This window comes from Zootoca vivipara, chromosome 3 (genome assembly GCF_963506605.1).
Source record: "Zootoca vivipara chromosome 3, rZooViv1.1, whole genome shotgun sequence".
In the NCBI taxonomy this organism is placed as follows: domain Eukaryota; kingdom Metazoa; phylum Chordata; class Lepidosauria; order Squamata; family Lacertidae; genus Zootoca; species Zootoca vivipara.
Window position 1 is genome coordinate 22969001 of NC_083278.1, and position 72089 is coordinate 23041089.

The 72089-nt window shown below is 44.6% G+C and overlaps 1 protein-coding gene across 2 annotated transcripts; it reads right to left on the reverse strand.

Moving 5' to 3' along the window:
- Positions 1-931: 931 nt before the first annotated feature.
- Positions 932-57250, reverse strand: FAM110C (family with sequence similarity 110 member C). 2 transcript variants are annotated; one of them, XR_009557299.1, is made up of 3 exons: positions 55838-57250; positions 4178-4235; positions 932-3171 (listed from the first exon to the last, which is right to left on the reverse strand). XR_009557299.1 is itself a non-coding variant. In XM_035109931.2 (2 exons), exon 1 carries the CDS (start codon positions 56945-56947, stop codon positions 55862-55864), a length of 1086 nt encoding a protein of 361 aa, XP_034965822.2. In that variant the 5' UTR covers positions 56948-57250; the 3' UTR covers positions 36879-41596; positions 55838-55861. The 2 variants fall into 2 exon arrangements, 1 of the variants encoding a protein (XP_034965822.2); XM_035109931.2 differs by lacking the exons at positions 932-3171; positions 4178-4235 and adding an exon at positions 36879-41596.
- Between the last annotated feature and the right edge of the window lie 14839 nt (positions 57251-72089).

Consider the following 72089-nt stretch of genomic DNA (forward strand, 5'->3'; position numbering starts at 1 on the left):
AACGCTAGCACTTCTGCCTCAGTCTCCAATGTTCCTTTCACACTACAATACCCGATGCCTTTGGGAACAGTGGTTTTTTTGACTAATATATTGGCATGCCATGCTCAATTCTATTCACTCCAATGGGAATGGCGCGACACAACAATGAATCATAGGACAACATTGCTACTCCGCCACCCTTTCCGCACACCTGCGCTTTCCTTTCCCTGTGAAAATGGCGGGAAAGAATTGTATGCAAGTATGCCAGCCCAAACTTCATCACTTTACTCCCTCAATTTTCCAGAGCAGTTTGCTCCATTTCCCTAACTATTAATTTCCACATTATATTTGAGCTTTTCACATGACATAAGAGCCACTTCCAGAAAACTTTAGGCATAAAGAGCACATTTCTGTGTTATTTCATTCCAGAAAAATAATAATCTGTTGACAGCCCCCTTAAGCTGGAAAACTGAGGAAGCTGGTTTCTGGAAATATATATGTATGTGGCATCAGAGGAGGAGGAGGCTGTGCAGCCTTCCGCTAGGCCACACTGGTCCCCATGGCAACTCCTGACGCTCCCCCAAGGCTGTGGAGGAGGATGATAGCTGACAAAGGGGGGGGGGAGTGGACAGGCGAGTGACATGGGTCAGTGGGACGGTGTGGGAGGGGGTGCCCTGAACTGCCCTCCTAAAATGTTGAGAGGTATGACATTTTCATCATAGGCTTCAGTCTGTGGCCTCAGCAAGGTTTCATTCTGGACTACCACTGCTAAGGCTGGCCATGGGTCTATCTTCTACATAGCTATGCATTTGAATTTAAATTGCTATTGATGAAAGCAGGAATTATCTCCTTGTCCGAATCTCCTTTCCATCATGTGCGGTAAACATCTATGCCTGCTGCTACCAACGTCTACTATATTTCTCTGGTGCAACATTTGCTGAACAGAGGTAGGAACCGGAATATACTCCTTGCATGTTAAGACTGAGACTGCCATCTCCAAAGACAGCCTTCTGATTTGCAACAATAAATTGCTTTGCAGCAAATGCTGCAAATAATTGTTTTCAAATCAAAATCAAAACAAAGCACTTGCACCTTCTAGAATGGCTGGATTAATGCCAAACCCTTTGATATTTACTAAAGTAATTTTCTTCCTCCTTTGGTAGCTCACAGTGAGGAGTTGCTCAGCTAATCAAGTGCTTTCAAAGAATCTAAGTCTTAGCTAAAGGCTGCTCACGAATTGCTTAAATAATGCAGAGCCCTTGATGAGAGAATATAAAGCAGAGCAGAAAAAGCCTTTGGTTTGGTTTCGCTTGATGTAAATAAGGAAACTGACCCTTACAGCTGATACTTCAAGTGAAATTAATGGGGCAGAAGGTTTCGGTTTACATCCTTCCTGCCAAATCACAGAGCTGGAAGGGGTCTTGTTAGTCCAAGTCCTTGTTCTATAGCAGGCAACCCAGAACTAGAGAATCCCTAACCGATTCACCACGAATCTAGACACGTGGGTTCTATTATTGAACTGCTGCTCCCATCAGGAAGGCAGTCCTAATGTTCAGCCCAGATCTACGCCCTTATAGCAATCTCTGCCTGCCCACCACCAAGTGCTGCTGTACACAGCTGACCAAATAAAAGAAGGTAGCCCAGCTTTAATAAAGAATTTGGTTGTAAACTCTGGGATTTTTAAACTTTGGGATTTTTAGCTTTCCAATGGAAACTGTGTATCTGAAGAAGTGTGCATGCACACGAAAGCTCATACCTATGACAAATTCAGTTGGTCTCTAAGGTGCTACTGGAAGGATTTTTTTATTTTGTTTTGACTGCATCAGACCAACACGGCTACCTACCTGTAACCAATGGAAACTAGATGAGGCTTGCACGCCACTTTGCATTATTATTTCATTTATTTATTTTTAATTTGAATCATTTTTTCATATTTATTTTTTTAAGAAATCTCTAGGCGGTTCTTCTGCAGCCTATCTTAAAACATCAAATTGAACAACGCAAAATATCCAAATAAAACACACAGAGAGACAGAGAGACAGAGAGACAGAGAGACAGAGAGAGAGAGAGAGAGAGAGAGAGAGACCGAAGGAAGAGAATCAGTGATTGTATGTGACTGCATCTGAGTAGTTTGTCTCCTTCTGTGGAAACAGATATATATACATCTACAGTGGTATATATAGGACTGTATATACATATACAGTGGTATATATAGGACTCCAGTTACACCACCCTGGCTCTGATTTATTGCCGTATATTAACTATCCAGTTTCCTGTGACAAATACAAAGCTCTCTAAAGTGGAACAATGGAAAAGGCATGGACATCTAGGATTTATTTTTTTTAACAACAACAACACACACACATTTGTCTCAACTTATTTCTGAGTTGTGAATCATCCAAAGAGGGATGACAACTGATGGCGGATACAAATGCTATGTAAAACAATCCCACCACATATTCCACAGCCACATTGCGAGCCCAGAGGAACTGTCAGAGCATCTTTCAAGACTCGGGAATCTGAAAGAAAGGGTGGGGGTAGTTAACTTTTCCCTGCCAGAGGAAGAATAGGAGTCATTTTTAGCAAGCAAGAGTGTGTGCAGGGAGCAGCCAAAGCAACAGCCCAGCAGTTCTGTTTCGAAGACAATATTGCACTCTGGCTTGCTATCGCATTTATCTCCCACCTTTTCTCCAAAGAGCTAGAGGTGGTGTACATGGTTTACCCCACACCCCTTTTATCCTTACAACACCGCCCCCCCCCCCGGGAGGCTATTTGTTCGTGGCTCAAGGTTACCCCATGAGCTTCATGGCTGAGTAGGGATTTGAACCCAGGCCTACGAGGTCCTAGTCCAACATGCTAACTACGCTGGCTCATACTGAATTGCACACTATGAACATGCCCTCCAACATTTCTCTGATGGAAATAGGGACGTCCTGTTTAATAATAATAATAATAATAATAATAATAATAATAATAATATTTATACCCCACTCATCTGACTGCTTTGCCCAGCCACTCTGGGCAGCTTCCAACATATATAAAAACATAAGGAAACATTAAACATTTAAAAACTTCACCAAACAGGGCTGCCTTCAGATGTCTTCTAAAGGTTGTATAGTTACTTATCTCCTTGGCTCGAGGGTTGCATCACTCCATAGCCTCCAACATTTATTTGATGAAAATAGGGACATCCTAAGGAAAAGCATGTATAGAAGTGAGAGCTGGACCATAAAGAAGGCTGATCACCGAAGAACGGATGCTTTTGAATTATGGTGCTGGAGGAGACTCTTGAGAGTCCCATGGACTGCAAGAAGATCAAACCTATCCATTCTGAAGGAAATCAGCCCTGAGTGCTCACTGGAAGGACAGATCCTGAAGCTGAGGCTCAAATACTTTGGCCACCTCATGAGAAGAGAAAACTCACTGGAAAATACCCTGATGTTGGGAAAGAGTGAGGGCACTAGGAGAAGGGGACGGCAGAGGATGAGATGGTTGGACAGTGTTCTCGAAGCTACGAACATGAGTTTGACCAAACTGCGGGAGGCAGTGCAAGACAGGAGTGCCTGGCGTGCTCTGGTCCATGGGGTCACAAAGAGTCGGACACGACTAAACGACTAAACAACAAGGAAAAGCAAGACATTCTGGGATCAAATCAGAAACCAGTATGGCTTCTGTAAATCTGGGACTGTCCCGGGAAACTTTGAGGGACACTTGGATGTCTGTAATGCACTCTTTTTGTGTTATGACAGCTATTTCTAACTAAGAGTAAATCTTCAGTACAATCCGTTTACCAACTTCGGTATTCTTATTCAAATCCTCCTTTTAATTTTGAAAAAGACTCATTTTCCTTTACCTCACAGGGCTATCTCTCTACTCTTACCTCCTTCGTTTTCCTTCTTGCTTTGTCTGCTCTGCAGGCATCCGTCACTTATTGGATACCCAATAGCAGGAGCAGCAGGGACTATGGTGGATAGTGTTGACTTTGGGTGGGGAGCCTTTGCTGGCATTGAATGGGAGCATTTCTTCCACTGCAAATAGTAGGTGCCCAGTCTGGGTCAGGAGTGCTGCAGGAACTGAAACTGCTCTGCTCTACCCTTATCAAGATCAGCCCCTTTGTGCTCACAGCTCACTTTAAAAACAAAACAAAAAACAAACAAGCCCATTTACGCAACTGCTAATTGTGTGAAGAGTGCCTTACCTAGTTTGGCCTTCGGTTTTAAAACAGCTGGTTTTGTTCTCTTCTCACACCCGAGGCACTGAAAGAGATTGCCACTGGCACATCAGAGAACTCCGTGTACACATTCCCCCTTTAAAATATTAGAAGAATCTCATTTATAAAAAGATAGAGTGAGGAAAAAAAGAAAGAAAGAAAGAAAGAAAGAAAGTGATAAAGAAAAGAAAAATACTGTTACATTACCATACATTAATATAAAGGTAAAGATAAAGGTACCCCTGACCGTTAGGTTCAATCGCTGACGACTCTGGGGTTGCGCTGCTCATCTCGCTCTATGGGCCGAGGGAGCCGCCGTTTGTCCGCAGACAGTTTCCAGGTCATGTGGCCAGCATGACTAAGCAGCTTCTGGCGAACCAGAGTAGCGCACAGAAATGCCATTTACCTTCCCACCAGAGCAGCACCTATTTATCTACTTGCACTTTGACTTGTTTTCGAACTGCTAGGTGGGCAGGAACTGGGACCGAACAATGGTAGCTCACCCCATTGCGGGGATTTGAACTGCCGACCTTCCGATCGGCAAGCCCTAGGCTCTGTGGTTTACACCACAGCACCACCCGTGTCCCATACATTAATATACAGATGTGTATATTGTTTTTTATCCTAATAAACATATAACTGTCAATAACCTAATATATTCTGTGTAAACTAATTCCAAATAACATTGTATTTATCCAAAGAAACTCTGCAGCTATAAGCTGTCCGTTCACATGTTGCCAATGTTGTCATTTGGTTAAGGGGAATCCTATCTCTATTCTTCCAATACTGTACATCAGTATCAGTCTCTGGGCCACACTTTGTACATCTTTACAACCACAGAAGAAAAGATGCAGTCGCTTCCTTACAGCTGATCTAGCTTCTTTTTGTACATGGGACTCAGATAAGAACTGTCACACTCTTGGTTACAGGTAGGTAGCCGTGTTGGTCTGGGTCGAAGTAAAATAAAAAAATTCCTTCAGTAGCACCTTAAAGACCAACTAAGTTTTTATTTTGGTATGAGCTCATACCAAAATAAAAACTTAGTTGGTCTTTAAGGTGCTACTGAAGGAATTTTTTTATGTCACACTCTTGACATTTATAAGTATGGGGCAGCGGCAAACCCTATCTGAGATCTTCATGTCCCAACAATCCATGCAAGGATGCAAAGGTAAAAAGCTCCAGAAACAAACCAGAAGCTATTAGAAGAGTCATGTTTTTCCTCTGCCTCCTCATACCTCTTAGGAGACCTTCCTCTGATTAGTTGACATGAAAAAATAAAAATAAAAACCTTCAAGAACAGCTCCATTCAACACCGTCCATGCGAGTTCTGTTTCTGCTTAGGCAACTCTGAGCCACAAGGCCAGACTGATGGGTGGTGACAGTAAACATTAGCCTAGCCCTTAATTTCTTAACTGATATGATTGAAACTCCATTTTGGTATTGCTTCAGCAATGTTGCCAAGATTGCTTTTAAAATATTTAACTGCTAATTCATCCATCCCTAGTGTTCCTTTTTAAAAAAAATAAATAAATTACATCTAAAGCTTCCTTTAAAACCCAGAAACCATACCATCAAATTTGCTTCTATTTCTGACCCTTATTGCGCACTTGAAATTTATTTGCTCAGACATCCTTGTGGAAGAATCACTTACCTTGCTTCCAGTGCCGAAAGGAGATATTTAATTAAACATCAGCTCAGTCAAAATAAAGCCTGGAGCAGTATTATTCTCTGTAAGACATCTCTGTCTACGTTCTAGCAGCTAAATATGGTAGTGCCTCCTCCTATTCAGAGGCAGCTTTTAAGAAATTCAAGTGCTGCTTATTTTAGAAAATTCAAGTGCTGTTTTCTGGGAAACTGTTTGAAACCCTTTTCGGAGATTTTGAAATGCCTTAGCTCTAATACAGCATGCGGTTTCAGGAAAAGCATCATCAACACCCCTAGATATCACTGGAACGACTGGGATGCATCAGAGCTATAAATCCCGTGAAACTACTGCAGGAGATATCTAGGACTTTTGTTTTTGATCAAGGCAGAAAGAGCAAGAAAGGAGAAAATAAGGTACTCAGATACGATCAGGGATCTTTAGAACTGAGCGCACGAATCAATTTTGCTAAAGCTCTGAGTTAAGATTCCGGATTCTGATCTTGTATTTTAAGTTTAGGACACCCACTCTGTGCCCAGGGACTCACGACACAAATGAGCATCTTGCACTCTAATGGTGGATTAGAAGTCTGTCCGTAAAGGTGAAGCAAACTGGGAAGAGTCTTCAATGTAGGAGAAAAATGTCCATGTTTGCAGAAAATTGGACAAGGAAAAAAGAGAAAATGCCTCACCCCAAAAGAGGATGCAGGATTGCACAAAATCTGCATGTGCTAATTGATAACCATAGAAGCAAATTTAGAAATTGTTACCGTAGTTCAAATAGAAATGTGGTACATCTCACTGCGGCGAGGAAGACGGTCGCCACATGACCTGCTCAGCCTGCGATTGAGGCACTAACTGGTGCTGGGGAATGCCAAGGCTCTACTGCCCCTTCTTGCAGTGGTCTTAAACTGAACATGGACTGGGCAGGCTTCAAACAGAGGACTGTCCCCTGTAAAATGGGATACATGCAACACCAAGCAGGAGCTAATGGGACTGCCATAATTGGTGTTGCTGGTTGAATAAGACCAAGGTACCAGGAGTGTGATCACACCATGGGTGCCCGGGCCCGTGGGTGCCATGCAGTGTGCATGGCCCTGGCACCAAAATTTGTGGGAGCCCGGCCCCTTCGTGGGGAATTTTGTCGGTGCTTGGGTACCCAGGGCCCCAGGGAGTTGGCACCTATGCAAGGTGACCTCAGGGATATGGGGGGGCTGAGGCCATGATGAATGGCTTTAAATTTTGAAAAGGGCCTGAAAGCACATGGCCAGCCAGCCAGTATAATATAGGTTTATCTGTTAGGATCATGCCTGGCCAAACCAAACTCCATGTCTGAGTTGGTATTTGAACATAGGTCTCTCCAATGCAAGTTTGTATTGCGCCCCCAATGGCAAAGTGGTGTGTCACGCATGTTCCCTTGGATGTGGTAGCCCTCCAATAGCCTGTTTGAGATCAGCCAGTCTGCAGGCTGAGGCAGAAGTATCCAAAGAGAGGGCACACATGCCCAATGCTTGATCCTCAAATGGAGGAGGTATCAACCCTCTCCCTTCCTAGTCTGAGGAGAAATATTCTTTGCTTCCTCCCAGATCAGGCTGGAAGATGTTAACATAGTTAAGCGTCCTACTCTGTGGTCATCTCTGGCTACAATTGATGGCAAAGTGCTGACAAAAATATTAGATTAATTGTTGGTTTGGTCCAGCAAAGTCGTTGTGTTCCCCTGTCTTCTGAAATAAACCAGAGGTCAAGTTGCACCAGTGCTATTTTTCTAGAAAAAGAGGTGCCGGAACTCACCGTGAACTCACCCTTGTTCTCTTATAATGGCAATGGCGCCCACCTGAGAGGTGCCGGAACTGAGTCCCTGTGAGTTCTAGCTGAGAAAAGCCCTGAGTTGTACCTTGGTGTATGTTAAACCCAGGTGTAGTAAACTGACACCAGCTTTACTGCAGCTCATATGGTAAAAAGGTAAAGGAAACCCTGGACGGTTAAGTCCAGTCAAAGGCGACTGTGGGGTTGTGGCTCTCATCTCGCTTTCAAGCTGAGGGAGCCGGCATTTGTCCACAGACAGCTTTCCGGGTCACTTGGCCAGCATGACGAAACCGCTCACAACGGAACACCGTGACGGAAACCAGAGCGCACGGAAACACCATTTACTCCTATGAACAAGGGTGGGCTTGGTGCAAGGTTGGGGCCATGTCGTTGCTGTACCAGCACTCTGGCAACGGCAACCTCACTGGTGCAACCATGCAGCTCCAACCTTGCTACTGTGCTGCAGCCTGTTGAGGATGCGGCAGGGACCCCAGAGTCAGGCGTTCAGCTCCACCCCAACGCCACATATGATTCTCCTGCCTTAGATATCAGGTTACCAGCTCAGCATCCTTAGATGGAGTGATCTTTGCACCAACCACTCTTCCATTTTCTGTATTTACCAGGCACTTAAACAAAAGGAGCTCCCGAGGCAATGCAATGACTCACAAGGAAGTCAGTTTAGCCACAGTGAATTGAAGCCTCATAATAAGTCCATTGAACTGTGATGACAGCTGCAGCTGGAAAGTGTTATAACATGTGCCCAGAGAGCTGCTGCAAAACAGGGCAGGAGGAGAAAGGAATGAAAACACAAGTCTTAGGGAGTCAAGGCAGGTTAAAGTTTCAGTGGCAAGAAAGAGAAGCAATGCGGAATAAAGTGAATGATACAATACGTGAGGCAGAGTGAGTGGTTTGTTTAGACCAGTGTTTCCCAAATTTGGGTCTCCAGCTGGGGCTACAGTTCCCATCCCCCCTCACCACTGGGCTTGCTAGCTAGGGATAGTGGGAGTTGTAGTCCTAAAACAGCTGGAGACCCAAAGTTTAGGAAAAACTGGTTTACACCAATAATAGGGGATCTGTCCTCTCCCCGTTTTTGCTAGTGATTCAGATCCTGAGGTGGATAAATGCGCTGCATGATGAGCTAAAAGCATAAGAATCACATTGCTGCATCAGGCCAAAGGCCCATCAAATCCAGCACTCTGTTCTCACAGCAGCCAATCAGATGCCTACAGGAAGCCAACAGGCAGGACATGGTTGCAATAGCCCTCTCCCAACTGGTGAGTCCTAGCAACTTATTTAGAGGCATACTGTATCCAACAGTGCAGGGTTTCCCAAACATGGGTCTCCAGCTCTTGCTGGACTACAACTCCCATCATCCCTAGCTAGCAGGACCAGTGGTCAGGGATGAAGGGCATTGTAGTCCAAAAACAGCTGGAGACTCAAGTTCGGGAAACCTTGCAACAGCGGAAGTGGAAGAATAGCCATCATGGCTAGTAGCCACTCTTCCTCTATGTATTTGTCTCTAATCTTCTTTTAATTCCATCGGAGTTGGCGGCTGTGACTACCTCTTGTCGGAGCAAGTTGCGTAGTTTAACTACATGCTGGGTGAAGGGAGTCCTTTCTTTTGCCTAACCTGAATCTTCAAACATTCAGCTTCCTTGGATGCCTGTCCCTGGGTTCTAGAATCACAAGAGAGGAACGGAGAGAGAAAAATTCTCTTTCTGTTTTCTCCACTTTTAAATCGGTGGCTTACTGAAGTCAGAGAAAGGGTTTCCCACTTGAAAGATTTAGCTGCAACTCTACTCAGCCTGGATAGCTCAGTCGGGTTGAGTGTGGTGCTGATAATGTCAAGGTTGTGGGTTCAATTCCTGTATGGGACAGCATTGCAGGGGTTGGGACTAGATGGCTCTCAAGGTCCCTTCCAACTCTATGATTCTACTAGCTATGATGGCTTATGTACGCTGCCTCCAATATCAGAGGCGGCATGCTCTTATATTCTTCCGCATGCGTCCATTCAGGCATAAGCCTGAGTTCCTTTGGGTTCAAAGGGACTTGTTCCTAGGTAAGCAAGTATAGGATCACAGCCTTAGGCAGTATATTAACCTGCCAATTTCTCTCCTCTTAGAGAGGCCCCTGCATTTTGTAACACCTTCATGGGAGGTGTGGAGTTGCAGTGATAGGAGATGCTCCCTTAAATATACTCAGAGTCAAGAGTGAATTTCATGCTCTTTATTCGGCTTGTACCCAGTAGTAGCAATAGAAGAAGAAGAGAAGAAGAATGGCTCTTTCCCCAAAACTTCTGCTTATATACATTATTTACACAATGGGCCTTGCGTGATTGGCTACTTCAGGGCTGCACCTGCGGGCCAATCAAGTCACAGATTGACTTCCACCTGGAGCTGGATTGGGTTGCTCCTGTGGACCAATCAACAGTACATAACACTTCCTCTGCTGAAATGCTTCTTTCCTCCCCAAAAATTATCCTGAGAAGCCGTGAGCCCTTTTCCATGCTGAAACCGGCAGTGACATTTAGCAGAAAGAAACGCCGAGCTTTCAAAGCAGCTGGGAAACCTTCTGACAAATTGTTAGCACACTCCTCTACTAGAAAAAAAAAGTTCATCTTGTGCCCCTTAACCCTCTATCCTTTTTTAAAAAATAAATCCTTACATCAGTAAGGCAGTGACTCAGCGACAATGAAGAGTACATGCTGGTTAATTTGAGGCCAGCTGACCTTTGCAAGTGAATACCTCATCCGCTAGGAAAGTGGGAAAATGTAGCTTTATAAAGGCCAGCAGCGCCATTATGTTGGAGGCATATCAGCAGCGCAACAGGAAGACAAGCCTATTGAACTGATACCCTTATCTCATTTAGAAAAGCCCTCCGTCTTAAAAGAGGAATTCTAGCAAGAGGGAGAGAGTTCCCTGCCTGCCTCCCCCGGAGAGGAAAATCTGCTGAATTAATTGCCCTGTTTGTTGGACTTCAGCAAAACGCAGCTCCCCACTCACGCTGCAGCAAGGGCTAAGTGGTTCTGATAACAAGCTGTTTCTCCCTCACTTCCTATCACCCCGGTGCTTGCATGAAGCAAGCCAGAAATAGCATTACATCTGGAAATTCCTGAACGAATCATTGGATTAATTCCCTAGAGGAGCCTGGTACGACACCTCCAGTCTGCCTGCTAGCACTCGGTGAATCAATATATCCTGTTATTGCCATCAGCAAAATTTCTGTTATTCGCATAATTAGCTTTTACACTGCAAACAAGTTTTTTTTAAAAAAAGGTTCCTTTGAAAGTGAGATGCTTAAAATAGCTGGATTTGCATTCCCATCATCTGGCCGAAGCAAGTATCTCTGTGCAATTGAAAAGTAGACAGTTAACAGATAAAATGGATTGGTTGTAATAAATGGCATTATTTAGATGTAAAAATTCTGCCACGTGCAACTTATCAGTCACTGAAGCCCCTTCATGCTTATAAATCAGGTAAATGTTCCCTTTTAGGAAACTCCTATAGCACAGGAGCCTTCGTAGTGTCTGGATGCAGTCTTTTATTTTTGGCATATACAGTGGTGCCTCACAAGACTAATTTAATTCATTCTGTGAGTCAATTCGTTTTGCCAAAAATTCGCCTTGTGAATCCCATCTAAAAAAATTTTTTTTGCCCATAGGAACGCATTAATTGAATTTCAATGCATTCCTATAGGAAATTGCGATTCGGTAGATGAATTTTTCACAAAACGAATTCGTCTTGCGAGGCAACCTCCGATCGCAAAACCCATTCGTCTAGCGAAAAATTCATCTAGCAGGGCATTCGTCTAGCGAGGTACCACTGTAATATTGAGGTGAAAACCATGAATGGAGAACGGAGGCTACTACGCACCATTTGGGTGATGTAAAGAATTAATAGAACTTGAAAACAAAGCATGTGTTTCAGTAGGGCTCATAGGGAGCAACAGGCTGGCTTTAGTGCAGAAGAAGAAAGCCACTTTGTGCTGAAATATTCATTCATGGTATTTAGCTCAGAACAACAGGTTCACTTATCTATTTTAATAATGCAATGACATGTTTTACAAAGTTTTCATATTTGCTGCAAGCCACACAGAGTGGCTGGCGAAACGCAGCCAGATGGGCGGGGTATAAATAAGAAAATTATTATTACTATTAAAATGATGATTATTGAGATTTCTTACCCGTCCTTCACCACAAGGCTCCAGGGTGGGTTACAACATTAAAATACACAATTATTAAACAAATACCATAAAATAGGTGCAACGCAATTGAAAGTATTTACATTTATAAAAAACCATTAGAAACATGTCCATATATATATATATATATATATATATATATATATATATATATAATAGAAGTGTTAATAATAATAATAATAATAATAATAATAATTTATTATTTATACCCCGCCCATCTGGCTGGGTCTCCCCAGCCACTCTGGGCGGCTTTAAAAATAACCCATGTATAAAAACAGTTAAACAAAATAACATCTCTGTGAGACAGGGACAGTGGTTGACTTTGGGCTCTCAAATTTCACTGGTGCCCCATGAAACGCTAAAATTCAGGACCCCCCACTTCTCACGCTCCTTCCTGCAGCATTGTTATGGCACCCCGTGCAGCATGGCACCCAGTGCCACCAGGCCCGGCTCTAGGGGTAGTCTCGGTGGCGCGGGGTGCGCTGCGCGGCAAAGCCGCGCGGAAGCCGTACTGTGCGCTGCGCCCACCCACCGGGGGGGGCGCCGGAGTGATCTCCGCGCCACGGCGCCAGGATGCCTGACCGGCTTGAGACGGCCCTGAGTGCCACCCTAAAACCATCTCTAACAGGGATGGGAAGATTCAGACCTGGGATGTTCCCCCTGACTCTTGGGACTCTCTCTAGGCCAGGCATCCCCAAACCCTCCAGATGTTTTGGCCTACAACTCCCATGATCCCTAGCTAACAGGACCAGTGGTCAGGGATGATGGGAATTGTAGTCCAAAACATCTGGAGGACCGAAGTCTGGGGGTGCCTGCTCTAGGCCATAGCACCCCAAACCACAACTCTTACCAGCCCTGCATTCAGTGGCATGGGAAGAGGGGTGCGGTGGGTGCAGACCGCCCTGGGTGTCATCACTGAGGGGGGGGGTGACAAAATTTATTTTTTAAAAAAGTTGGGCTCACAACAAATGTTTTTGTTGAAAAAATATTATTTAAAACTTTGTCTGACAATTAATTAACCTCAACAAGTCAATATAATACATATTGAAACTTTAGTTCAGTCAGCAAATGCAACAAAACGTGGCTGAACTCGACGCTGTGTAGTGGAGAGTGTATGTATGGATGGGGGTGTGTGTGTTTCTTTCTGCCAATTCGTTGAAGTCTGTCTCTGAAGTTTGTATTTGGGCGAGACGTAAACAACTGGTGACTCATCATCACTCAACCCACAACCAACCCCATCCGCTGCTGTGCTGCTCAGTCACCCCACGTCGTTCTGTTGAGTTAGTTGTGCATTATTACTGAAGCTTATAAGTGCCGTGCTGAATTTATTTTTGTTATATTTTTTCGTTCATTGATTCATTGTGACCATCCTCTTCTCTATGATATTAAGTTTGGTAAGTAACGTAAACATTATGATGCATGTTGTTTGTTTGTACTTGTACGTTAAGCCAAAGCTACAAAATAGCGAAATTAAGTAAAAGATGTCATTCATAAGAAATTCCCATCGCGAAAAAAAGGTTTTAAGTGCTTTTGCTCACAATGTTAAGTAAATAAACCAGAAAATAACACTTGCAACTGTATCTTATTTTTCCTTTTTTTAATAATCTCAATGTGTTGGGGGGGGGGGTTGACAAGAAGTTTTCTACACTGGGTACCCACTGGTGGAGGAAGAGGAGTGCGGGGGGAGTGCCCCACCCCTAGCAGCGCAATCCAAGTGGGGTGCCATTGCACCTGCCCCCCTGCCCACGCTGGGCGCCATGCCCCCACAGGCAACGTGCCACATCCCCAGGACACACGCCACACCCCTGGGGTGCGTGCCAGCCCCGCCCCTGCCTGCTCTCCGCCCCCCAGTGCCGGAGCATGAAGCTCTGCCACTGTGGGTACCACCTGACCTTGCTACACCACTGCCTGCACTGCATTCTCCTGGTGAGTTTTTGCCTGGCTGGAATGTGTCCCCCAGGGCTGACCATGCTTCTGGTGTGAATGTGAAAAAATTAGCCTACTGTACAAAGGCAAGATTCATATTTGTTGCTCAAGCTGCTTTTGCCTTTGGTCCAACCCACCATTGGTGTGTAGTCCCCAGAAGGTTGCCGAGAAAAGAACATGGCATTTTATTTTTCAGCCGGAACTCGCCGGAACTCCGTACCAGCACCTCACAGGTGGGCACCATTGCCATTCTAAGAGAACAAGGGAGGCCTTCATGGTGAGTTCCAGCACCTCTTTTTTCTAGAAGAATCGCACCGGCTCTCAGACTGAAAAAGGTTTCCCACCTCTGCTCTAAGACTTGGGTCTTGTAGGGAGCGTTAAACTGTGCACATTTTTAATTTAAACCATTTAATATCGTAACAGAGGGACACGTGGTTACTACTGAAAGCTTTAAAAAGGAGAATATTTTCTTCAACAGTTAGCTTCTTCTTCTTTTCTGCTAACCCAAGCCACAGTCAGTTGTGACACCAACAAAACCCTTTCCCAGTTTCCAGTAAGTTAAGGTTGCTTTACTAGTTCAGAGGGTGTTGATTTCAGTCCGATAAGCCACTGTTTCCTGTGATGACTTCTACACACACACACACACACACACACACACACACACACTCAAATGTCCTTGCTGCCAAGCCTTGACTACCCTTCAGAAGGCTGAAAATCAGAAAGATGTTAAGCTGCAGTGCTATATCCACTTGGAGAAATGCCCTTGAACCATTCTATTGTATTGTGTTGTTCACAAATCAGAGGAATATGAGAATTAACTGGTGTGTTAAGCTGCTGAGTCCTCTTTCTCCTTCCTTGTTGGCTACTATGGTGCAGCTGTCTTGTTTTTCTCGGTGTCAAGAGCACTAGTTTTGAGCTAGATGGAGCAATTTAAATGGTCTAACAGGGGTGCCTGTTGAAAGTACCCAAACCCATAATTAAGACCCCCTCTTTAGAGAGGAGCAGGGAAGCATTGTCCCCTTCCATTCCTTATAAAAACATCCACTCTCTCATTGCCAAGTAGGAACAATGCTTAATTGTTTGATTTTGCCTTTCACAGTATATATTTGCCTCGACCCAAAGCACACCTGTGCTGACGGAGATGAATCGACTTCGGTGGGTCATGCCAGCACAAGCTGCTAGGACTGCCATTTGTGTGTGTGCTTATAAAGCAGTTACAGCATCTGGTTATTCTCTTTCCAATAGCAAAGCCTAAACGTATGGCAAAGGGGCGGCAGTTGACTCAACCGATTGAAATTAGTCAACTGTAGCTTTGTGATTATGTTAAAATTAAAGGGAAGCCAAAACCCAATATGTCTTTTATTACAGCCCGGAGCTAGTTTGCTTCAGATTATGAAGGCGTGCAAAGGAGGCAGCCTGTCATTTTGGAACTTGCTAGAACTCTTTGCCACATAGGCCTCCCCTGAGGTGGTAAACCAGCACCTGGGCAATACAACTTCAGACTGCAGGTAAATTCTCCTCCATACAAAAACAAAAGAAAAACAAAAACTCAGGCTGGTGCACCCATGAGACAAAATGAGGCAATTGCCTCAGGCAGCAGGACCCTCAGGAGCTGCAGATAACGGTGGCGATCTTTATTCCCCATTTGTTCCTGGTGTCGCTCTTCGCTCCCCACTTCTTCCCTGGAGGGGAAGGGAGCACTATTTTGCAGTTCACCTCAGGTGCCAAAATGTCTTTGGCCCAGCCCTGAACCTTACATATAAAACAAACAGATTGCAAGCAGAAGGCGGTGAGCAGGGAGAGCTCAGTAGCCTTTCCCCTCAAATGCTAGTTTCCTCTTACAATGTGATATATCATCCAAATTAGGTGGCAGGAGGGTTATCCCCCATTTGTACGATGGCATCAGTGCAAATGTAAATGACGACACTTAATTTGTCAGCGAAGGAATTATCTTACAACGCAACTGGTCTGACTGTTTTTCGACAGCCTCTTCTAATGGATTGTAAACTCCTTGGTACAGAATCACAGGCCGGGACCTACAGATATATTCCACACTGACCCCCTCCTCAAACCTATAACATGACCATTCTCTGCAGGGCTGGTGCAAGACTCCACTTCTCTCCCCCAACTTACTTTCAAACAACTTTGTGACTCTGATGATCCTTCTGCCTCCTTTCTACGTTGCTTCTGGTGAAGAGTTTCATTACTCAGAGCTAGGCATAGGGGCGGGCATTCTGAAGATCTCTGCAAGTACTGGGCTGCTAGCGGGTCAGCTAGCAAGTCAAGCAAGTTGACCTCTGAGGTTCCTGTCTCCTTACAAGCACCTAGAAAAATTCCAGCCATTGCATCTCCTACCCTACTGTACCACCTTTGACCGATCTGGCTTCCTGCCATCTATAGTAAGCCGGAGTGTATTTTTGCACCAACAGCAAGGAGGAGAGGAGTAGGGCAAAAGAACCAAAAGATCTGTGAAGCAGTAAAAGCAGGCTACTGCGTATTTTTTTGTTGACACAGAGGCTTTTGAAAAACCCAATCGTGTTTTAAGAACCGGTGAGCTTTCATGCATAGACATAAACAACTGGCTGCTTGCAACCAGACTAAAGGAAAGTCTTATCCCAAAGTCAATGATGTCCACAACTCTGGTCCTTATGGACACATCCTGGCATTGATTTTCAGTCAAGGCTTATGCCTGGCAGTTACAAATGGATCAAGTGAGAAAGGGAAGGTCGGAGGTTTCTGTAACCATTTCCACTTGTGATTCGTTGCAGTTTCTTGGTCTGAGTTGCAGACGACAGTGCCTGACAGAATCAGAAAACCATTGCCAAGTTATAAAAATGGGATGCATTGCTCCTTGGAGAACTAATGGATGTCCATAGAGCAGTGGGCAATTGCCCTTGATATGGGCCGGGCAGTGTGTGTTCTGTGATTAGAGACACTGTACAGAACTGGCAATGCGGGTGAAAGAAACTGACTACCTAGTCTGTCTCCACTACTGCCAGTGCTACACAGCAGAAAAATCAATGTTTGAAGGTCCTGCTTGTGTGCTTTCCACAGGCATCTGACTGACTGTTGGGAAAATAGGATGCTAGTTTTGTGCAGTTTTGTGTCAGAAACACTGATTTTGTGATGCCATCCCCATTTCTGCATGGCGAGTTGTGAAGCCAGGATCCTCTGCAACTACTGCTAACATATTGTCTGCCTTCACTGAGCTGAACAATTGTGGCAACCGCAGTTCTGTTTTACACTTAGCAAGGAATAAGTATAGTATTGCATGGAGCCAGAATCCATTTTGTGTCGCTGCCTTTGCATGCCCATTTTCAGGCAGGAGAGAGAGTATAACCTGTAACTGTGGGAGATCCCAGAGTGCCTATCAGATTCTTTAATTAGTCACTGTTTACCCTGGATCACCTTTCATTTTAATTTTGGTAACAGGAGAATGCATGCAAGGTGTGAGTTCCCATGTGAATGAAATAAATAAGGCACTTATCACATTGCCAGCCTGGGGCTGCAACCACTTATACACTTTTATCTGTGGAGTGTGGGGCCTCTCTAGGCTTTGAAGCCTGGGAACCCAATTATGACTTCAGGGGAACTGTGTGCCCATGCTAGATTTATAAAAGCAGCATTTGAAAAAGCTAAACCTTCAACACCTATCTCCATCTAAAAGTCGCTTCTGAATAGTAGGGTGCAAAGTTCATCTGATTATTATTATTATTAGTAGTAGTAGTAGTAGTATGAGTATTTTTTTACAAATTGCTAGGGAGAGGGACGAGCACCAGGTGAGTGCCCATCCCTTTTTGGGAGTGCTCCCCTTTTTACCTTCTAGTAAGAAGCAGCAACATGGTCATGTGAGTGCTGCCTCCCCACCCTGCTGGCTGCTAATGCTAAGAACTCAATTAGAGTTCTTTGGTAGATCGTTGCCAAAGCTGTGCTAAAGTTCTGTGCCGCAAACCTTGAGGTTTGCAATTACAGTACTGTAATGGATTTGCTTAGCTCTCCGCATTCAAGAGAAGGGACATTTGTTTCGAGAGCTCCTTCTCCTGATTAAGATTATAAGTATTAGATATTTATACGTTTGCAGAGTACTCTAAGCAAATAAAGGCAGGTCCTCCCTGACCCGAGGAATTTGCAACCTAAATCCAGCATGCCAGTTTGTGCGTTCTTGTTTTAAAGGTACGGTCCATAACTTGGCAAGAAAGGTACCTTAAATGTGTCCCTGAGTCTAGGCTGCCGGTGGATAAAATGCAATTATTAATAAAACATCTGCCATTGTAAAGTTTGGGTGCAGCAGTTAAAAGCAAAGTCATTACAGCCTGTCATACTCAAGATGCAATGCCACACAAGTTGTTTTCGGCCAAATTCTTCCTCTTCAATCCATCTTGTTGGAGAGGTGTGTATTTTTTTAGGGTGGGGGGAGTTTTGAGGCTTAATAAACTCACTCACTTTAGAACACTCTGCAACTATCATGTTTCATTTTGCTGCAACATAGTGGCTATTTTGCATTTGTTTCCCTTGCTTGTTTTAGGATTACAGAAGCTGGAGTTAAAAGTGTAACCTCTTTGAGATACCACAGTATTGTGGGACATGGCAGTAAAAGGACCTCTGTGATCCTTTACATCCCAATCCTCTCCCTCCCTCCTTCCCTCCCTCTCTTTGTGGGGAGTGATAACACTGACAGGTCCCTTGCTTCTTGCTGTGCTTTGCCGGTTTGCACTTTTGTTTCTCAGCCTGTCTTTTGATTTAACAGGCACCCCCAAACTGTGGCCTTCTAGGTGTTTTGGCCCACAACTCCCATGATCCCTAACTAACAGGACCAGTGGTCAGGGATGATGGGAATTGTAGCCCAAAACATCTGGAGGGCCCAAGTTTGGGGATGCCTGCTTTAATTCCACTCGCACCACTGAAATGTAGTCCCTCCATCTAACTGATGCACAAAAGGGATTCATAAACATGATGATGTGATCTTCTTTCAGACACATGTTCTTAACCTCAGCTTAGGGCTGTGGGAGGGGTTCAGCGAATGAGACCCATCAGCAGAAGCCCTGAGCGAGGACGTCCACTTGGGCAATGGGGCTTTACCCCCTCCCCAGAATTGGCTCTTGCAGGGCAGAGGTGGCGGTGGTGGTGGGGAGTTAAGAGAGAACCCATGAGCAGCACACAGGGGGAGGAAATGGTAGATAGTTCCATGTGGCAAGCTGCAATGCTTGTGCAGATGGAACATTGGCCATAGCAAGACATTGAATGCCATCCTCTCTCCATTGTGTGTGTGTGTGTGTGTGTGTGTGTGTGTGTGTGTGTGTGTGTGAGAGAGAGAGAGAGAGAGAGAGAGAGAGAGAGAGAGAGAGAGAGAGAGAGAGATTTTCTTAGATTAAAGGCTTCACCAGGGTCCCCAAGGACCCCATGTAAGATGGCGACTACAAGATGCACCTCCTCAGAGACCACTGTGAGGAGGAAGGAAAATGGCATTTCCGTGCACTCTGACACTTGTCACTGTGTCCTGTTGTGCCAGAAGCGGTTTAGTCATGCTGGCCACATGACCCAGAAAGCTGTCTGTGGACAAACGCGGCTCCCTCGGCCTGAAAGCGGGGTGAGCACCGCACCCTATAGTCACCTTCGACTGGACTTAACCATCCAGGGGTCCTTTACCTTACATTTTACCTATATGGAGTGGGAGGAAAAAGGCAATTCTCAGGTACTCTTGCCCTGAGTTTTTAAGAGATTTATAGACCGTCACTAAAACCTTAAGCATGACTGCCTGGCACCCAGTGTTCTATTTAACTTGTCTAAAACAATCGTCCCATTTAATTGTTCAGAACAATAGTGACTCAAATTGTTGGCCAGTAATGCAAATACTCCTCAGGAATCAGCAGGTAGCTTTAAACATGGTGTGAGGCTGGTAAATGGCTTTTTCGCCCTCCCTAAATGGCACTAATGCCTGCAACTACCCAAGATGCGCTGTTTATCAGTGAACTGTGGGGAGCTGAACTAAGTAGCTGTGTAATAAGCATGCATGGCACATTGCCATCCCCTTTTAGGAAACTTTGCAAACAGGAGATACTGTTGACTTTTGTACCGTTGAATATTTCTACTCCGGGACATTGCTGAGGGAGCTAGCCCTCCTTCTGCCTATAATAACTCCTTACTACTGCAACCTTGTAGTCCATTTCCTGCAGCCCCATTCCTGCAGCCTACAAGCGCATGGCACTTAACTCTAGGCTGACAGTGTGGATTAAAATATGTCTGGAACAAAAGTGGTTAAGTCAGGCTATGTTCCCAGTTCCCAGTCTGGGAAGGGAGTTTGGAAGCCTGCATACATGACCTTCATTTAAGCAGAGAGAGAGAGAGAGAGGGAGAGAGAGAGAGAGAGAGAGAGAGAGAGAGAGAGAGAGAGAGAGAGAGAGAGAGAGAGAAGGAATAACTTTTCTCCACCATATAATACCCTTATAAGGTTGTATCATTTCTCGTAAAATGAAATCACGCTGCAGTCCTTTCGCCAGTCAAGTCCTTTATGATGCTGTAGTGTTTGTTGCCTGTGTGTTCCTGTGAAGTGTCGCTCTCCATGCAGCCTTGAAGGCTGTTAGATTCTCCTACACCTTACAGCTGTTCTGTGTGCCACCACTGTGTCCAGTCTCTTTCTGCCACATTTACTCCTAGAACTTGCTCACCGTCCCCCCTGTCTTCAGTCTCCAGAGTTGAGTCGCTGCTGCTTACCAGGAGGGAGACTGGGAGGTGCAAATGGCAGCAGGAATTCAGCACTGTGCAAATGCACCAGCAGAGACAACCCAATGCCTCTGCCAGTGTGTTTCTTCATTCCCAATAGTGGTAATAATAATAATAATAATAATAATAATAATAATAATAATAATTATTATTATTATTATTATTATTATTATTATTATTATTTATACCCCACCCTCCCTGGCCAAAACTGGGATCAGAGCGGCTAACATCAAATGCATAACACATTAACATAAAATCAGGCAATCAATTAAAATACATCCTAAAATTAGATCAGGATCGGAATAAAATCCAATCAGATGGCAACCCACAGATTAGGGCAGGGGACCTTAAATGCTCACCAGGCCCAACTGTTTGTGCTGAACTGTGAGAAAAATTGGGAGGCCACTTTCATGCAAGTTCTTATGAAAGGGGAGAGGGAACCCTGACCAAAGGCCTGGTGGAAAAGCTCCGTCTTGCAGGCCCTGCGGAAAGATGTCAGATTCTGCAGGGCCCTGGTCTCCTGTGAAAGAGTGTTCCACTAGGCCGGGGCCATGGCCGAAAAGTGTTATTATTTGCGGACTGTAAGGCATACCAGGAGAGGCGGTCCCATAGGTATGAGAATCCTAGGCATATATTCTTTTTTATATATATTACAAACTGTTGTGTCTTTTTAAATGGAAAAATAATGGGGCGGAAGGGTTAAATGGGCAGATCTGGGGCATTTTGTGGGAGATTATATACACCCATACACACAGTGGGGGACATGACACAAATTTGTCTGGTAGGCGGTTCCAAGTCAAGGTGTGTAGTACCCAAAGTCAGTGAAGTTCTTCTGGCAGTGATACCACCACCACAATAATTAAGAATTTGCTGCACTTTTATGGCACCCCCTAATTGTCTGCCTGAATATTCACTCGGTGGACTAAGTCAAAATGAAGGGAATGAGAGCAATCTGTCTGAAAGTCGAAGATAATTGAATATCAGGTATTGAAATTTGCAATTTCCTTCCCCTTGTGGCTTCCCCTTTGGTTTTGCTCATGATTGCCATGCCTCCCCCCCCCCTACTCCGCCATTGGTTGTGTGAGGCAGGAGAGGACATAGAGTCATCTTAGTGGAAAGAAATCCAGCAGGAAGGCATTACAGCAGGCATCCCCAAACTTCGGCCCTCCAGATGTTTTGGACTACAATTCCCATCTTCCCCGACCATTGGTTCTGTTAGCTAGGGATCATGGGAGTTGTAGGCCAAAACATCTGGAGGGCCGCAGTTTGAGGATGCCTGCATTACAGTGTTGGTGTGAATCCTACCTTATGATCCTGATTGGTTCTGGCAGGTTGGAAAACACAAACCGTATAAAATCTTTTTTCTTGACAGGATAGACTGGCTTCCAATAGAATGTGTGTGTGTGTGACAATACATTTTGTGCACCAATCTCCTTGCTCCACCAAGAGACCCACCGGGCCGCCTCAGGTGTAGCAATGACCTATTTAAATTGCAGCATTAAAATGGATGAGGGTGCTTTTCTTTTTATCTCCCCAAGTTTTTGACTTCTAAAAGAAGCGCAAGGAACATGCTAATTCCAGCAATGTTTGATCAAACTTTGGCAGCGATGAGGATTTAAAGGAGAAACTTAGCACTTTCAAACCACTGACAGAACAGAGCTTTAAGGTTTTGACCTTCAGAATGTATTAAAAGGGGGGGGGAGTGAATGAGTAAAGGTGCTACAGTCCTTTTTGATTTAATTGAAACAGCAGGGGGAAGGCCTGGTTCTCCCCCCACCCCCCACCCCTGCCCAATACTCTGCTTATCAGCAAGCACTCTGAAAACACTAAACACACTAAGGGTTATAACTGAAGCATATTGGGAGAAGAGAGCAGAGGTGAGGAGATAGCCAACACATATTACACTTTAAATGGCATCCAAAACCTCACCAGTTATAGCGAGGAGCAGCTGTTGACCTCTCTGCAAGTGAGATAAGAGCCTGTGTCCGTTGACGTGCGTAGGAAAGAAAAAAGTCTGCAGCCTTGAAACTGGGTGCGTGAAGGGAAATGCTGCCCACCCCATCAAGGGTCTTTCGTGATGGTGGCACTGTGGGCTTCCTGTTTCATAGACTCATATGGGATAATTGTAGACTTGGAAGGGACCCTGAGGGTCATCCAGCCCAACCCCTTGCAATGTAGGGTCATGGGGGGCGAGGCATTCTTCCCTGCCCCAGATTGTTTTGTGCCTTACGTCAGGCCTGCAGTCTTTCATTTCACAGATATCTCCAGCTACTCATTCAAAGCCTTCCCTGGGTCATACTATCAATACTACTTTTGGAGGCTAATGGGGCATTTGAAAAACCACTTAAAGCAGGGGTTTTCAACCTCACACTGCCCCACAGGGGCCTAGGACTTGTCAGTCCATTCCCCAAAACAAGGGCTGGTAGACTGGTTGGCTGGGCTCCCTCACCCACTCGCTTGCTTACTCCAAGGCCGCCTCAGCTCCTGGCGACCAGCCCCAGACGTACCATTTGCCTGGGGAGGCAGAGATGGGAGAGGATATCAGAGGAAGGGAGGGAAGGAAAGAAGGTGTCAGGGTCCGGTCGGCAGGCGGTTGAAGCCCTGGCTGAGGACGTCAGCACCAGAGGCAAGATGGTGGTGTAGAAGCTGGAGCAGGTGCAGGGCTGAGGGTCCAGCAGCAGGCAGTCACAGGGTCAAGGAGCAAGGCAGAGGCGAAGGTCTGGGAGTCAAGGAGCAAGGCGTCGGCAAGGCAAAGGTCCAAGGGTCGAGGAGCAAGGCGTCAGCAAGGAGAAGGTCCAAGGGTCGAAGAGCAAGGCGTCGGCAAGGCGAGGGTCCAAGGAACAAGGCGTTGGCAAGGCAAGGGTCCAAGGAGCAAGAGGCCAGAGGCAACCAGGCAGGGATAGCGTTGCTGTGGCCAAGAGCTGAAGGGAAATGTTGAGCTTTTATCCCTCCCAGCTCCTGCCACCAGGTGCAGTGAGGTATCAAGTGGCCTCACCTGAGTGACCACTCCTTGCTTCTCCAGCACAAGCTGAGTCCTCACCTGAGTGGCCACTCCTTGCTTCTCCAGCACAAGCTGAGGCAGGCCCCAGTCCTGCAAAGCACTACAGGCCCCAGAGCCTGACTCCTGCCCATACTCCTGACAGAAGGAAAGAGGCCAGTGTTGCACCCCGGGCTATCATTCAAGGCACCCCAGGGTGCCATGGCACACCGGCTGAAAACTACTGACTTAAAGTCTTCCCTGTTGTGCTCAGACATTTTTGTTTACCCTCTGTTCAAGCTGAAGGAGGCAGTTGGGGGGGGGAGATAATGCCAACCCTCAACGGGTACCCTTTGGGCATTCCTTCCCCCATCAGCCAGTCTAGGAGTTGCAGAATATCCCCCACCCCTCCATGCAAGTCTACGGAGAGAGGATTTCTGTTTAATGGTAAACAATCTGCTGCAGTCCCCTCTAAATTGTCCACACTAACTTGCAGTTGGTTTCAGAAAGAGATCTAGAGATTGGATTTGGGACAACTGGCAGGCACAGCAGATGCTTCACCCCTGAGCTATAGCCCTTCCCCAAATAGGAGCATCAAGCTTTGTCATCCACACAGGTGAACTCTGTGTGTAGACTGGAGCTACCACACCACCTCCCAGGTGCAGGGCTTGGGCAGGGCTTCTGAGAAACAACAGAAGACAACATACGACTCATGGGCATTTGATACAGTGCAATAAAGGCTTCCAGTCCTGCCAATGTCCCAGGCAGGTGCACCTAAGGAAACGCAGATATCTCAAAGAAGGCGTCTTATGATTTTCAAACGGGGCACTTGGCTTTGTGAGTTTATATCTTTATATCAGTTGCTCGAGGCACATGCAAGGCTACCGTTTTAATGTCTCCACAGCTGCTGGCAACCTAGGAAGACATTTCTGAAATGTGATTGCACTTTTCAGGTGGGTTGAGAGAGAAAGAATAAGCAACCAACAGCAACACAACCCGAGGCACGCAGTAATTCTTTTGAAATGTTCTGCCAATTATTTTGAATTGCTTAATACAAAATGCCTCCTATTGACTGGAAGAGTCTAGTCTGTACAAGCTGAACCACTGGTAGGATATGCGATTATTATTTTTAAATGCCTGGGAATTTATACCACTTACTGTTCTTTATTGATGCATAAGCAAGCAGGTAGATTAGACATAGATGTGCTTCCTAAATGATGCTTTACACTGCTGCAGGATGGAGCTGTCTAGCAGAATATCAGCATTTCTAGACTTTTGGTGAGTCAAGATGAATAGAGGTGGGGTCATGATTACCAATTCATCTTATTTTAACTTGCGGCATGTTTTGTACGTTTTTATTTTCTCACAAAGAATCAATCCGCTTCGCCACTGGAAAAAGGGGCTGAAATAACACATGCACTGAATCATCTGAAATGTACGTTGAATCTAAGTTAGGGCACTGACACTACAGATTTAACTGATAGTAGAATCATAGAACTTGGCAAGATCATTGATATACGGTACTTACTTTAGTGCCAACCTATGCCATATGACTGTGTTCATTTCCTGCATCAGAAATTGGACTATTTGATAGTCACAGCAGATAGCTATCTAATATAAAGTCTAGCACTTCAGGGGCAAAAATATCATCTGTTCTCCAACTGTAATGTGCATGTGGGCTTTGGAAATGTCAGCAAAAGAGCAATGGTTTCATTAAAATTATAGCCTTGGGCAAATTTATATTTCTTGCTTATATTTTACATGTCATCACCTTGGCTCCAAAAATTAAATAAGCAGTTATGCTTTGGTCTTGAGATAACCCAGCCATCATTTTGAACTATTTATAGGCCACTTTCTCAATCTGCTCACGTCCTCTGGGGCCTCAGTGTTTGAAACAATTAAAGACATTTGGGGTGGCAGGAGAGCTTTGAGCTAAGAAAATTCTCTCCCAGGAGGTTTGGTGAATGGTGTGCTGATTCCTCTATTTGCAATTCACACAAATTTGAGTCTTCTTCTTCTTCTTCTTCTTCTTCTGCTAGATCTTGTGTGTGTGTGTTTTGCTGGAGACTGGATTGTCCATATCTCTAGCATAACTGCCTCATTTGTAAGGTTACGATTTGTGCATCATCAAAAAAAAAGAGGGGGCATAATGGCATAAGATTTGCATGTGCTGATTTATATGTATTGATGTTAATCTAGAAATAACTGCTACACTTTAAATAGAAAGACAATGCATTTGACCAGAGAAGAACAGACTGTGCCTGCTTGGTCTGTTGTTGAGGTGCAGCTAACTGTTGGCGGGCAACGTCAAGACTCTTGATCTCCCTTCTGATGGTTCTTTATTTTTAAACTTGACCAGACAGGCCTGTGCACTTCCAAATAGAAGACAGTGTTCATCCTAGCATAGGCTTTGCCTCATCTGATGAACTAACAGGACTGTTTTATGGCCACTTCACACATTGCATTGCTTATGGACAAGCTTAAAGTATTTTACATAGAATGACAGCATTGCAGCGTGGGAAGATTATCTTGTCCAAACTGCTGCAGGGCAGGAACCTCAACTAGATCATACATGATAGATGACCATGCAACTTCTGCTTAAAAACTTCCAAGGAAGGAGAGTCCACAATCTACCGAGGGAGACTGTTCCCCTGTTGAACAGTTCTTACTGTCAGAAAGTTCTTTCTGATGTAGTCGGAATATCCTTTCTTGTAACTTGAAGCCATTGGTTTGGGTCCTAGCCTCCAGAGCAGGAGAAAACAAGCTTGCTCCATCCTCCATGTGACAGCCCTTGAGATATTTGAAGATGGCTATCATATCTGCTCTCACTCTCCTCTTTATCAGGATAAACATAGCCAATTCCCTCAACTGTTCCTCATAAGGCTTGGTTTCCGGACCCTTGATCATCTTGGCTTCCCTCCTCTGCACACGTTCCGGCTTATCAATATCCTTCCTAAATTGTGGTGCCCAGGCATCTACAGCAAACATTCGGAAGCACATTTGTGAGAAACAGTTGTGTATGAAAAATACGCCTGTATCATGGAAATATAAAGCGCTGCAAAGCTGCAGCTCTCTAGCAAAACCAGATCTGCTCGTGGAAAATGTTGGAAAGAGTTCTTGCTAAATGGCTTCTTGAATCTCTTGGCCAGAGCCTGAAGCATCTATAAACATTTCTGCTAGTGACACCAGGATGCTATCTTTGCCAAAGGCCTTTATCAGGGGTTGCAAGGAAGTCATGATTAGTTAATTCACAGACCAGAAGAAACTCTTTGGATTCTCCACCCCCACCCCGCTGAGTTTGTTGGGGGAAAGCATTCCTCTTTATTTTGATTCTTTCATACAATCATAGATTTGCAGAGTTGGACGAAACCCCAGGGGTCATCTAGTCCTAACCCCTGCAATGCAGGAATCTTAACTAAAACATCCTTGACTGGTGGCCTTCGAACCACTGCTTAAAAACCTCAAATGAAGGAGGTTTCTGAGTTATTAAATCATCAAAGCATTTGTTTCATTAAGTCAACTCGTCTACAGCTTTTTAAAACTTTATGCAGAACGTTGTCTTATCTGATGTTTCCTTGTAAGGATGGAGCCGCTAGCATGCCTCAAGTAAGCGGTAGTCAAAAAAGGAATAGACTGCTTACAATGCTTGGCCTCAAAAAGTCACTGCTCATAAGAGAAGAAAGAGATATTCTTCCAGGAAACTACGTTCTTCAGAGGGTGATTAATATTCCATAGCTCAGTTTATTTCTGCCAGGCTGTGCTTTAGTGGGAAGTCCCAGAATGCCCCGCTTTTCCTTAGGATGTCCCTATTTTCATCGGAGAAACCTTGGAGAGTATGCCAATGCATATTCCTAAAACTAAGCAAAGGGGGTGTCTTGCTGCAGATCTTTGTAACCTTCTCCTGGAGGCTATAAATAATTAGACAATAATAATTTTTTTTTAAAAAAAAACTGCATTCTCTACGATTAATCTTGTTCTCATTCTTTGGGTTTTTTTTTTTTAATGTCTTGATGTAATTAGATTTCCCACTTCCTCCATTATCTGCTGCCGTGGTCCATTTTTTTCTCCCCTCCTGAAAGATTTGTTGCTGTGTTGCACAGACCTCACCCTTGGGATCCATTCATATGCCTTTGAAGATGTCCTGTTTCTATTTATCAGACTCTCTGCAGTGTTGTCCCGGGAGATTACATTCCACCCTGTCTTTTGACTTCCTTCCCTGATGAAATTCAGGGACTGTTATTTGTCTCTTTTTATGATCTCACTATTAGTAAATCTGACTCAATAAAATGTGTTTCATTGGTGCTGATAAATCCCCCCCTTTTCTATGTCCTCTGTGCTACTCACAGCAAACAGAAGCATTTGTAAAATGCAATATGGCAACTCATCCATTTTCAGCGAAACCTCTAAATTAATGTTTACCGAACTTACAACAACTAAAGTACACAGTGCAGTGGTGTTATGCAAGTGGGATGTTTGAGCCGAAGTCCAGATCCACGCATCAGAATGAGCAGAAGCCCATCATATACAATTGAGTTGGATTGCCACATTTTGAAGGAATCAAAGTAATTGATTATTACCATCTCAAGAGATGGGGGCATGTAAGATCATTTGATCTCGGTGAAATAATACTGATTACCATTTAAAGACACACACCCCAAGAGATTGTTAAGTCTAAAATGACCTACTGCTCCACTGAGAGTATAGCTTCAATTGAATGCATCTTTTACACCTATCTTAGAAAAATATATATTGTTGCACACCACCCCAATATCTGGGCTGTGAGAGATTCCAGGAATTTTCTTACCCAGGGTTTGGTTTCCTTGGAATGAGGGACAGTGGAGGTTATGGCTTACTTACTCCAAACTCTGGCTTCCTCTGTTGAGGGAGGGGCCCCCACCTATTTCCCACACCCCTTAATCCCCCATCACCTCACCAGGAAGCCAATTTGGCTGTTTCCGGGAATTAGAAGGCTTGATTAGACTTTCACACTTGCTGGATCCAGGGATTAGAGGTGCCTGTCATACAGTTTAACACTCCAGGCTCAATACTATGTAAGCTTTCAATCTATTCCCCAAACTGTGGGCAGTTATCCTTCCTACATAGGTAGGAAACCCCATTTAACACTGCCTCCCAGCATCCTGTGCTCCCATTTGCTCCCTCAGTCAAGGTTCAGGGGTGGGACCATACTTTCTGGGAAACTTTGGTACTCCAGAAACTTTGATGATTTAAATCCAAATATCCTCAGTGTGGGGGTTAGGCTCAAATTGGAGTTTGTGGCAATTTCAAATATAAAGGTAAAGGGGCCCCTGACCATCAGGTCCAGTCGTGTCCGACTCTGGGGTTGCGGCGCTCATCCCGCTCTATAGGCCGAGGGAGCCAGCGTTTGTACGCAGACAGCTTCCGGGTCATGTGGCCAGCATGACAAAGCTGCTTCTGGAGAACCAGAGCAGCACACGGAAACGCCGTTTACCTTCCCGCCGGGGCGGTCCCTATTTATCTACTTGCACTTTGATGTGCTTTCGAACTGCTAGGTGGGCAGGAGCTGGGACCGAGCAACGGGAGCTCACCCCGTTGTAGGGATTCGAACTGCCGACCTTCTAATCAGCAAGCCCTAGGCTCTGTGGTTTAACCCACAGCGCCACCTGGGTCCCATATTTCAAATATACTTTCTCCTAATAAATAAGACAAATAATTGTGTACAATCATATATTTTCTTTCTATGTATTCTTACATTTCCGTAGGGTGAGCCGTGTTCAGTATCGATGATTTTAAGTGTTAGGAAAATAGCACAGATATTTGGATAAGAGAATGAAACAACTTTTAGTTAGAAGATGGGTGTTGATGTGAAGACGCCAGACCTACAAAGAGAGAGATCTGACATACTGTAATATATTACAATTCCTCAAGTGCTGTTTTGTAAATATGTAGGCACCAATAAGTATCATGACTGAACTGAGGGCGAGGGGACGTGTTGCTGTGTGTAGTAAACAGACAGTTAATTGTTAAAAGGTTGTGGGGGGGGATAAGGAGTAGAAGAAAGTAAATAGTAATACAGTAATAATAACAACAAGAATAGAATGGGGAAAGAAATCACCCCATTGGCCATGGGTGCAGTGGAACATCCTATCATCAAGCAACATTATCAAGAGCTGCACCTTCTGCTTCCTTTCATAGCTTTTAGAGAAGTAGCATTAAAGAAAAATGTGTGCTAAATTAACAGAGGAAGTTGCCAACTGATGGGCTGGTCCAGGCATAGGCAAACTCGGCCCTCCAGATGTTTTGGGACTACAACTCCCATGATCCCTAGCTAGCAGGACCAGTGGTCAGGGATGATGGGAAATGTAGTCTCAAAACGTCTGGAGGGCCGAGTTTGCCTATGCCTGGCGCAAAATGCACATTGAACACATTTTTAAAATAGAAATTCACAACGCAGAAAGGTACAGAGGAAGGTTTTCTATTTAGGAAGGAATGGATTGAGCTCTTATAATGGTGCCCCCAATGAGGGCCCTTATCTCTGCCCCCTTTCCCCTTACCTATTGGGGCACAGTAGGAGTGGTGAGAGTTTGTGGTGGAACCCACAGAAGAGCTTCCTACATGCAGCCTTAAACATGTGCACAGCATCCAGGCACAGAAAAAGCTATGGGAACTATATCCCACATGCTTTTCGGCTTATTTGGAATTGATGCTGCCATGAGCATTTTCTAGAATAACAGGAACCATGGGGGAAGAGTTCCCATGGTTCCCGACAGCCTTAGCTGCTGTTTGAAGGCTTGCAGCAGCAACTGGAATCTAAAATGCAATACCTTACTATTGTACTACTATGGAACTATCTTGGCCACCCCATCACCGACCAAGGTATGTTTGGGAAAGGCAAAACCATACCAGGACATGCATCTTTTGTGAATGCTACTAATTAGCAATCCAATGTAGGTAAGGACACTTTTACACACACACACACACACACACACACACACACACATTCTTTAATGGCTTTAAAAAATTCAGTTTACAGATGTGCTGTAATACAAAAATGGATTGAGTTTGCATAACTTGTAAAAATGTCACAAGCGTAGCTACTTTCCTCTGCCATATCCTGGGGTATGCAATTAGTATGCAAAATACAAGAATTTTGGGGCCCGATATGCGTTCCTTTTATTCACAAGCCATGATTGCATGCCAGATGGGATAAGCTGGCCCAGTAAAAGAAACAATGTGTTATTTTAAGAAACAGCCATATTTAGTCCTGCAATGTTGTTGTTGTTGTTGTTTAGTCGTTTAGTCGTGTCCGACTCTTCGTGACCCCATGGACCATAGCACGCCAGGCACTCCTGTCTTCCACTGCCTCCCGTAGTTTGGTCAAACTCATGTTCGTAGCTTCGAGAACACTGTCCAACCATCTTGTCCTCTGTCGTCCCCTTCTCCTAGTGCCCTCAATCTTTCCCAACATCAGGGTCTTTTCCAAGGATTCTTCTCTTCTCATGAGGTGGCCAAAGTATTGGAGCCTCAGCTTCACGATCTGTCCTTCCAGGGAGCACTCAGGGCTGATTTCCTTAAGAATGGATAGGTTTGATCTTCTAGCAGTCCATGGGACTCTCAAGAGTCTCCTCCAGCACCATAATTCAAAAGCATCAATTCTTCGGCGATCAGCCTTCTTGATGGTCCAGCTCTCACTTCCATACATCACTATTGCAATAAGTGGCTGCAATTCCCAGTGGGAACTACATTTCTTTTCCTCTGGATGACAGATCTGGATTATGTTTCAAGTCCTTTTGTAATTACTTCTGAGTAATTTGGACAGTGCTTGCAGCCCCTGTGTGTATCCTGCTCAGTGGGAGATGATTAACCTCTTTTCTTCTTCTCTGATGGAAAGAGGATGAGATGAGTTCAATAGAACGATTTCCCCTCCTTTCTGTTCATAAATTCATTATAAAGGAAGTCTCAGGCTTGAGCTGAGACATTGGTGGAGGAATGAATAATGTTCTCTGCTGCAGCATTTAAACTTTAAAAAATAAAAGCTGGATTCTGTCAAATGCCTCAGACAATTACACAGGGACCAAGAATACCAATGACTATTAGATGGGTTGGCTACACTGAACAAGGGCAATTTAAACTTAAAGCCTTCCAGAAGAAGGTCGGGCAGAGAAGAGAAACAGATAGTAGTTCTTTTAAGAGCTGGTGGTCGCGAGCCATTGTTGCCTACAGCACATATACTCATTCCACAATTGCCTGAGGTCCGCTAACATTTTCCTCATTGCCTCCATAGCACTTCCACATTCACTGCCATGTCCAGCAAGTTTTCCAGCACATTGTCTGTTGCAAAATTGTGGGATCAGTTTCAGTTGATTTGGCCTGATGACTCAACCACCAACATGCTCCCTCAACCGTTATTCCTCTTGGCATACTAAAGATTGCTGAAGGGTATCACCAGGTGGAGTCACTGCCAGTCAATGTTGATGACATCGATGGGTGGAGAATGTTGGTGGGCGGGTGGATCAATGGCCTGACATGCTATGTTAGATCACCTTCATTGTTGATATACTTGGTTAGCCGCAGTTCAATTTTAGTTTTAATTTCATAGGTTGGAACACTCTGAAAGGCTACATCACACTTTGTAGTTTTTAGAGTACACCTTAACATGTAATGTAAAGATGATATACTTGTGTTCATTCATCAGATTGGCTGCTGCAGCTCTCTGGCAAAGTGTATACTCAGTGATAAGTCCAGGTGTTAGTGGTGGTTATATTTATTACCTGCCCTTTACTGGAAAGTCCCAGTGTGGGTTACAACAGCAATATAAAACACAGCATTAAAACCAGCTTAAAACATTACAATCACACCCGGGGTGGATCCTTGAGATTAAGGAATAGATGTTTATGAACCAGTACGTTTCTGAGCACAATTCAAAGTGTTGGTGCTGACCTTCAAAGCCCTAAACGGCCTTGGCTCAGTATACCTGTAAGAGTGTCTCCACCCCCATCGTTCAGCCCAGACACTGAGGTCCAGCGCCAAGGGCCTTCTGGTGGTTCCCTCACTGTGAGAAGCCGAGTTACATGGAACAAGGCAAAGGGCCTTCTCGGTAGTGGCGCCCAACCTGTGGAATGCCCTCCCATCAGATGTCAAGGAAATAAACAACTATCTGATTTTTAGAAGACATCTGAAGGCAGCCCTGCTTAGGGAAGTTTTTCATGTTTGATGTTTTATCGTGTTTCTAATATTCGGTTGGGAGCCGCCCAGAGTGGCTGGGGAAACCCAGCCAGATGGGCGGGGTATAAATAATAAATTGTTGTTGTTGTTGTTGTTGTTGTTGTCCTTTTGAAGAATGACATTCACAAACATTTCAGCCACGTACATGTGACTTGAAATGAATAACTGCTCTGCTTGAATTAGCTTGTAAGCACTGTTGCATAATGAAAAATTATGGAGTGATCTGATTTGGTGGGTGATGGCAAGGAGAAGGTGATGCATGTCAGCAACCCAAAAGGTTGGCAACAAATAATCACAGAATAAAATGAGGCTGAATGGACAAAATTAGGTGGCACCATTTCCCTCAGCCTGCCAAGTCTCTCATCACATGGGTATATAGGTAACTCACTGTTCAAACTACCTGCCACTCCCTGACATTTACTTCCAGATTAATAACTCCATGTCAGAACAATAAAACAACTTCAATGGAATGGATTAATCATTCACCAAGTCCTGCATTTGGTCCCCAGCAGCAGCCATAAGTTCATAACAGAATACAGTACTAACAGAGTATTTTATTCCCTAACATTTACACTGACCTTCCTTCATTTTTAACTTGAGATGCATGACCTTGAAGTCATTTTTGTTGACCTGTCAACCCTACCAGCCCATGTGACACCTTCAGGAAATATGCAATTGATAAATGCCGGTGCTTTTGATCTTGGTTCCAGATCAACCCCAGACAGATAACAACGACCCATTTCACATTGCCGACAGAATAAAGACCGAAATGCATTTTGTGGCTTGTTATTACAAATGGAAGCAAAAAGAGCTGCTTCTGTTCTGTCAGACACAAACTGCTGGATGCAACAGCTGTTGCCTTCATGCTCTGCTTGTGGATTTCCAAGAAACATCTGGCTGACCATTCTTTGAAGCGGGATACTAGACCACATGTAATTTTGGTCTAATCTAATAGGACTCCTCCTTTGTTTCAAACCCTAAGCCCTTCACAGGGTCTGCATAATGAAGGAAGACATGGCTTCACCTGGAGCAAACACCCCCCAAGAGTCTATGCAATAATCTGCAGCCAGCTCCTTGCAAGTTGTGTGCACAGTTTTCTTTATTTTTAATGCACTCTTGCCCACTTGGAAGTTTAATCCCTCTCCCTGCCACCTGGGTTGGGGGCAGGCTAACCAGGAGACTTCAGGTCGTTCATGTTAATCTTGCAACCCTAATGACAATGCACACACAAATGTGCACATGAGCATGCACCCACACATTGCAACAGTATAAACATTTCCCTCAGGGGAAAAAAAACAAATTTGGCTTTCTCTCTCTCTCTCTCTCTCTCTCTCTCTCTCTCTCTCTCTCTCTCTCTCTCTCTCTCTCTCTCTCTCTCTCCCTCCCCCCCTCCCTCCCTCCCTCCCTCTCCCTCCCTCCCTCTCCCTCTCCCTCTCCCTCTCCCTCTCCCTCTCCCTCTCTCCCCCCCGTGTATGCATAAAATTTACAAATAATATATGCAGAATTTAAAAATAATAACAACACAACAACATATTGTATGGACATAAGTACCAGTCAGAACCATATTCCTTTACTTCCCAGAGAAGTTTGTACAAGCCTTTAGTAGCCAATATTCACATCTTCACATCTGGGTTCCTGTAATGCCTGTTTGCATTATACTGTACGGGTCATTAATTTTCACCCAGCGCTTTCATGGCAAATGCCAGAATCTAGTCATAAAGTTGGACTTTGTACTTACTCCCTGATAAAATTACATCCATGTGCACTCAACCTTTTTCACAGCGAAGGAACTAGTTGTGGATAAATATATGGCAGTTATAATAAAAATGTGTGCAACTGTCATGAATCTAAGCTGATTGTATTCCATTATTCCATACGGTAAAAAGTAAGGGGACAGTTTGTGACCTTGCAGCCTCATCTTTCATTTTTTAGTTTTTAAGCCTTTGAGAAGACTTGTGTCCTAAAGATAAATGTTAGCATTACATTTTTAGTATTACATTTTTATCCCATCTTTCCTCCAATGATCTCAAGGTTGTCCCTTTTCCCCATTTTATCCTTACAACAACCCTCATCTCGCTTCAGGCTGTGGGAGCTGGCATTTGTCCATAGACAGCTTTCCAGGTCATGTGGCCAGCATGACTAAACCGCTTCTGGTGCAACAGAACATCCTGACGGAAACCAGAGTGCACGGAAAAGCAGTTTACCTTCCCGCCAGAGTGGTATCTATTTATCTACTTGCACTGGTGTGCTTTTGAACTGCTAGGTTGGCAGGAGCAGGGACCGAGCAACGGAAGCTCACCCTGTCATGGGGATTCAAATCGCCAACCTTCTGACTGGCAAGCCCAAGAGGCTCAGTGGTTTTGACCACAGCGCCACCCACATCCTTCCCATAAAGTAGAGCCGGCCAAGACATGGTGACTGGCCCAAGATTGCCCAGCGAACGTCATGGTTGAGTTGAGATTCACCCAGGTCCTAGTTCAATGTTCTAACCACTACACCACACTGTCAAACTAAACCAAGCAAAATCCCCATAACAAAACAGGCACTTTCTACTCTGACCTCTTCTCATCTTCTTATCCCCCTAGAGCATAAATAGGAGGAAATTACCTGCACAATGCATGCACTGTGAATTTGTCACCTCTGCACTAACTAACCAAAATGAGGAATAAGCTTCACAACAAATGAGGAGAAGGGAGGTGAGTCAACAGTTCAGGGCTACAGTTTACATGATAAACGTTAGTGAAGGAGCTTTGCTAATTAGTCTGTTTGCTCTTGTCTCAAACCTTCCCACTGACTTCCCTCTGCAAACTTTGTCTGCACACTCTCCCAGCTCTTTTGTAATCCTCCATGAAATTTACTATTCTCTACCAACTTGTAGTTTCTCCTGACACCTTTTCATCCCTTACTCATCCTTGTTTGCTATCAAAGCCGCTTAGGAGATTACAAGTGCAGCTTGGAATGTTTTCTCTTTGCTGCATGCAGTGGATCTTGAAGGCATACAGTGCCAGGAGTTATACATGCTGGAACTCACCATGAAGTTGTTACGGTAAGTTGCCGGGCGACTCAGGGCAGCCCTGAACAGAGGCCGGTTTGACGACAGCCATGTTCACTGCCTGTGGAGCTGCTAAAAACTATGGCAAGCTCCCTAGCTGGTTTGGGGTTCTGGTGCAGGCCAAATAAATGCACCATTGGCTCCCTTATTCTCCTAAGATTCAGGCAGATGGCTAGAACAGCTTGGAAGGGCCCTTGGACAACACGTGTGTGTGTGTGTGTGTGTGTGTGTGTGTGTGTGTGTGTGAGAGAGAGAGAGAGAGAGAGAGAGAGAGAGAGAGAGAGAGAGAGAGAGAGAGAGAGAGAGAGAAACAGTAGGAGCCTGGTTGGAAAGCTTAAAGTCCACGGCCACTACAAGAGAGGGGGACTGAATAAAGGAAGATACGAATTGGCCCTGCCACGTAGCGTGACCAATCGCAGCTAGGAGCTAGGTGGAGACATTGATCTGAAGAAAAGTGTAGACTTGCACATGCTGGCCAGCTTCCATTTTGACTTAAAATGTTCATTTTGGGCTTCTTGAAAGTATGCAAAGGCAAGAATCAGGCAGGGGAGTGCCGGCCCACAATAGTGCCCACCTGAGAGGTTCCATAACTGTGCTCTGACATGCCCTGGCTGAAAAAAAGCACTGCATGCACTTATGATCTGTTTAAAATCACCAAGTCTGTTCAATGCACCTAGTTGGGAGCAGGGGCTGGGGACATAGGAAGCAGCATTATATAGCATTAGATCATTGGTCTGCCTTGCTCAGTATTGTCTATGCTGATTGGCTGCAGTTCTCCAAGCTTCAGATAGGAGTCATTCCATACCTACCTGGAGATAATAGGTGTTGAATTGAGGCCTTCTGTATGCCAGGCATGTGCCCCACAGACCTGTGGTTCCGCCCCACACATTCATTCTACAAACCATTTTGGTGAACGGCTGTGCAATGTGGTTTAAGGGATTAAATGGAGTTTATCACGGAGTATGAGCTTCTTAGTGGTTTAACCCAGGTGGCGCTGTGGTTAAACCACTGAGCCTAGGGCTTGCTGATCAGAAGGTCGGCGGTTCGAATCCCTGTGATGGGGTGAGCTCCCGTTGCTTGGTCCCAGCTCCTGCCAACCTAGCAGTTCGAAAGCACTTCAAAATGCAAGTAGATAAATAGGAACCGCTACAGCGGGAAGGTAAACGACGTTTCCATGTGCTGCTCTGGTTTGCCAGAAGCGGCTTTGTCATGCTGGCCACATGACCTGGAAGCTATACGCCGGCTCCCTCGGCCAATAATGCGAGATGAGCGCGCAACCCCAGAGTCGGTCACGACTGGACCTAATGGTCAGGGGTCCCTTTACCTTTACCTTTACCTATGAGCTTCTTAGGAAGCTGTGATCGATTACATCTCCCCAGTGAATATGCCTGGATGATACCTGTGTTTTCCATACATGGATTTTGTCAAATTGCCTACTTACATTATTACCTGCACGCAGAAAACGTCTCCCATGAATGTATGCAGAAAAAAACATACTGTGTAAAGCTGCCCATATTCTCATAGAGTTTAAAGAGGAAGGAAGCCCCCCTCCATCATTAGCTTGTCACATAAATAAAGAACTGCACAGCACACGGTGAAGTGGATTACATTTGTGGATTAGCAGCCTTAACAGTATAGCTTTTATCCTTGTTTAATGACCTCTTGCTGTTAGCAGCCTTTTGTGTGGGTCAGGAACCAGTCCTGATGTCAATGAAGTGATGACACAACTTTTTATAATGGAAAAATATATTTGTTTCACAAAGCCCTTTAGGCACTCAGCAAAAAGTAAAACAACAACACACACCTTTTAGGTTTCCCCTAAGCACCGAGGAGATTTGAAAGAAATGCGTATTTTCCAAATTCATAATATACATTATATACAACCAAAACAAACAAAACAGCCCAATGAGACAGATGGTATTATCAGAACATCTAAAGGGGTGGGGGTGGGGAGGAAGGCTTCAGATATTGAAGTCAGAATATCTCTACCTAGTGACTCACAAGTACATTTTCCTTAGGTACCGGTACATACTATTACTTACATACATTTTTAAATGAGAAATTAAAGTGCTGGTTTAGTTTCCCAGCACTGGAATAAATCACAGCAAGATACATTTCATCCTTGCCCCCATGCAGACATATTTACACATACAGACTTCCTATTTAACAAGATTCCCAATCATTTCAATGGCAGGAGAGGATCTGCATACATAAAGTAATTTATATGCAGAGCAGTTCCCTGCATTGAAATGTATGTGGACCAGATAGGAACTTCTGCATGAAGACCAGATCAAAGATCTGAGGCAGTGGGGTGCATCATGAGGAAACCCCCTCGCCTAGTGCCTCTGATGACAGAAGACCCACAAAATTGCTCACTAGGTGCTTATTTCACTTTCTGTAACAAGGTTAGCTTTTCTTTGGTGCAATATGGCAATCATTTGGAAGAGCTTATTTGCTTGACGGACTCAAGTAGAGAAGCAAAAGAAATTTCACTTGACTCCATTTCTTGTAGTACTTGCCCAAGAACAAGTGCTATAAAAACCAGAACAAAACAAAGACGAAGACGACAACAACAACCACATGTGGCTAAGTTTTTCAGCTTTGAACAAGGGCCCTACCCTCCATTATACCAAACACTGCACATTAACATGGATGTAAGAGAATGTAGAGTGGAATCATAGGCGCCAACTCCTAGGGGCAGGGTTGTACTTGCCCCGCTCAATATTTTTTGGTGGGGAGCTGAGTCCCCCCAATGTTGGGGGTGGGGTGGAGGAGGCCGAGCGTGGAGATGAACACAGCAAAGCATCAGTGGCCGGCTCCTGAGCGCAAGAGAGGAGGAGCCACCAGCTATGGAAGCTGCATGGTCCTGGGCTCAGCCTCCTCCCAACGAATTGCACACTGTACGTGTGATGTCACAGGGACATGTGACGCTGGGCTCCCTCATTATTGGGAGCAATATTGGGTGGAATTCAGCATTGAGCTAATTTAGGAATGTGTATGCAGATGAAGCTTACTTCTGCAACTGGACTCCCCCCCCCCACTTTCCTCTCCCTACGCACCCACTAAAATTTGTTTCTAGGTTTCCCCTCAACCCTCCAGAGAAGATTTAGGGGCTATGCCAGGGAGGAGGCAGGAAGGACAGTTCAGCTGAGCGAGGGAACTGCATTCCATGTGGACAACTTCATTGAATCTCGCCAATCTGATGTTTTTTCACTAGGTGAAGAATTCATACGGGAATCTCTGACTACAGAAAAGTGACTGGAGTATGCAGAAGCACAGGTGCTGGAATAATATGTATGTTTTAAAATAACCCCAATAATAATTCATTTTTAAACAGATGACAAGCCCTATAGAGTCAGACCAAAGGCCTACCTTGTTTATCTGTTCTCCAGAGGGGACGACCAAGTGCTTCTCTGGGAAGCCCCAAAGAACGACCTGAAAGCAATAGTCCTCAGCTCCTGTTGTTCCCCCTAGCAGCTAGTTCCTTGTTATCTCTGATCCTGGAGGTAGCATATAGCCATCACCATTTAGGGCCTCTTGGGAACAAGGGACAGCACCATCTTTTATGAAGCTGAGATATTTGGGCATCAGTGATATTTAGGCATTGAATTCAGGGCTGTAGAACTACAGCTCCCATCGTGATCACCTGTGACCAATGGCTGTGCAGATTGGGGCTTCTGGGAGTTTGGAGGCCAACAACATATGGAGGACTATAGGTTTGCCACCCCAGTTTGAAAATAAAATGATGGTTGGATCTCAGAACCCTATTCCTAAGTGGCTTCAATAGTCTACCTCACTGACAAGAATTAGAAATCCAAGACCAACGGCAAGCCCACTCCTATTTTCTCAGACAAAGCCCCACTGAGTACAACAGTACTTGCTCCCAAGTATAGGATTGCAGCCGGACCCTTTTACTAAAATGGTAGAATTATCCAGGTATAACAATGTACAGTATATCAAACTCATAACAGGAACTGCTCTCTGTACCTCCAGTTTGACCATGCCAGCCTTGGAATGACTGATGGGCACAATCTGAGGAATGTTCAAACATTTTCCCCTTTCTTTGTTAATAAAGCTAACCTGAAACTTTATGGCACATCAGCATGTCAATTAATCCAGCAATTGTGACTGCAGCGTTAGGTTACTAAGCATGCTTCTTTTTTTCTTTCTTTAAGAATATCTGTTATACATAATATCAGTCTTCCTTCCACTCCCACATTCCACTTGCAGATTCTTGTTATGAGTGTGCCTGTGTGTGTCTGTCTGTGTGTGTGAGTGAGAGAGAGAGAGAGAATGAATTAGTGAAATACCATATTTTTCTGTGTATAAGACTAGGGTTCCCCCCCTAAAAATAATGTAAAAAATTTGGGGGCGTCTTATACATGCCCATTTTCTTAAATTGGAGTCCCCCCAAAAAGTCTTATACGTGGGGGTGTTTTATAGACGGAAAAATACGGTAAAAGGGGAAGGCATGTTTGCACCTGCTTGTTATTGCAGAAACAACAGCCATTCCCAAGTGGCAAAGGAGCAAACCCTGTTTGGAAATCCACTCAAAAGTGATCTTCTCACAGACGTGGAAAGCACCTTAGACAGTTATGTGCCTCCAGGCCTGTCTAGATCATCCATTTTACCTTGCAGTCTAGCCAAGTTTTTAATAATAATAATAAAAGCAATGCCATTCCCTACCAAGGAGCACAGTTCCATGTAATGTTTGGGAACATACTGTAATATGGCTCGATACTGTACACAAGTGGAAAGTGCTACCATACGCACAGGAAGGGTAGTGGTGGTGGAGCTGTTGATTTGCTTGTCCGGCTCCATCCCGTATGCCACATTGACTCCCTTTGGGGATTTTCTCTCAGGGGACATGAGGAAACCACGGTTAAAGGAGAGGATGGGAAAAGAGAGAACCTGGCTTGTAGGGTCAGTAGGGAAAGCACAAGCACAAGCTTTCTATGCAGAAGGTCTCCTTCAATTCCCCAGCATCTCTAGACAAAGTTGGGAATGGTTCCTGCCTGAAATCTTGAGAAGCTGCTGAGCTAAGGGGACCAGTGGTTTGACTCAGTATAAGGCAACTTCTAATGCATTTTTTCTGGTACTCAGATTAGGTTTTCTCTTTTAAAAAAAACCAACCACACCTACAAACACTGGATTCCAGGTGTTGCATGAAAAAAGCAGTATGTAGGAGATCCCTCATGTGAAGAAAGAATGGCTAAAGCATATACACTTGAGAGACATGCTTTAGGAAAGCAGTTTCCTGTTACAAATGAAGGTGGAGGCTTTGTCACCAGAATCCCAACTTCAGGGAAACTTCACACCAAAGGTCATTCCCATGTAGAAAATCAACGTGAACTTTGGGGCAGCTGCACACATGCCTATTTTCCCAGATGTGCGTATGATGTGTTTATTCGTTAGGAAACCACTGCTCAGTGCAGTTTCCACAGCATGAACACATGGCAAACATGGCAATATGTTCCTCACACCTAACAGTGCACATGCAATTTGCTATTACAGAAGCGGTATTAATCTAGGACATTGCCTTCCATGAAAAGACACTCAGAGGTTACCAACTCTGGGTTTCTGCTTCGCTAGAAGATTGAGCGTCAGAAAAATTCCGTGTGCAGACCAGCATCTCTGTTCCCCTTCAGTATGTATGTATTATGAGGCAACGACTTCTGATTCTCCACCCTTTAGCTATGGCTGTTCCTTCTTTTCCAGGTGCTGGTACTGATTCCCATTTAAATTTGCGGTTCAGTCATCTCATGGGACTCACTTGTGCAGGTGAGGAACCATGATAAAAAATGGTTGCCACAAGTCCGTATTCCACCATTTTGCTACAAGTCCATGATCCCAGCCTCCATCTCAGGCGAATTCCTCCATTCTAAGAAAAGAAGGGGAAAGTGTTATTGAAATACTATGAAACACTTCATGCTGCCATTGAGCTTATATATATATATATATATATATATATATATATATATATATATATATATATATATATACACACATATAATCCAGCTGTATAATGACTACTGGAGACTGCATTGGTGGTTTACTATATAAAGAGCTCTCTGCTGGATCAGACCAAGTGATTCTCTTGTCTAGAATTCTTATCTCACAATGGCCAACCAGATGCCTATGGAAAAACCCACACATAGAATCATAGAGTTGGAAGAGACCACAAGGGCCATCCAGTCCAACCCCCTGCCAAGCAGGAAACACCATCAAAGCATTCCTGACAGATGGCTGTCAAGCCTCTGCTTAAAGACCTCCAAAGAAGGAGACTCCACACTTCTTGGCAGCAAATTCCACTGTCAAACAGCTCTTACTGTCAGGAAGTTCTTCCTAATGTTTAGGTGGAATCTTCTTTCTTGTAGTTTGAATCCATTGCTCCGTGTCTGCGTCTCTGGAGCAGCAGAAAACAACCTTTCACCCTCCTTGATATGGCATCCTTTTATATATTTGAACATGGCTATCATATCACCCCTTAACCTTCTCTTCTCCAGGCTAAACATGCCCAGCTCCCTAAGCCATTCCTCATAAGGCATCGTTTCCAGGCCTTTGACCATTTTGGTTGCCCTCTTCTGGACACGTTCCAGCTTGTCAGTATCCTTCTTGAACTGTGGTGCCCAGAACTGGACACAATACTCCAGGTGAGGTCTAACCAGAGCAGAATACAGTGGTACTATTACTTCCCTTGATCTAGATGCTATACTCCTATTGATGCAGCCCAGAATTGCATTGGCTTTTTTAGCTGCTACATCACACTCTTGACTCATGTCAAGTTTGTGGTCTACCAAGATTCCTAGATCCTTTTCACATGTACTGCTCTCAAGCCAGGTGTCGCCCATCCTGTATTTGTGCCCAAGTGTAGTACTTTACATTTCTCCCTGTTAAAATTCATCTTGTTTGCTTTGGCCCAGTTGTCTAATCTGTTAAGGTCATTTTGAAGTGTGAGCCTGTCCTCTGGGGTACTAGCCACCCCTCCCAATTTGGTGTCACCTGCAAACTTGATCAGGATGCCCTCAAGCCCATCATCCAAGTCATTGATAAAGATGTTGAATAAGATTGGGCCCAAGACAGAACCCTGTGGCACCTCACTAGTCACTACTCTCCAGGATGAAGAAGAGCCACTGGTGAGCACCGTTTGGGTTTGGTCAGTCAGCTAAATCTGAGTGCAACAGCAGTCTCCTCACTTGTAATTCCAAGCAATTGTTATTCAGGCACATACTGCCACTGATACTGAAGCCAAAAAACAACAATACTTGAGGGCATGAAGCAAGTCTGACAAGTGGTGCGCCAAGGGCCAGATAGAGGCCTGGATGGCCGCATTTGGCCCCTTGGGCTTGAGACTCCCCACTCCTGCATTATTGCACTGTATGGCACTGCCTGTTGTAATGAAACATGCCTTCTTTTAAAAACAACGGCATGTACCTAAAGGCTTAAATGATAGAAACGGCTCCTTAACGAGCAACTCCTTGAGCTAAATTAGATTTCCAGCGCTGCACACAGGTCTGGTTTATTTATTCATGCCGTGTTTTACAAGTCATACTAGAACCCCATGAAAAATTAAGCTGGGGGTATAAAAGATTCATGGCTTAAGCTCCTGACCCATAAAAAGCTCAGAGCTTTGTACAAAAGCAGTTCTCTTGGGGCACCTTAGCATACAGTCGAGTAACTACACGCACGCCCTGTTCAATTGCTCCTCTCTTTTCTTTGTCCGCTGAGGGACGGTGACATTTGTTGGTGGCCACATAAGCAGCTCACCACTCAACACTTCCTGAGTCTTGGCCACTGAGCTTTCATAAGCCTGCAGCCTACAAAACTCTCTTGCACCCAAAGCTGAAGAGGGGCCCATTTGCTTACAACTTGCTTTGCCTCCTTTTGCCCCTGCGTTAGCACTCAGTTTTATTTTTATTTTTTTAAGCAAATGTTTAGACAACCAACGCGGCACAGCCCGGTTAAGCACAGCTCTGAAAAAGCAGCGGGAACCAAGTGAAACTCCGTAGGCACTTCCTAGCAATCGTCTGGGGATAATTGCTGTCAACCAGAACTCAGCCTTATAGGCCCTGATAGAAAAGCTCCCCTAACTGCTAGTTATTTGTTCTCTTGCAAATAGAGGCTTAGCATCCGTGTGGGTGGGATGTGCCTGGATTTTCAGCAATTATGGGTTGCATTCTCAGCAGGTGCAGCAAGGCAACCTCCCTCGGTTTAAATCACCAGTGCTTCACTCAAAGACCTGAATGTTTTATTGTTAATGTTAAACTCGTGCCAATATGTGCTGTGTTTCTCAGGTTACTAGAACGATTCTGATTTTGTTGTGAAAATCATTCTTCCTATTCCTCCCTGGCAAGACTCCTGGGCAGTTAAGAGAACGGGCAGGGATTTAACAGGCATAGCCTCTCCAAGGGCTGCGAAGAGGGGGAAAGGTGGCAAATCCAGCAAGATTTAGTGGATAACTACTTGACCCAGTGGTATTTTACTGTGACGCGCATATATTTACATGGTAAGCTAATCGGCTGTGAGATGTATTTTTCAAGTGGAAACTATTTTTCATATATCAGGAACTAAATCAGAAATCATGGGAAGCAGGAGAGTGCTAAAATTCTCCTCACCACTTGGCGGAATTATTTGCAAGTGCCAAACTTTTAACCAGTGCCTTTCTTCTAGAAAAAAAAGGTGCTGGAACTGCGTACTCTTGAATACCCCCCTGGGGGGGGGAGCACTGATTGTATTTTTTGTGCAGGGCAGCTTCAAAGACTGTTTGTGCAGACAGCAGACATCACATTAGAGAGATCTTTAACGTGGTTAAAAGATTGATAGCAGGCAGCAACTCACTCCCTCTCTTCCTTTGGCAGCATTACTGATAGTGTGTTCGCCATGGAGTGGAGTAGCTTGGGGAGCGGGTGACGCTGTGGTCTAAACCACTGGTCAGAAGTTTGGCAGTTCGAATCCATGTGACAGGATGAGCTCCCATTGCTCTGCCCCAGCTCCTGCCAACCTAGCTGTTCGAAAGCACGCCAATGCAATTAGATAAATAGGTACCACTGCGGTGGGAAGTTTAAATGGCATTTCCGTGCGCTCTGGCTTCCGTCATGCTATCCCATTGCACCAGAAGTGGTTTAGTCCTGCTGGCCACATGACCCAGAAAGGTGTCTGTGGACAAACACCGGCTCCCTTGGCCTGAAAGCAAGATGAGCGCCGTAACCCCATAGTCGTCTTTGACTGGACTTAACCGTCCAGGGGTCCTTTGCCCTTTTACTTTAGTGCTCATGGAACAGCACTAACTGTGGATAACGGTAACTAGGACTGGCATTAGCTGTATTGCAAGCCAGCTCCAACTCTAGTTGAAAGCTAGAGTTCTCCAGGATTTCAGTCAGGGGCCGTTCCTAGCCCTACCTGAGTGTATCTGGAATCGAACCTAGAAACTCCTGCAGGTAGACCACCGGCTCTGCCAGTGACCTATGGCTTCTTCTCTGCCACCCACTGTGCATTTTGCCTGTGCTTCAGAGGGTGGTGTTCTCCTCATTCCCTATATAAAGGAGGGTGAGCCAGGTTTATCAGAGCACTTAAAAGCAATCACCTCATTTTAGGGCTTGGACCTGTTAATTAAAAAATATTATATGTTAATATTTTTAATATTTTTTTTAAAAAAAGAACGACATAGTCCAGGCTGCTAGGGCTTCGGGGGTGAGCACCAGGGCTAGGCACTCCCTCGGAAAAACCCTCATGGACGAGTGGGAACCCCAGGGGTCCAGCAGAAATCCACAATCTCCCCCCGGTGTTTTCGGGAGGAGCGAAGGGAAGAGGCTCAAGTCCACTCACGGCTTCATTGCACCCTACAGCCGAAAGCCACATACATCTGTCACCGTAAGCAGCGGGTTTTCCAATCAGCGGTAAAAACCAATTGAAGCTTTTTAAGAAGAAATTTGTGAGAATTTATTGATTTGGTAAAACGGAAGCCAAAAAACAAGTCAGCTTCCGTTTTCTGCGGACAGGCTCTGCAAGGGAACTTTTTGTGAATGGGAGCAGAGCACAGTAGTAGCAGCTAAAGGAGACTATTTAGTAAATTTGAACATAAGAGATTTCCCTTCTTTTGGATACATATTGGATATAATTATGTCTGGTTGCTCTTCAATAGAGCAACTTTGAGATACAAGTTGACAGCTGGGCAGAGATACAATTTGACAGCCTGAGCAGTAAAAAAAGAAACTCCTGTTTAAAGAGAGGTTTGGAATTAAAACTTTAAACCCTGGAATTTGGAGGCATAAAGCGAAGCTTGAAGGACAATTCTCTATCTATTCCAGGGGGAGAAATCTCCCAGGAAGGGAAGAGAACCTGGAACAGCTGGAGTTGGGTTGGATTAAAAGTGTTTAGAATCATAGAATCATAGAATCATAGAGTTGGAAGAGACCACAAGGGCCATCCAGTCCAACCCCCTGCCATGCAGGAAGCACCATCAAAGCATTCTTGACATATGGCTGTCAAGCCTCTGCTTAAAGACCTCCAAAGGAGGAGACTCCACCACACTCCTTGGTAGCAAATTCAACTGTCGAACAGCTCTTACTGTCAGGAAGTTCTTCCTAATGTTTAGGTGGAATCTTCTTTCTTGAAGTTTGAATCCATTGCTCCGTGTCCGCTTCTCTGGAGCAGCAGAAAACAATCTTTATCCCTCCTCCATATGACATCCTTTCATATATTTGAACATGGCTATCATATCACCCCTTAACCTTCTCTTCTCTAGGCTAAACATACCCAGCTCCCTAAGCCGTTCCTCATAAGGCATCGTTTCCAGGCCTTTGACCATTTTGGTTGCCCTCTTCTGGACACGTTCCAGCTTGTCAATATCCTTCTTGAACTGTGGTGCCCAGAACTGGACACAGTACTCCAGGTGAGGTCTGACCAGAGCAGAATGGTTTACTGGTTTACTGAAGACCTGGGTTTTTTTTTTTTTTTTAAAAAAATATTTTTATTAATTTTCCAATTAAAACCAATTATATCACATTTCAATATTTCAAATTATACACATATATATATCAATCAAACCGAATGTTATGCCAAATCATCTAAATAATTTATTTTTGGGTTCCCATGCTTCAAGAAATTGGGAATTCCTCGCAACTGTCCACTGCCGTCTTATTTCTAAAGTTCAAATCGTCCTCCAAGCTCATAATATTCCAAATCTTCCCCTTACAGTCACCTAGATGTTTTCCACTTTCATCCGATTGTTCCAGCTGCTGAGATAAATGTCAAACGAAGTTTCACAGATGTTCTTTCTCCTGTGTGAGTTAATCAGTCCAGCCTCCCCATAAATCTTCTTAGTGGAGCTCCCTGTTGCGACGGAGTAGCAGCGCCATCTTAAAAGGCTCAAATCACTTTCATTTTCTCTCATAGCCATGAAGATTTACGATTTATTTATCTTTATAGAATTTACAGCTTTTTCAGGCAGGAGACCCAAACATCCAACCATGAACTCTTGGTAAATTAATGGATCTCCTTGCCCTATAGCTGAACTTAGCTTCAGGTCGCTGCTCCAATTTAAAGTGCGTCACAGCTCATAAATCCTCCGAACGCGTCCAGAACTCCTTCCGTCTGACTAGGGGGGGGCTTTTCTCATCGGCAACTTCACATCTTTAAGAAATATGCTCAGTAACAACAGCTATAGAGTTCAACTCACACAGTCTTTTGCTTCTCTTTCACTCCAAACAAGCCAGGACATCGCGTCCGGGAAGATACGAGGCAACAATATGAAGAAAAAATAAAAACTTGCTTCCCTTATCGCTCCGTCCCCATCAATCCTTCTTCCAGATGCCGTACATTCTTTGACTCCTCTCGCTCAGCAGCATAAAATTCTCAGCAGTAAACAGCGCTTCTTCCCCTCCTTCTGAAGTATGTCCATAGATTTAAGCCTAATTATCTTCTTTAACCATGGAAATCCCCGCCATGCAGATTAGCGTCCGGGAGTCCTGGCCGTCGTAAGTGCTCAGCCCAAGCTCCCCCCACTCCAAAAACAGTCGGAGTGGGTCTGGGGGCATCGCGGGCCAGCGGCCCCTCTCCGTAACCCCCGGAGAGGGTAGGGGGTTGCCATTTACTCCCCTAGCAACCGCCAAATTCCTTACGAAGGTCAGAGAGATGGAAAACAGGTCCGCCATTCCTGCAGGCGGAAACCGGAACCTGGTTTACTGAAGACCTGGGTTTTTACTGCAATATCATCTGCCAGCAAGTAACCTTTTCATATACCTTGACATCTTTAGAAGCATATCTCTTGAAATTTCAAAGCTGGAACTTGGATTATAACATATTAAAACATATTGGACTATCAACATCTTGGATTACAATTGGATTACAATTAGAAACTTCAGACCATCTCTCATTTGCCGCCACTGTCTGAGAAAAGAAAGGAACTGCTGAAGAGAAGTATACTTTTATATGGTGTATTTATGTGGATCTTGCCCATCTTCTGATTTTATTTTATTGGTGAACTACTTTGTGTAATATACGGCCTGCTTTTTGTGTGGTAGGTGGGCTTTGGTTTATTAATTTTGGTGGAAGGGCTATTGTAACAAATTGATATGCAGGCTTTGCCATCTTGATTGTAAGTAGGGTATCCTTCTGCCCCAGGATGTTTTTTTTTTTAAAAAAAAAATATGCACTCTGTTCCACAGTTACGATCCTGTCTGCTAGCTGCCTTTCTTTAGAAGTGCTGGGGCTGATAAAACTGCTAACAGGTACAGGCATCTCTGTTTGCTCTCTGGACAAGGGCCAATATTTGCAGGAAGTCAAGGATGTGTTGTTTCATGGCAGGAAGTTCCCAGCCTTGCAAAACTAGGCCTGGATTACAGAGCCGCAGGTGTACGACTCTCAAACGGCTCATCCTCTGACTAATCAATTGTGTAAATAACATGATGATGAATTATATCTGGGCATTTTGTAGTTTAGATTAACAGAGATTACCTGGTCTAAAAGGCTGTGTGTGTGTGTGTTGCCTCCATGCTCTTAAAACACCTGAATGCTTTTAGTTTAATGAAAGCTTGTCTGTGTTAGCGAGTATCCCAGAAAACCAAACCTTTTGCAGGCACATAACAGTACATTTTACCACATTGATGCGAGCACAAAATGTGCAATTAGTTGTCAAGAATGTCCAACAGAGAGCCTTATTTGAACATTGTACGTCCTGGCTCTCAGATGGTCTTTACAATGATCCCCCATCAGAGCCTTTATAAGTGCTTGCAAATTAGTAATTAGTGGTGCTTATTGGTTGACCACAAAGCTTATTGGATGGCTGTGAACTGGTCAGTCCACCTCAGAGGATCCTTGTGAGGCGAATAAAATGGGCAAAGGGGAAATAATATATTATTATTATTATTATTATTATTATTATTATTATTATTATTAATAATACCCCGCCCATCTGGCTGGGTTTTCCCCACCACTCTGGGCGGCTTCCAACAGAAGTATTAAAATACAATAATTTATTAAACATTAAAAGCTGAAGGGCTGCCTTCTCTAAAAGTCTGGTACTGCCCTGAACACTTTGAGGAGTGGACAGGATATAAAAATGCTAATACAGTAAAATTAATGTCTCTTGGAAGTTTACAAGTGGGACATTGGGATAACACCATTGCCCTGGAGTTTGTCCCCACCATTTCAGATTCAGGAAGGTAGAAGGCTGTTTGTGTTATAATCTCTTAGGCTTTTTTAAAACAAAAATAATCATCAAGTTTTGGATTGCCCACCCATTTTAGAGATGGGAACATGTTTTCTCGAAAGTCTTCTACAGGTTCAATGCCTTGATAATGTGGCACATATGATGCTTGATTAACTATTTTGAAGAGTCCACACAGTTGGCTGCTTCCCAGTTGTGGCACAAATTGTTTTTAACTGCGATTGCTGGATGCCGCAAGTGGATGGTATTGATGAGTGACAGGTGACTTGTAAGGGTATGAAAAAGGTATAGGTGTGTGTGTGTGTGTGTGTGTGTGTGTGTGTGTGTGTGTGTGAGAGAGAGAGAGAGAGAGAGAGAGAGAGAGAGAGAGAGAGAGAGAGAAAGAGAGAGAGGTTGTGTTACAGTGGAACCTCGGTTTATGAACACCTTGGTTTATGAATTTTCGGTTTATGAACGCCGCGGACCCATCTGGAATGGATTAATTCACTTTCCATTACTTTTAATGGGAAAGTTCGCTTCAGTTTATGAACGCTTCAGTTTATGAACAGACTTCCGGAACCAATTACACCCATGTTTCAGTTTATGAACGCTTCAGTTTAAGTACTTCGCGGACCCGTCTGGAACGGATTAATCCACTTTCCATTACTTTCAATGGGAAAGTTCGCTTCAGTTTATGAACGGTTACTCCGCGGACCGTCTGGAACGGATTAATCCACTTTCCATTACTTTCAATGGGAAAGTTCGCTTCAGTTTATGAACGCTTCAGTTTATGAACAGACTTCCGGAACCAATTGTGTTCATAAACCGAGGTACCACTGTATATGTCTTAATATGCACATAAGCAGCAATTCTTGCCAACAGATTGTGGGTGGCCCCAATCCACATACATTGTACTGGATCCTGAAAATCCTGTTGGTGGCTCATGGCTCTGAGTAAGCCATGACAGCAAGAGCCAGAGTTTGGTTTTTCCCTCCACCTGAAATCCTGCCTAAATTTGCATCTATAGTTGTGTGTGTGTGTGTGTGTGTGTGTGTGTGTGCATATTTTATGCATACTGGTATCCCAAATTTCTGAAGTAGCAAGTACCAGCAGGTTAAATGTATGATACCAGAACAGCCACCATATACCAAATAACAAGGAATTGTAGAGAATACCAGGACAGAAGCAGGATGGTCATACATTCTAGACTAAGGGGAATTTAAGCCTAGACTCTGTTATGTACTGTAGCATTCTCAGGTGAATAGCCAATCCCATCCTGCTTGCTTGCCCCACAGGGATCTGCAGTACCAGTGGAAGACATTTTGCCGCCTGAAGTAGAACCCGCACAATGCATCCTCTGTTTATTTTAAACAACTCCATCATTCACACACTCATCCCTGCCTTCATTGATACCTGAATCAGGCTTCTTCTCCCTGATGCATGGCTGGGCCAACCCAAGTTCTCAAGGTATCTGTTCTATTTACTCTCCTTAGGCATCTCTATCTGTCTCACTTGCAAGTTAAGTCCAACTAAATTCAGTGGGACTTACTTTGGGGCAGCAATGCTAAGGATCAGGACTGGGCCATGATATTTTCTGCAACACAGACAAGACCAGTATTTAATTATAGAACCTTCTGCTTATTGAAATGAAGAAGTGCAGGAGGAAGGGCATAGGGAGAACCCCCTTCCGGGCATAGCTGTCAAGTTTTCCCCTTTCTCACGAGGAAGCCTATTCAGCATAAGGGAATTTCCCTTAAAAAGGGGGAGAACTTGACAGCTATGCTTCCGGGTCAGGTCAAAGGCACATCTAGCAGCCTAAGGAAAACTCACAGGCAGGATTTGAGAGTAAGCACATTCTTCCCACTTGTGATTCTGGGCCACTGGTATATTGTCTGACAGTGGGGGGACAAATTACTTAACATAATTTCATAGGAAAAAATTAGTTCATAGTAAATCACATCTATTTTGCACCTGGTAGTGGTCTGGCATTGCATCAGTATAGATGCAGGAGGTGGGGCAGGGCTAGCCAGGTGTTCTGTTTTTAAATAAATTGGGTCCTCCCTAACAAGAGGGCACGTGTTGCGGTGCGACCTGACAACCAGACCCTGTGTTGTGGGTGGGAACATTTAGATAGCCACAAACACCCTATTGGAGGTCCCTCGATCCTGGGTGCAATTGGGCTAGAGGGACGCCAGTCAAAGTGATTGAGGGACCTCTATTTAAGCCCGTTCATGTGTCCCTGAGCTTCCTCTTTTGGGCTCTGTACATCAGAAGACCCGCCCACCTCTCCCTATATTTAGGGCTTGCGCTTGACCTTGCTATGCCGTCGTGTGTCGTCTGTCGTTGGGACAGGGGCACGGCAGGAATTTTCCCCACTTCGCTGATTGGCTGGTGCCGTTTGGGTTTCACCTGCCACATAGCAAATTGTCACAACTTGTAAGGTTGCGGATAGGCTCCGGTTCAGGTGATAGGGGTGGCAGGATGCCTAGCCATCCCTATGCGTTGGGTATTCCTCTAAAGGAATCCACGGACTCATGGTTGGTCTTCCCTGTGAGGGGTTGTGCCCGGAGCCTGAGTCCAGGGGATATCTGGGTGGAGGTCTAGCAGGGCTCCTGCTTTCCCCTGTCCCAGGTTGGGGACCTGAGGCTGACCTACGGTGTGCCCTGGGTCAGCGCTGCCTACAAGGGTGCAGGGAGCTAGTTGAACCAGAGCCTATGCAACAACTCACTTGATTGCAATCAATAAAGTTGTGGCCTAAATTCTGCCAAAAACCAAACCTAAAATTTGAGTCTTGTCTGAATTTATTTCGGGGGGTGGTTAAAAGGTCTCCACATGCAAATGCTCGACCTTAGTTAATCATGGAGAAACCTTCAACTGCGTGCAGAAACGATTAGGATATACATGTGAGGTATTTGTGATGAGGCTTCCCCGCCTCTCATAAAAACTTGTATTAGATTTATGAGAGAAAAAGCTATTATTACAGTTATTCATTTTCCCCAGGAATGGAGATAAAGAGATTTGTTGTTTTTGCTATGCTTAAAATAAAACCTTAATGGGAATCTGACCTCGGGCATTTCGGTTCTGCTACCTTAAAGAAAAAAAATACCGACAAACATTTAACTATTTAGCATTCTGTACAGAAACTATCAAGTGTTTTCTGCTTTGAACCCCACCCTACCCAAAGTTAACACAGTGGGAATCCTCTGCGTTGGAACATCAAGAGCAGTGCCGGATTTACATATAAGCTAAACAAGCTATAGCTTAGGGCCCCACTCCCCCCCCCAATATGCTTCTTCTTAATTGTATTTCCGGTCAACAATTACTTTGATAAAAAACAAAAACAAAAATTATGTGCAAATGGCTTTAGATACCTATTAGGTCCATAAATTACCATAAAGCATATATTCAACACAAAAAAACAGTGACAATTTGTTGTTGACAAAGGACAGCTGGACATACAAAGGGCCCCATTACCTTCAGTAGCTCATCAAACCTAAATGTGGCCCTGATCAAGAGTCACATCCCAGTGTGCAGTCACGGCCATAACCCTAACAGACTGCGTTGAGAAAGAATATGGAAAGAGACTCAGTTTCCCCTCTGCTGATCAGGGGAATTCCTTAGTGTTTGGATCCTCAAGACTGAATGGATCTAGACTGCTTTCCATTCAAATTACCTCAGGGGGATTAAATCCACGCATTTCAATTGCAGATTGCACATTTTGAAAATTAACGTCAGCAGACATAGATAGTTGCTAAAGCTGTCTGCAATAGTAGAAGACGGAAGGAAGGAATGGAATGCCAACAGATAAGGACTGGGCCCTTGGGAGGATCTTAATTTGAAAGGGAGCTGCTAGGTGCTGGCTGGTCAGCACTTTTCTAAAGGGTGCTGAACTCTGTTCTGTGAGAATCAGGCTGTAATTAAACAATTGAGGCTACACTTAATTGTGGTTCTGTGCTTGACTGTGGTTCTTTTAAATGCACCTTTTTAATCCAGATGCTACAAGTAGAGAAACCCTGTAATTCGCAATGTGTAGGTGCAGTGGGTAAGATAGAGAAAGGAGACTTCGACTGTATACCTTCCCTTCCAGGTCCATATAATCTGCCCTTATGTCTCTCTCTGTGGCTGTGCACACACCATAGTTTTAAAGATGTATTTGATGCATGTGACTGTCTCCAGAAAAGTAAGTTGGGATCTGTAATTTGTTGAGGGTGCTTTAAGCACATTACTTCCCCCAAAGAATCCTGAGAACTAGTTTGTGAATGCTGTTGGGATCTGTAGCTCTGTGAGGGGTAAAGTACAGTTTCCAGGATTCTTCATGTCCTTTAAATGTGCTACAAATGTGTGGGGTGCATGCAACCTAGGTCTTGAAAGCGAAGTATACGGGGATTGTTTGTTATATGTATTTTTAGCAACTGAAAAATAAGTAAACAAAAACAAAAACATTGCAAATTCTTCAGCTGGGAATTCCTCCATACAATGCCCGCAACATAACACAGACACATGGGCCTCATTAAATCTGGAAAAAGTGCAGGAGGAAGAGCACCCAGTCCTTATAGGCCTAAAAACAACAACATGCAAGCATTCTGCACAACAGGCACCAATGAGATGTTTGTAGATTATAGTCAGCTTCTGGACAGACCGTGGTGGCTTTGTTTAGCAATTGACTATTCCAGCATACTCAACGGTGCTATGTCCCAGCCTTAGGATGCTCTATCTACAAGAACACTTGGCCGGTTTATTTACCAAACGGTTTTCCAGTGTTTGTTTGTTTAACTTGAAACATTGCTTGGGATAGGGAAGGGCGTCATTTTGTGGCTGTCACGTGGGACACCAAAGAGCACTCTGCACAGCCAGCTGTTTCTGGAAACAGGAAGAGCTGCTTGCTCCCAGCACATTCCTGCTTAGAAGAGAGCAAAGCAGTTGCTAGTTCTTGCAAACCACCTCCTGTGCATTGGTGCCCCTGCAAACACCCTAGAATGGATGAACTGGAGCAAAAGGGTGTAATCTGATGACCACTGAGTGCTTAATCTCTGTTCATTCCAGCGGGGCTTGTAGTATGCCTGCCTGGGTACTGGGTTTTGCCCCTTGTTATGGAAGGACATGGAGCCATAGCAGCCTGTCATAAATCAGGTACCTGAAGACACATGTCCCTGCCTTGATATAGCACATCCAAAATCACACATGGAAACAGTGGTGCAACACACAGATAGAGATGGCAACAATTTCTGTATTCCCTGTATAGTATTCTGCATTTTACTTGCCACTGGGATTACTGGAATCACTGTCATTAGCTGTGCGTACAAATGTTTTGTCACAAGGATAGATCACAGTTGCGCAGACAGAGAATTAAAGGTCTGTGCGATCCAGCCTTCTGTAAAATCAAAACAAGCAAGGCCCAAGTCTTTGTGCAACTTTCCACAACTTAGAGGGGTTTTGCATGTTAAAAGAGTTTTTCTTTTAATCTCTGGGTGAGTATACTCTCACCATAAGCACACTGTTTGCAAAGGAACCTACTTGCAAGAAAGCATGGCTTCACAAGGGAACATCACCACCCCATCTATGTTTAGTGGGAAGTGAGTCCCACTAGGTTTAGCGGGATGAAATATTAGTACGGAGGATTGCAACCCTAATGCTCTAAATTTGCTTTCGACGCACCTGCAGCCATATTGCCCAGCTGCTATCATGTTGAGCAAAATGATTTAAATGAAATCAAGCAGCAAGAGACATTCCACTTCTCAGCACATTAAAAAAATGGGGGGGGGATGCCAGGAGACAGGTGGTACAAGCTATTACGGCGATATGACAGGAGCTGTGTCATTCAACAAACCAGGTGAAATGAAGAAGAGGAAGGGAGACTGGCAAATATTTAATTTAGCATGGTTTGCTTGCCTGTGCAAAGGGAGCTCAGACAGGGAAATGAGGCAGGGGACCAAAACAGACAGCTCCTAAACAGCAAGGGGTCCAGGATATACCGTAATTAAGTCCTGGGTGAATTTCTAGACTTCCTGTTAACATAGCAGGAACATTGGTAAACAAGCAATTTGCCAGGCAGCAGACTGCAGATGTGACTTTTGACTTCCTTCTGAGGGTTTGATCCCACTCTAGCAAAGTAACACAACTTTTAAAAAGTCAACTTAAAAGCCCTAGGATTCTATGTCATGAGAAGAAGAGAAAAACAACAACAACAACATTTCTGAAAAGCAGATCAGGTGTACATACTGATGACATTGATCTGCATAGAATTTGAAACTCCAAATGCAGCGATTGTGCCCAGCCGGCACATCATCTATATCTTTCCTCCCTGTCTTTGTAGATTAGGCCCTCCATTCTTTATGCCCCTTAGTATGGTCCCCCCCCCCCATGCAAGAGGTGAAGGGAGGAGGTCACTGTGTAAAAAGAAACACTCCACTACGGCCAAAGATACATATGATAATATAAGACGGGCATTGCTAGGCTTTGCATACCCATTATCCTTACCTGGCTATGATGTTTTCAGAGGTACTATAGCATGGTCTTAGCCTCCTTGGCTTTCTTACACGTGTACAGCCATTTGATTATCCGAGCATTGCGTTCAATTACTGACGTGCCAGTAGGGACCTGGTCTGTGAGCTCTTCTTCCAGGAGCCCATCGTCGCCGCTGTGCCTCGTGAAGTCGCTTTCCGATGTTGCCACACTGATGCTGCGGATACGGAAGGAGAAGTTGTCAGAAGCCACCGAAAAGTTCTCTTGGCCAAGGTCCTCTATTACCTCAGTGTCCAGGCCACAGTACTTGAAGAACGTGTCAAACTCGGAGAAAGATTTCGAATACCGAGAACTAATGTCCGACTGGGACCGGTGCAGACCTTTCCGCCTCACCTCCTTGACCTCATGAGGGGCTACCGTCAAATTTGAGGCGTTTTCACATCTGCTGGTGAGGATGGCTGCCGGGCCTGTGTTTGGGGGCGCATTGTTTCCTGCCAGGTCAGAGTTTTGGTTCGTGCCTTTGACCAAAATGGACCCTTCTGTGTCAGTGTCAGCGATATCCTCCTTCAGAATGGCCTTGGCTGCCTCAGAAGCTGACTGTTTCTCCTTGAAAGGACTCGGGAACAGCCTTCGGACCAGACTCCCACGAGGACTCTCCTGGCTTTGACCTCTCACGAACTCACATTTCTGGCGATAGATCACCAAAGAGTCCGGCCTAATCTGCCTCTTGGCGCTGCTGCGCCTCACGATCGGAAGGTCACCATGCTCAAGCGGAAGGGGACCGGGATCCACGGCGTGGTTCACGTTGGATGTGGCACGCTTCTCCTCAGGCAGGTGGTTGTTGACTTTTTTGCTCTCCACGGAGGTGCTCTCGCTGTTGCTGCTCTCGGAAGCTGAGCTGAGGGCTGTGACCGGCTCCTGCCTAGTGCTGATTACCTGCTGGCTTTTGACATACTTGGCCTTGTCTGCTGCCAGTCTTTCCACGGCACTTTTCCGGCCCGGGTTGCCCGCCTCCATCTGCTTGCGAAGGTATTCCGGGCCCTTGTTGAGCAGCCTCACCGTCAGCGAGGAATGGAAGCCAGAGATGCCATGCATCCTCACCGCGTGAGAGATTTCTGTTGGCATAGCAGGCAGCTCTCAGGTGTCCCAGGAGCTCACTCACGGTTCAGGGAAAAGAACAGCCGATTTCACAATCCCTGTCTCCTCCCTTAAGAGTCCCAAGCCGTCATGGATAACAAGTTCAGGGATCCTTCCCCAAAACAGCTAGCCCCTGCTGCTAGCTTGCTCTGTTTTTTATTGCTATCATTTATCCTTGAAAGAAGAAAACTCCTCTCTGCCTTAGAAAAAGCCCAACTGTCTGCGCTTGCTGCAGACACTCTGACTACACGCACCTCCACACAGCTGCTTCCTTGCACATTCACCTTTCTCGGCTGAGCCAACCCCTGCGAGCCAGACACAGCCAATCCTGTCTGACTCTCTGACATCACCCAGAGAGGGAGATGGCTCATTGACGTTAGAGGAGTGGCTCAGACCATCAACACTCCATTTGCCTCTAGCAAGGACAAGCCTTAATGAAAGTGTTTAGCATATGCTTTCAGCTGCCTCCTCCTACAGCAGCCAGGGAAGTCTCTCTCTGTGAATGAAAATACCGGGAGGAGTCCTCCTGCAGCAAAAGGCTGAGGGAGAGAGGTGCCTGGGAGTGAAACTTTGCAAATGCACTGCTGCCTCCTCCTAGAGAGGAACTATGTTAAAAAAGGGCATGGGATTGCTTCTATTACCTGTTTTGTTATTTTGGAAATTTCCTGCAGCAACTCCAGAAGTAGCCCTATTAAATATCTTCTGGGGCAACAACAGACACACACGTAACAAGGAACCCATAAGTCATTGACTTAAAGCAGCTAGAAATATCAAAGAACCATTAGGGGAAATGTGATAGAAGAAGACAAGGGTGCGTTTTCTTTTACACTTTTTTACCCGGGATGAAAACCCAGCAACCTTTCTCATGCACATCATTTCCTCTATCATTGAATTGCAGTCCTTCCTTCACCCAATGAATTCCCTCCATTCTTTGCTTTAAAAAGCTATCAGGCAGCTCCACAGCTGCTGTGGCTTGCCCTGCGGATATGTAAAGCGATTGCTATCTGGAGATTTCCTACCTTGAAGTCAGAGGTGCTGTCAAGCTCGGTTCATTAATATATGTCAGGTGCTTAGGGACTCATCCTTACACAAGTTGTTATTATTAAGGCATTTGACTGCAAGAAACAGTTGTGACATTTGGAAACTGACTGGTCAAATACTGCCAATGGGCCACCTATCATTTGACTTTAGTCCAATACGACCAAGAACTGCAAGAAGTCAAGAAAAAACATATTGGGTAAGTGCAGCCTCCATGTTGTTGCTTTGTTGTAGCAGGCCTTAGATCAGTGTTACCCAAACTTGGGTCTCTAGCTGCTTTTGGACTACAACTCCCATCATCCCTAGCTAGCAGGACCAGCGGGCAGGGATGATGGGAATTGTAGTCCAAAAACAGACAGAGACCCGAGTATGGGAAACACTGCTTTAGAAGTAGATATCACACCCACCACTGCCATGCAGTCCTTGGAAAGTCCTCCTCACACCATGAGGGAATGTGGCCCTTGAGATAACAGGCTTCCCACCTCTGTTCAGTTTTCAAAGGAAATACATATATTCTATTTATTACTTTGTTCCAGTCTTCCCAGCATGACCGATTGCAACTTAAGTTCTTACTTCTGCTCATTACCTCCATCATGGCTGTGACATCCTGTTCAGACACAATTTTCTGCCATACCAACCCCCGTCCCAGGTGTTTTCAGTAGATCAGACATTATCCACGTTTACACAAGGCAAGGATGTCCTGTTTTCTGCTAGCCAACTTCTTGGACCTTCTTCTGCACTGAGAGGCTTCAACCTGCACATGATAACAAGCTTCTCCTAATTGAATTAACTCTCGAGATTAAGTAATGCTGTGCATAACAAGGGTAAAACGGCTCAGCTCTTCACTATAATTATATCAATTCCAAAGCTGTAAGAAACAAATGAGCTTAAATCCCAGCATTCAAGGTTCATTAGGTTTACTTTGCACTGAGCAGAATCACACACGCAATCGGTTCTTACAGTGCATGCAAATGTTCCGGACAAGAGCCCGACATTTCTTGCTGGAGTGTGTGTGGTGTTCATAAAACTTATGGTCTGAGTTCCATTTAAACACACACACACCGTCCTTATGAGGTCATTTCTGCATCAGGAATCTGTTAGGATATTTCTGCTTTTGCAAATAGCTGATGTCATTGGAGAGATGTTCAGACCACCGACAAAAGGATAAGAAAAGGCCACTCTAAGTTGTGTCAATTGATACACAAAGCAGTCCAACTGAGCTGCTTTCTCCCCCCCCCCCCATTGTGAAGCATGGACTAGAGAGGGAGGAGAAAGAATCGGCAAAGGATTATCAAAGTTCACCCAAAGTGCAACCCAGACAGGCTTGGAGCTGTCTGCGTATTATCCTTGGTCAAACAGTTAAACTGTAAGGCTTGGCATACAATTTTCATTTCCTTGATTGAGAAAGAGGCACCAGTTGCTAACTGTGTGGGGAGGGCCGAGTTGCCAATCTGAGCAATGTTAGCAGTTCACTCTTTGCTTGTATCCAGAATTCTTCTGTCAGTGAACTTCTGCCTAATCACACACTTGTGAACCAGCCATGATGGCCTCTGCTCTTTCTTAACGCCAGTCTTTATCAAGGAAAGGCCTACCATTGACTTCAAAGAGTTTTGGGCAGGTGAGTGCTTATGACCTCATTTTAGAAAAAGGAAGGCTGAGAGAGAAATGATGTTGGGACTGAGAGGGAGGCCTGGAGATGCTATCTGTGAAAAGCTCTCAGGTGGTAAGACTGAGAATCTGCTGAAGAAAGCCTGACAGTGAGTTGAAAGGAAGGGCAGATCCATATATAATACATGCAACACATGTCCGTCTCTCCTAGCATCGTCACCGGACCACACATTTAAAGCCCATGGCGTCCCCTAAATAATACTGGGAACTATAGTTTGTTAAGGGTGCTGGGTCTGTGAGGCAGAGTCATTTGCATAAAATGTACATTGGATGCACTTTAAATCAGCAACTTTTGCGTCCAAATATGGCAACCCTATCATATGGTTGAATACAAGGGAGAATGATGATTAAGGCAAAGGGCGCACTGAAAAGCCAGGTTTGGAAGAGAGATAGCACCATGTCCATGTTCAGGGAGTGAATTCCATGGACAGGGAATCATAGAATCATAAAACTTAAAGAGTTGGAAGGGACCCTAAGAATCATCTAGTCCAACCCCCTGCAACGCAGGAATCTTTTGCCCAACATGGGGCTCGAACCCACAACCTTGAGATTAAGAGTCTCATGCTCTACCAACCGAGCTATCTATTTTATACTACAGTGGAACCTCGGTTTATGAACACCTCTGTTTACGAATTTTTGGTTTACAAACTCCGCGGACCCATCTGGAATGGATTAATTCACTTTCCATTATATTCAATGGGAAAGTTGGTTTCAGTTTATGAACGCTTCAGTTTATGAACAGATTTCCGGAACCAATTATACCCATGCTTCGCGTTAAGTACGCTTCAGGCTGAGTACTCCGCGGACCCGTCTGGAACGGATTAATCCACTTTCCATTACTAGAGAGCCAGTGTGGTATAGTGGTTAAGAGAGGTGGACTCGTAATCTGGGGAACTGGGTCCGTGTCTCCGCTCCTCCACATGCAGCTGCTGGGTGACCTTGGGCTAGTCACACTTCTTTGAAGTCTCTCAGTCCCACTCACCTCACGGAGTGTTTGTTGTGGGGGAGGAAGGGAAAGGAGAATGTTAGCCGCTTTGAGACTCCTTCAGGTAGTGATAAAGCGGGATAGCAAATCCAAACTCTTCTTCTTCTTCTTCAATGGGAAAGTTCGCTTCAGTTTATGAACGCTTCAGTTTATGAACAGACTTCCGGAACCAATTGTGTTCATAAACCGAGGTACCACTGTAATTGTAACAAGGGGAGAAACTGGTGCGATTTATTTTGCACTAAGAATAACAAGGGGAAACTGGTGTAGTCATTTAAAAGAGCTGGAGTTGTTCACCTGGCTCAGGGTGGTAGAGCAGGAAGAGCAGAGGGAAGAGGTGTACAGGCCATCCTAGCATCTTTTTTTGTAAGTGGACTTTCCCCCCTTTTGATTGACGTGGGTGGGGGACCTTTATGGCTCCACGAGCCAGAACCTTATAAGGATCTGCCTCTCAGGCAATTTTGACAGGTGGGCAATGGGGATTGCAGTTTATCCCTCGCAGAACTATAATTCTCAGGACCCTTAACAAACCAATAGCTCCCAGGATTTCTTTATAAAAGCCATGTGCTTTAAATGTGCAGCGTGGTGACAATCCTGGAATAAACAAACAGCCCGAACTGTATAAGGCAACTTCAAAAATATATTTTTGTTTGCCGTGTACATTTTGTATTCAGTAAAATCTTATTAGTTCATTTATTTATTTATTTTAAAAAAACCAACCCTTGGAGATTTCATGCGCTGTTAGCTTCCCTTTGGTTCTTATCTTTCCAGTCCCTCTCGCTGCTCTTTGCAGGCAATGGATTCTTCTCCCTTTGCTTGTTATATCCTGTCCAGCCTACTGCGATATTATCTAACCCTGCTCTCTCTCTCTTTCACAGACAACGGATCTATAAGGATGCCTGATTACTGAAAGCGATTGCCCACGGGCAGCAAGGAACAAAAATAGCTCAGCACAGCATCGTGACTAAGCTGCCATGCTGCATTTGACGGGCAGGTCTTTTAAGACATTTTATCCTCCTTGTGTATCAGATGCGGGGCTGAGTTTTGCCGACCAGTTCAAAAAGTCTTTATGTTAAATTAGATCCTGTTCCCTCCCCACCCTGTAGCCTTACACTCTCCTGCCTGCCTTAGTGAACCAGTTGTGTGGTAGAAATGGCAAGGCAGGAGAGAAGGCCATTCCTTTTCTTCCCTTCTCACCATCTTCCTCTTGGAAGTGGTTTACCTAGAGATGAACCCCGGCAGCTCACGTGCCACCTTGAAATAACCGGGATTATCGATTATTTATCCTCCTCCACTTCCTCTCTACCTATTTTATCCTCACTACAATCTTGTGAGGTAGATTAGCTTTTAACCTAATCTACCTCACAAGATTGTAGTGAGGATAAAATAGGTAGAGAGGAGGTGGAGGAGGATAAATAATCAATAATCCCGGTTATTTGGAGGGGGGAGCCCTTCAGCACAATGAATGGTGTTGCCCCAGCACAACTTGTGGCAGCCAACGGGGTATGCCTTGTGTGAGACAAAATACCGCAGGGACCACCTCTTTCCATATGAACCTCCCTGGACCCTGAGATCATCTTCTGAGGCCCTCCTTCGTGTGCCCTCTCTTCAAGAGGTGCGGAGGGTGGCAACACGAGAATGGGCCTTCTCTGCAGTGGCTCCCCATCTGTGGAATGCTCTTGGCAGGAAAGTTCACCTGGCACCTTCATTACACACCTTTAGGCGCCAGGCAAAAGCATTCCTTTTTAACCGGGCCTTTGGATTATCTGTTTGACAGCCTATATACCCTTTTAAAATGTAGCTCTTTTCTGGTGTGTGTGTGTGTGTGTGTGATTGTTGTGATCTTTTCTGTGAATCGCCCTGAGACCTCTGGGTATAGGGAGGTATATGAACTCAAATAATAATAATAATAATAATAATAATAATAAAACAACTCAACACAAGAATGTTCTATTCAGCAACATCCTTGTAGCAAGCGTAGCTGCTCTTAAATTATCCGATATGAGGGATCAAGGAATAGCACACTTTTGACGACAATCTTGTGAAGCATGGATTCTTGAGTCCTGTAAGGCTGGGCTTTATGGACAGTTCCTGCTAAGTTGTATGAAGTCCAGAAGTGCCGCTTCTGTTCGCTAAGTTCTTGTAAGGTTCAGTGATTTCACAGTAGATCATTAAGCCTGTTTCCCCCTAAGGTGCTGACACCAAAACCTCTTTTCTCCTCTGATTTCCAGTTATGCTGGCATTTGCTGAGCCTTCTGTGACTCACTTGACATTTGCCCAGACTTGCCAAGCAGGAGCAAAGTCACCTCAAAGACCAAAGCATTCCAAATCTAGAGTGAATGAATGACTATCCGAATGGGCTGCATTACAAGGAGCTGTCTTAGGCCTTTCATCCGCACGAGTGTTTTTCCTCGCTACCCCGGTGTAAATATTACATGTTTAAAATGATATACAGGCTGCAATCCCAAACAACATTTACTGGGGAATAAGCCAGCCCCATCAAATGTAGCGGGACTTACCTCTGAGCAAACATGCATAGGGCTGCACTGTTAAAATGCATTGACTTCAGAGCTGAAGGGTCTCCATGATTCTATGATTCTGTTGTTTGACAGTGGAGCAGACTCCCACAAGAGGTGGTAGTCTCTCTTTCCTTGGAGGTTTCTAAGCAGAGGTTGGATGGCCATCTGTCATGTATGATCAAGTTGAGATTCATGCATTGCAGGACTAGGTGACACTTGAGGTCCCTTTCAACTCTACAGTTCTGCGATTCTCTTATTTGTCCTGCACAGTGATTGCAAATTGTGACACATACCGTGTTTCCCCCAAAATAAGACACTGTCTTATATATTTTTTTTCCTCAAGAAGACTGTCACGGTCCGGTTGGCGGGCGGTTGAAGCCCTGGCTGAGGATGTCAGGACCAGAGGCAAGATGGTGGTATAGAAGCAGGAACAGGTGCAGGGTTGAGGGTCCAGCAGCAGGCAGTCGCAGGGTCGAGGAGCAAGGCAGAGGCAAAGGTCTGGGAGTCAAGGATCAAGGCGTCGGCAAGGCAAGGGTCCAAGGAGCAAGAGGCCAGAGGCAACCAGGCAGGGATAACATTGCTGTGGCAAAGAGCTGAAGGGAAATGCTGAGCTTTTATCTCTCCCAGCTCATGCCACCAGGTGCAGTGAGGTATCAAGTGGCCTCACCTGAGTGACCACTCCTTGCCTCTCCAGCACAAACTGAGGTCTTCACCTGAGTGGCCACTCCTTGCTTCTCCAGCACAAGCTGAGGCAGGCCCCAGTCCTGCAAAGCACTACAGGCCCCAGAGCCTGACTCCTGCCCATACTCCTGACAAAGACACACTATGACTTATTTTCAGGAGATGTCTTATTTTTTAATTACACATCCAGCCTCGTCTCTTCCTTGGAACCCTCCAGAATGGCACCTATCACTATGTCTTATTTTCGGGGTATGGCTTATATTGTGCAAATGCTTAGAAATCCTGCTATGGCTTATTTTATGGGTATGTCTTATTTTCGGGGAAACAGGGTAAGTGAAGAATATGGTGGTTTAGTGGAAGGCTTGAAAGCTGCCAATCAATAAAATCAATCATAGTAGCCTCGGTAAACACTGCACTTCTGACACGCTTCTTCCTGATGTGTGAGTGTGCACTCACTCACTAGCCATCACTCCTGAGTAATCACTCTTGTTTATGTGGTGAAGGTGAAATGTTTGCATACCCTCGCAACACATGGAAGCCAAAATCTGGGATGCCATCTTCCTGTACTCCATCTTCCCATTTTTTTATCACGAGAGCACAGCAGCCATTTTGTTGTTGTGAGATTCCATGCTGTAGGTCCCCCCCCCAACAAAAAAGTGTTTTTTAAGAAAACATGGTACTGAACACAGTGATTGAGACGGGCCTCTAATCACCCTCTTAGAAGAGAGAGCAGTACTGGGATTCCTTTTAATAGGCATCTCAATGCCTTTGTGACCGGGCGGGGGGTATTAAATCAAAGTTCCCACAATACTAATGGCACTCCAGCCAATTAAGACGGCGCTCCCACCAAAACAAGATGGCGCTCCCACCAAAACTAGGTGGGGCTGAACCTCTCCCAACTCAGAAGGGAACTCAAAATGGTGGCCAGGCTAGGGGGGGGGGAGTTTCCTGCCCTTAGGAAATTCCCTTTCCTTTACACAAAATGGGGGAAAAGAAATCGCTGTTTAACGGAGAAGTAGCTCTCAATATGGCAAAACAATGCAATCAGCTGTATGGAGCAGCCCAAACAGCGAAAATCGCAAATTGCCCCAATACTGTGTTAAGGCTACAAGGCCCCAAAGCTGCGGACACAGCTGAAATTATGGAATAGAAGCCGCTGCGAAAAGGCGCCCCGTGGGCAAATAATTAAATGGGTAGCAGCAAGCTCCGAAAACCAGGAGTGCTCAGGGGCTAAAAGCCCCTCTAGGGAGAAGGGAAGGGAAAGGAATGGGAAGGGATCAACTTAAAAGGGAGAAAGAAGAAATTTAGGAACGAATTAAGGGGAAAGAAGGGGATAACGGAAAGAAATCACCAGGACGATCCATCAAAGGTAAATCTCTCTCGGCTGCACAGAGGACACGCTGTTAGCTTGTTCCGAATGCACGAGCCAAAAGGGGAAGCTCTGGGTCACTTGCATGGGTATATATAGGTCCCTCGATCCGTTTGGACTGCGCCCCATTGGCCAGATCGAACCCAACATCGAGGGACCTACCAATCGGGTGTTGTGGCTGACCAATCTTACCCACCCAGGAGATCGGTCTCCAGGTCTCACCACAACACGTGCCCTCTTTGAGGGGGGGCATGATTTTCAGCCCACAAACAATACGTAATAGGGGCCTCCATCATTTGCACTGCATTTCCTTTGCATTGAAGTGAGGCTTTTGCATTGATATGGGTGGTGTGGAATAACATAATATAATTACATAATTACCTATGTACAATTCTATTAATAGTGGGCAGCGAGACGAATGGCATCATTTATTTATTTTTCGGAAGTCAGACTGCAGCAGCATGGAAAGAGCACTGTGTGTCGCAAACATAGGTCAGAACGGAAATTGATTTCTTCCTACATCTCTGATGGTTGGTAAAACTTCTGACCATCCACCAGGTAACACCCAGAAGCTGTGGTGACTGGTAAAGGCACAGGTTTCCTTCCTTCTCAGTTGCCAGCTGTTGGTGGGGGCCCTGAAGCTCAGCACGCATTATCACACATTGGCTAAAAACACTCTGCTGGGGCTACAAGTATCATGGTGTGGCCGTTCATGCTTGAGGCTGGCGAAATACTCATCCTGCAAAGCCCTTACATGATGAAATAGACAGAATGAGTCCTTCTCAGGTTGCTCCTTGAGTGCTCCTGGCAGTGCAACGGAAAAGCAGTACAAATACAAAAAAATCAAGATTAGCAATTATTTGCATCCGTCACCGCAGTGGTGCAGAATTAACTAGACCTTAGAGCATGGAAGGAATGTTATCATGCATTTGCTTATCTTCCAGGAGCTTAAGTGACCTCTCCTCCTTTATTTGTGAATGCAGCATGGGAGTTATCAGCTCGGCATATTGTTTTGACTTTGAAAGGAGACGCAACAGCATACCAAGGCTGCAAGTCCCACCTGCCTTGCTTCACTTTCACACATTTGTGGTGTGTTGGTCTTGCATTGAAACAAGCAGATCCTTCACGCCAGATGTCCACACATATCTTGTGGTAAACCACAAGTGAAATGTGAGAACTTCAGAACATTTGTTACCAAGACTTTGTGGCTCTGGGTCAGTCTCTGCCATGTTTCCTTGTTGTCATCACTTAGAAAAGCTTGCGAAGGGAGATAAGGTAGATCTACCACAAGGCTGTAAACAGGGTGGCGTGAGAAGTACATTCTATAACATATCTACCACTAGCAATATACACATCTGCCAAAACATTTGCTGTGATAAAACACTGCTAGAACACGGCTACCTGATGAAAATGGTGCCATGTATAGCTGCTAGATTTTAATGGGTGCTTTTCACTTGAATGTTGCAAACCAAATGAAATGCAAATACCGTATATTCCCGGCGTATAAGACGACTGGGTGTATAAGACGACCCCCAACTTTTCCAGTTAAAATATAGAGTTTGGGATATACTCACTGTATAAGAAATACGACCCAGCGTATAAGACGACCCCTGACTTTTGAGAAGATTTTCCTGGGTTAAAAAGTAGTCTTATATGCAGGAATATACTGTATATTGCAATGATTCACCAACACTCAACCTCAGGAAGGTGAGATTTTTCCATTGCACTTTTCTTCCACCCCTTCAGTATACCTGAAGGAGCGTCTCAACTCCCATCACTTAGCCCAGACACTGAGGTTCTCCTCCGAGGGTCTTCTGTTGGTTCCCTCACTGCGAGAAGTGAAGTTACAGGGAACAAGGCAGAGGGCCTTCTCGGTAGTGGCGCCCTCCCTGTGAAATGCCCTCCCTTCAAATTTCAAGGATATAAAGAATGACACAACTTTTAGAAGACATTTGAAGACAGCCCGGTATTGGGAGTTTTTTAATGCTTAATTTTTTTTATTATGTTTTTAGATATGCTGTAAGCCACCCAGAGTGGCTGGGAAAACCCAGCCGGATAGGTGGGGTATTAATAATAATAATAATAATTGTACTTCTACACTTCCCACCCATCCTTCATTAGCATCTGTGATAGACTAGGACCACAATCCTAGGCACACTTACTTGGGAATACAGCGGGACTTCCTTCAGAGTAAACATGTTTTCCTTTTATTCTTAGCTCTTATTTCTATCCCCACCTTTCTATGCCACAGATAAGCTTGTGTAGGATTGCGCTGAAAGTGCCCTTTTGTAACAGTGGCTGTGCAAATTATGGTCCGATGAGAACTAGTAGACACAATATCCTATAGTCATCCGCTTAATTCCTTCCAGGTGGGATTCTGGCAAACTCAGAGCTGTTCATACATTTATAAGGGGAGCAGATGGCAGAGGTGCGCACACCCACTGAGAACAGCTGGCAGCTGTCACAGCAGCAAAATACGGTCCCATTTGAAAATGAACTTCCAAAATAATTCACCTCCTGTTGGGAGACCTTGCACTGCACTCTGGCTATATAAACAAGGAGCATTTTAAGTGAGAATCTTGCCATCATGAAGGGGAGAGATATTTTCTCCCAAAAGAAAAATGATTTAAGCTTATTTTAATGTTAGTAGTTGGCGAAAAAGCAAGGTAAATCTAGAGGGGTGTTTTTTTAATGTATGGAGCTGGGAATACATTTAACAGACAAGAAGCACTGATGTGTCCTGTTTTGTTTTTAAAAAGAGTGCAACAACAAAAACATTTAACACATGTGCATCCTGGAGACTAGGAGGCTAAGAATGTGCCTACAGAGGACCATCGCAATGCACAAAGCACTTTTGCAACTGTCTCTCATTTATTCAAATAGCAACAAACAGGCTAAAGAGGAGGGATGTTGACTTGTCCAAGGTCAAGCAAGTGAGCTTCATGGCTGGGTAGAGATTAAAACCTAGCTTTCCCCTCTCAAAACCCAGGACCCCATATTTCGTAGTCCATATTGATCCGATGGACATCAACTTGTCTTACATGATGCGAGGGTTACTTCCAAGGCACCACACGTATATTTGAATTACAAATATTTGAAACAACATTGAAGAAGCCTGCAAATGCCTAAACCTCTGCGAACCCTTGAAAACCCCTATAAAAACAACAACAACAACAACCAGCAACACTTACCAGAGGCCAAACTCTGCCAAACTCCACCACAATTGCTCCCTCCAAACCTTCTTACTCAAACTCCCAGATCTCCACAGGTCTCAAGGGATTGCTAGATGCTGTTTTTGCACCTTTTTATGCCCTTTCTGGGCTCTTTTAGGGCTGTTTTTGCCATTGTTATAGTCACCTCTGGTTTCAGCATGATGCAGCTGTACACAACCGCATGTCAATTGACTGTTGCCTGTTGCATGTCAATTGACTGTTGCCTGTTGCCTCTGAGCAGACATGCACAGAATCAGGCTTTTAACTGTGAAGTCACTCCAAGAGGTGGCGAGCCAAACATTGCCCTCGATCACATTGCCACCTTTTCTTCATCTCCTCCCCTGGAAATACAGTACAAAGATATTCAAAACAAATGTTTCATGCTTCATGTTGTGGTGGCCACTCATTGTAGAACAAATTAGCTCTATTTTATTTTTGTTCCCCCTCATTTCTTGGATGTATCCTGAGTAAATACAGCTGGCCATACTGTAAGGAAATAAGACATTGTGGATCATTTCCCTAATCCACTTTTTTCTCCAGTTTATGCAAGTCAATTTATTCAAAGGATCTTCCATCAATATGCAGAAGAAGAAGAAGAAGAAGAAGAAGAAGAAGAAGAAGAAGAAGAAGAAGAAGAAGAAGAAGAAGAAGAAGAAGAAGAAGAAGAGGAGGAGGAGGAGGAGGAGGAGGAGATTTTCTTGGGTGACCTACTGAGATAATAATGTACTCAACATATCTCTCAGATCCAACCAAAGTGACAAGTTTCTGTAGCATTAAACCTTCAGGGGATGTGGTTTGGAACGAGATCAGAGCGAAAAAAGGCGAAAACTTTGCTGTAGGTTAAGGATATGTTTTCATTTAAAAAGATGTCAGTCAGGTTAATTCACTCTATCACTTAACCGAATTAAAGGAACACCGAAGATGTTGAACACACATTTTTAACTAGGGTTGCCCTGAATAATTCATGCAATGCTTGCTGGAAAACAACCAACAGGCATTGCACAGCTCTGAGTCCACGAAAACAGAAAAAAGGGAGGGAGGGAGGGAGAAACCACTTAGAAATATTATGTTGTCAAGCGGAAAACTATATGTTTACGCTTTCTAAACCACGGCTATGTGTTTAATCTTTGAAGTTTGAAATGCAACATGTAAGAAAAAGCAAAATAAGGAAAAACAGCTTTGTGCATATGTAGAATGTGCTGCTAGGCCTTTTGAGGCCATGCTGTAGGTTGCCTTTTTATGTTCATAAAACTCTTGCAAAATGCATTTTACGCCATATGAGGGAACTCAGCAAAGCAAGTTCCCACTTATAATTTGTTTCTAAGCAATGAACATGTTACAATTAGCTGCTCCAGTTGCAGGATACTAGTTTGTGAGGGAAGTAAAATTCTTAAAATACAGCTTGTGTTGTGGTTTCAAACAAACTCGAGGGTTGGCTGGCCAAGCATTTTATTACTTCATTATTGTTATTATATGTATATCGCACACTTCCCTCAAAGAGCTCAAGGGGACCTATAGAATTATCCCCCTCCTCACAACAACAACCTTGTGAGGTAGGTTAGGCTGAAAGACAGTGACTATGCTATGCATTACTAGTGCAAAGGTATTACACACACAAACACACACACAGTGGGTATTCCCCACTTTCAAAAAAGAATGCACAGTGTTAAAATTATGCATCCAGGGAATCCAAAATCAGTGCAACCGAATCCGTATGCTTATGAAGATTGGTCTTGTTTACATATTTTATTTATTTTGCATAATTTATACCCTTTTGTATATTTCATCTGCTTTTCCTAATCACGGAAACAGGCCTGGAGCTTGACAAGACACAGGAGCCTCAACCCACTCAGAGGAATCCTTATTCAGCCTTCTGACTAATTAGATTTTTATCTTCCTACTCTTAATGGCTAGAATTCTGATTTATTTATTTTTATGGAAACTGGATCGAGCACCCTTTCTATGCCCCCCCCCAATCAACTTTTTAGCATTCATGGCTGCATTTTAAGAACAACAGACAGGCAACAGTATCAGAAAACTGCTTCCTATCTCCTGCTTCTTATCTAATTTTGCCCACGTTGTGTGTTTCCAGGGAATTGGGGCTCTGCCAATACTTTCGGTTGCCCTGATGACGAGTGGCTGATTTTATCAAGGCTGCCATTTTGAATGCCATTTCCACACTTGATGTAAGTTACTGAGGCGTTTTAGGAAAGGCCTACATTCGCAAGCCCCTTTCATTACAGGACTCAGCTATACAGCTGCAAATAAAACATTGTAAAGTGCAATATACAAATGTGACACTAGATGGCGACAAGGAGCTATGCAAAATTCAATGTGTTTATCAAAACTTTTTTAAAAAGGATTTTCACAGTGGTTTTTTATATATGTGTGTGTGTAGATTCCACCACAGTTCTCTCTATATGTTGAGTGGTGGAAATGAGGGAGAACAAGCAGAGGAAAATCCACTAATTAATATTATTTATTTGAGAAGCACGCAGAATCAATCTGAATTGCTCATTTATTTAGAAGAAAATTCCATGCCTCACATCTATTTTAAGAACACAGTCTTTCTACCAGAGACTGGAAGCTGGGAGACATGGCTACCAGAGAGGAACCATGATAGACTTTAGAAAATAAGTAAGCTTCAAATAATTCAAAGGAGTACCTCCAGAAAAAAGCACTTATTATTTGACTGGCAAAGGCAAAAGCCAGACAGAGACTTGTAAAGCAAATAAAATTTAAACAAAAAAAGAAGAAAAGTCTTCACCAGCCGGTGGAAAACAGTAAAGGGCAATTGGGGAGTGAGCAGCCAAACTTCATAGAGCAAGTCATTCTGCATTTTGGGTGCTGCACAGAGAAGGCTCTCCTTCAACGTGTTGCCCTCTGTTTCTTCTAGGTGGGATGCAATGCCCTTTCTACCAGGGGCAGGAAGTAGGCTGACAAGGAAGGAGGCAGTCATTTAGGTATCATCGAACCAAGCCGCTTAGGCCTTTAAAGGTAATTTGTTGTTGTTTTGTCGTGTCCGACTCTTCGTGACCCCATGGACCAGAGCATGCCAGGCACTCCTGTCTTCCACTGCCTCCTGCAGTTTGGTCAAACTCATGTTGGTGGCTTCGAGAACACTGTCCAACCATCTCATCCTCTGTCATCCCCTTCTCCTTGTGCCCTCCATCTTTCCCAACATCAGGGTCTTTTCCAGGGAGTCTTCTCTTCTCATGAGGTGGCCAAAGTATTGGAGCCTCAGCTTCAGGATCTGTCCTTCCAGTGAGCACTCAGGGCTGATTTCCTTAAGAATGGATAGGTTTGACCAATGCCTTAATTTGTGCCTGGAAATCAGTTTGGCAACCAGAGCAGCTGATGCAGGATAAGGACCCTGTGGCCTTTGCCACCTCATTGTGGCCCAAATGCAGCTTCTGAAATGCTCAATTGTTGCTTTCTTATCTCTGTAGATGATTGCATGCTTTGTTGTGCTATATGGGGGAAAACAGAAGAACAGACAGAAAACTTTGACTCACAGATAAAGGGAACAATAGACTCAATGGAGTTTTCAGTGTACAGATACATCTCTCCAGTGATAACCTTTGCCTAACTTAAGGAGAACATAGAAGAGATCCAAAGTGAAATGGCTTGACTCTTGGCAGTCATAGAGAAAGCGATT

Bases quoted from the DNA above. Each gene is read 5' to 3' on its own strand.
- FAM110C (XM_035109931.2), bottom strand. From the start codon at position 56,947: ATGCCAACAGAAATCTCTCACGCGGTGAGGATGCATGGCATCTCTGGC.